Genomic DNA, 72089 nt, shown 5'->3' with positions numbered 1-72089 from the left:
ACCACTATTTTTGTGGGTAAAGGTGTTCCTCAGTCAGTGGGAATTCAGATCTACGATCTTCATACCTTCCTGGCTGTAAAGTTTCCTTTCTCCCATTCAATACATATTGGTTGTGTTGAGAGACTTAGGTGTGGGATAGAGTGTGATGGTTCCTCTGTGTGAGCAAACAGAAGGAGCAAGACTTCATTAAGTGCTGAATCTCTTAATGTGATCCATACAGTCTGGCTTCTGGGAGAAAAGGAGTAACATCAGAAATGGTGGAAACCTGTATTGTTAGCCCCTACATAAGGTTACATGAGGAATCCTGTCTTTCTTTATAGGTGGTCCTATCATGGGGAAAGGATAAACGAACAGCTTTGTACTGATGAATGGGTGAAAGCCTTTGCAACGTGAGAAGAGCAGTTTCGGGTTTCTCCCCACTGCTGGGACTCTGGAAGCAGGACTTAGAGGTTAGCCAGAGATCATCTTAGAGAGGGACTGTGTTAATAGTTCTCTCCACTTGGCCATACTGAGAAAGGGGATTAAAGAAGGCTGTAAGAAAAACCATCGAATAACATTTGGGAAGCCCTTCAGTGTGAGACAAGGAGCAGGAGTGGAACAGGATATATGAGTCCTTTTCTGGTATGGTGCTTGGAGGTTATTCTTGTTGCCCACTTCTCCGCTTGACATCTGCATTTCCTCAGTGGCTGCCATCATCAGTGCAATAACAGAGATTAAATAAGAACATCAGCAGGGGAGCCTTGTGTCCTCAGTCACTGTGACATCTTAAAATTAAGTAATGGCAAACCACAGAGACAATACAGATCCTGCACAGAGAGTTTAATTTTGGTCCTTTTAGTTCATTCTCTCAGGATCTCAAATTCTTGGGAAACTAGAGTGAGACTCATCTGGAGACCAAGATTACTTTGGATGTTTCAATTCATGTCATCCTAAATAAAATGTCTCAAATAAATCAGGTGCATTGCATTCTGAAGGTGCCGGTTTCATCCAACAACTGTATAAAGAGCACAGAGTAATCAGCTCAGATACAGCTTATTAATCTCCAGACATTTTAGATGGGTGAGATAAACACCATCCAAAGATCCTGGTTAGCTACAAGAAATGTTCTGTTGGTAGGAAAGTGATCTGCCTGCAATTAAAAAAGTAAATGTAGCACGTTACTTATGCACGAGAACAGTACTGAACACAGCTGCCATTTATCAGTACACCATGACTTAAGGCCACTAGGGAGAAGTGGAGGCTGTACTGATCACCAAGACCAGACCCTCTTTGAAGATGAGAACATCTGCTACAGCATGAAAAGGTGCTGTGTTTAGTGTGTCCTTTTCCCAGATGCACCATCACATCAGTTCATGTCACTTCAGAACTTGAATGAATTCTTCAGTGTAGTGACACTGGACATGGTCACTCCTGACAGTGTCCACTTGCCTGGAAATGATGAAACAGAGAAGACATTCAGGAATTTTCTGGTCATGAAAAAGCAGCTATGTCTCAGCAATTACCTGCAGCTGAATGTTTGGATCTCATTTTTTAGTTGGGAGTGGAGTAAAGGAAACTAGATCTTACATCATGCATCAACCACTGCCTCAGCATTTCAGAGTGGAGGCACATCCCTCCAGAAACCACCTGTTTTCCATTCATGCTAAATAAAGCTGTGTCCTTTTTGTTGTTCAGAATCCAGAAACCTCCAGCAGAGGTTTCTTCTGGTTTTAGATAGACTGGTAAGTCTGGATGGTCTTGATCTCACAGCAAAGCCAGGTGCCTATAATCAGAAAGGAATTGCTTTTTTGTGGATTGGACTGATCTTGTGGTGGAACAAACAAACTTACGCAGTCTGCATCTTCTCTTGTGGATTGTGGACTATCGGTACTCCTAAGATATTGCAGATGTTGGAAGAACAGAATTTATCTTGCATCTGTTATCTGTGGTGGATGAAAGCTGGTGCAGATCTAGCAGGTCCTTGAATTAGAGATGATCAGCACTGCTTTTGAAGGTGGCAGGCTGGTTTTTCTTTGAAGGAGTCAGTAAAGTGTTTTATGCTCAAGAAGTCATTGCTGAATATTGGTAATCCTGGTCACTCAGCTACAGCATTTTCTTTTGGAATCACATTATGGAGAGGCTCAGAGGAGCCAAGTGCTTTTGCTCTCCTTCACCTTCTTTAGTCACACTATAGTCCTGTGTGCAATGGACAGCTGGCTTGAACCTTTCTTTTGCAGACATGTAATTACCAGAGCGATACAGCCATCGGGCTGACTGCTGGTTGCAAACTTCCCAAATGAGCTTTTTTTCCCCTCCTCCCCCTTGCTGCAAATACTGATCTGACACAAAGAAAACACACTTTGGGAATGGGATGATTTTGACAATACTCTGACAGAATCCAGGCAAGTTTCCAGTGCAGCCCCACTTGTCAGGTGGATTTCCAAACTCTCCTTGTTTCTTGTCGGCTTGCAGCACCCATGGCAGACTGCCCTGCTGAATCCCAGACATGAGGCTTGTGGGTACAGCAAGTTCCCAGAGCTTCCCTCCACTGTGTGAAAAGAGCCCAGCGAAGGTGACCAATCTCAGGGCTGCAGTGTTCAGAAATCCATTCTCCCTAAGTCTTCTCTCCTTGGGACGCTTCTAAATGGTTGACACACAAAACACCAACTTAAACTTCTCTCAGATGACTTTTGGAACTTTGCCATTTCCAAGTTTTATTTGCTTTTGGAGTAAACTTTTTTTTTCCTTTTTTTCCCCGCCCTGGTCCCATCTGTGGAAGTGAGCATGAAATCGTATGCAAGATCCATCTGTTCAAACTACTGATTACTCTCACTCCATCAACAGGGAGGTGTTACTGAACTGCTTCTAGGAGTAGACATGACCTCTGCTCAGCAGCTTCATTCTTTCTCCCTGGGAGTTCTCCACAAACGGTCCCACTCCCCACACTTCTTCCCGAAGGGCTCTCGACTGTGGGGCACCACAAACTGTTAATCCTGTCAATTTCTCTTGTTCCTCGTGGCCATAAGGAAAGGCTACTCAGCAAGATGCAGCTCTCTTTTCTTTTTATCAGGTCTACAGTGGTCAAAGGCATGTCACTGTTTCCTCTGGCCTGGAGGACACAGGTCAGCTTCTACATAGGATTAGTGCACCACCAAGGACAACTCAAAGGGAACCACACATAGGTGAGATGAGGGTGATTTTGGCAGCCTGGAGACATGTTGAAAGCCACACCAGCTCTTTCGACTACAGGATTACAGATTCTTGTTATTCAAGGAAGATCTGCTCCAAAACTGATTTCTGACTCCCTGCTTGGTCCTTGGTGGTTTGATTACAGCAGTGACACACCCAGCTTGGCAGAGCCTGGCTCTACCCAGCAGGGTGCGAAATGGGGCAGCCCATCTTTTCCATCCTTTTCCCACCTGCCAATCAGATGACTGCAGAATGTTCAGTGTGTTCAGAGCCTGAGCCCAGCTCTGCTGCATACCAGCAACTCGTTAACCACATACATGAAACACATTAGTTCCAACGGGGAATTCCAGAAAATACAAATTTAAAAAATAATCATGAATTAACAAAATCTGGTGTTTTTTAATACAGTTTCTCGTGTTGTGTTGTTTTTTTTTTCTTTTCTTTCTGTGTTGAGGGAGGGGTGGATCTTGGGTATTTCATGCGCTGCAGTGCCAAGAACAGCCAGGGAGCAGCCATGAGCCCCCCACTGGTACCGGGCTGGGCTGGCAGCTGATCGAAAGCACTTGGTTCACTCTTTAAAGAAAGACTTGAAAGGCTCCACCATGGGGGAAGAAAAACACAAGAGCATGGTATGAGGAGCTGGCTGAAGGGACAGAGACAGGCTGCAAGCTGGGGTTTAGCAGCTGAAGTCCATTAAATGGACAGATCAATCAATAGCCTTTTTAATGGGAGGGAAAGATCAATCTTTTCTCTTTCCCTGTATGGTTTACAGCTACCCCTGCTCTCTTGTATTTACTTCTTGTAGCCAGACAAATTCAGAAGAGCTGGACTGTGGGAGGCTGGATTTGGCCCAGAATCTTGCCCTGGAGTGGGATCCTGCTGGGTGGTGCTGTCTGTGGCAGGGGACCTCACTCCATCCCAGTGGGGTCAGTTGGTACGTACTTGCCCCTGGCAATAGTCGCACTGGTACAGGCCCTATGAGGAGTGGCTGAGGGAGCTGGGGTTGTTTAGCCTGGAGAAGAGGAGGCTCAGGGGAGACCTTATTGCCATCTACAACTGTCTGAAGGGAGGCTGTATCCAGGTGGGGGTTGGTCTCTTCTCCCAGTGACTACACAGTCTCAAGCTGCACCAGGGGAGGTTTAGGCTGGATGTTAGGAAGAAATTCTTCACCGAAAGAGTGATTTGCTATGGCAGTGGGCTGCCCAGGGAGGTGGTGAAGTCACCATCCCTGGAAGTGTTTAAAATAAGACTGGATGAGGCACTTAGTGCCATGGTTTAGTTGATTAGATGGTGTTGGGTGATAGGTTGGACTTGATGATCTTGAAGGTCTTTTCCAACCTGGTTCATCCTGTGATTCTATGATTCTGTGTGATTCTGTATAACTTGTCAAAAATCATACTGTTAAACAACAGGATCAAGTGCAACACCTGGTTTGGATCAGAATCCAGTGAAAGAAAGACATCCTTATGATTTATACCCATGGCTGAGGAGGTCAATCTCTCGTTTCCCACAGTGATCAATGCTGGAAGCTTCACAAGATGAGTCCAGAATCTCTTCAGCAAACAGACATGGTCTTTCCTAATTCAAGACTAACTTCAACCCTGTCATGTTGATTCAGAAATGTTCTTGTCAGCATTTTGCAAAGACCTTCTTCATAGGCAAGCAGAAGGCCCATGAGTATCAAGAGACTGGCCTTCAGCAGTGGCCTATCCTCTGCCCACTCAATTTGGAAAGCTCCCAGGTATAGACCAGTGTGCCCGCCTGCTTGCAAAGCCTCCACAGAAACATGCAGTGCTCTAGACATGATTTTTGTTCAGAGTCATGAAAATAGTCCAGTCAGTCAGACAGGCACAGCTTTGTATTGTTAGAAGCTGGTTCCATTGGGGACTTTTTTAATTCAGATTGCCCAACTCTAGCTCGGCAGGGCTGGATGCCAAGGTATTTGGGCACAAAATGGTCAAGTGAGGTTTCATTCTTTTTTTGTAAGCAGACAATATTTTTATGCTCTGTCATGGCTGGGCAATCAAAACAGCAATTAGGTTGCATCAGCAAATGTTCTTGCTTTTAGTGACTGTCAGCCTCAACAGTGCACCAGCTATATTCTGTTTGGTACAAAGAACTTTTCATTTCCAAATAAAACTTGGACCTTTAAAGTGCTTCGTCAACCATCTGAAAAGCTTAGCAGGGGTGGCATTTGCTTTTAGCACTCTCAGGCCAGAACACTGCAGATGTTTATCTTTAGCACTCCCCTAAGGTGAGCAGAAAATGGAGACCTTGCATCTGCTCATCAAAGGCAGGCAGACCACAGCCTGTGCCATTGCTCAGAGCCCTGGATAGGAACAACAGAGCAGAATTTGTTTTCACATCAGCACAAAACCAGCCCAGCTTTCCAGGTCTGCAAGGCCACTGGGAGCCATGTCTGGCACAGGTCCACACCATTACTCTCTCCCCTGGTATGACTTGGCCTAGAGTTAAGCAGCTGTCCCAAGAGTCACATAATGTTGCTCTGTGACTGGGGACAGGGACAGTGCTCCAGGAGGAGCAATCTGCCATAAGCCTCCCAAGACAACAGAGAGAAACAATGACTCAAGTCTTTCTGAGCATCTTAAACAGAAGAGACAAAACATCTGCTGAGGGATCCTGCCTCTGCAGGTGACCAGAGAAGACGAGCCACAATGTGGCATTTCACTTTTAGTGGACCAAAGCTAGGTGTCATGAATCCTAGTCATGAATCCTATCTTGTACCTATATGAAGCATCTTATAATTTTCCAGATATCCTGCATTACCAAATCCACCAAACAGCGATGAAACTTGCTGATACCTGTCACTTTGGGAAGTCAAGTCTCAGCCATGCCTGAGACCTTGCAGGAATTTTTGCAGGTTGGAACAACGAAGGGATTAGGTACAATAATACACATGATTTTCACTCAAATTAGCTGAAAGGAAGCAAGTTAGAGATCTAGGAGAGAGATTTGTTTCCTGCTGATTCAGGAGGTCATCATGGGCAGAGCCATGTGTCCATAGTGGCACCAAGAGAGGGCAGGGACATCCACCTAGCAGCATTGGGCACTTTGGTTTACAGCACATCACTTTGGAAACATACTGCAAGGAGAGAATGCAGGGAACGCCCAGGGTTTGAAAAAGCACATCAAAAAAAATAAGGCTTCATTTTTATTTGAGCTTCTCTGATATTCACAGAATATGAAGACACTTTAACAGGCTATTACAGAAAATAGTTTCACTTCCCAATGTGTAATAAAAATGTATATTTTTATATATGTGATAATTAATATTTCCTGGTGGTGGTATCTTCAGACACCACCGTAACTTATTTACAAAAATATTTTCACAGGTTCAGTTATTTGGTTGTGGGTTTACACTGCACATATAAAGACAGTTAAATGATTTAAGCACAGACCTAACCTTTCTAATACAGCAATTCAAATTGGAAATACAGGTGCTGTGATCTGTGGTTTTCCCACAAATGGGATTCTGTGGCAGATTAGTCAGGGACTCACAACTTGCTCCTCTGTCTGGTATCTTCCCAGATGCTGTGTCTATAATTCCAGCAGTCCTTGGCTCGGAGAGGACTAGGGGGCCTCTCTCTTGTCATGCCCAGTCACTGGGCTGTAGCCTCTTCCGGGATTCAGTTCCCTTTGAGCTTTTCCCTTTTCTGCCTTGGTCCAGGTGCAAGGCCTGGGTGAAGCTGTTGGTCTGATAGAGCAAGTTCTTCAGCTGCTACTCCGGCAGCATTTAGCTTTTGCTGCTGTCTGGGTGTGAACAAGGCGAGTTGCCTGGCTTCTTGGCTGGTTTAAATACTGTCCCGAGACAATTAATGCCCTTTGGTAACACAGAACCCTGATAACTGGACCTCTAGGATGGGGCATATCCAAACATGGCCAGGGGCACACACAGTTCCCATCTGTGTTACGAAGTTAATTGCACGTGGTACACATTTATCTGGACCCCAGGAAGTGTCCAGGTTTGCACATTCACAGGTCCTTACAATGTTAATCACACCTGCCATACATTTGCCTTGGCCATCTGTACCCCAGGAACTGTCCAGGTTAGCACATTTGCAGGTGCTTAACACATTGTCTGGGCTAGGGCATGTTTGGGGGTTTGACCCTTCAGGACACAATGTTAGATCATTTCTAATAATGTTTGACATTAAGATAAATCTCTTACTTTTCCACTTTGGTTTTACTTCTGTTGTATTCATTTTGCTTTTTTTTTCCTCTCTCCCCTCAGGTCTGCACATGTGCATTGGTGCTGAGGATGGTCGGTTTATAAGAAGCACATGATTCACTGGACGCTGATGGAACTGGCTCATAAACTAATTCCATATCTAGCATCCGAACAAGTGAAGGTCACCTGAAAGTCTTTTTACTGACTTCAGAAAAACACTGGATAATTTGTGCATGTAAGAAAAAAATTAAAACAACAAAAGGAGGAGAAGCAAATTCTAAGCTTTCCAGCTTTGGCTCTGGCTCACGTGTTGCAGTGGTCAAAGCACCAGCTTCATGGCGAACATGAGATGAGCTGGAAAAAGGGTTTATGAGTGCTGAGAGGGCAGGAACTTTTCCACACAAAGTTGTGGGGGCCCTGAGCTAGGGCTGATGGAGTGGTTTTGGTGGATAAGCCTGACACTGAGAGCCAAAGAGCTCCCTAGGGCTTTCTTGCCAATGTGTTCCTTGCAGAGACGTTTCATCAGATGAAATTTTAAAGATATCAAGCCCTTTCTTAACTTCATTTGTCTGCGTAAATAACTACTGCAGTTGACAAAGGGCTCTTCCAGCATCACAAAAGTGATGGGTATTAGTATTCAGAGCTGGAAACAGAAGGAGAGACTTGAAACAGGGGTATTTTTTCCAGACAAGCTGTCTGGGGCATCATTTAGCCTCTGCAGCATTCCGAATCCTCAGCAGCTCCTGTAAGGCTGAGGCAGCCAGGCTGGGTGCAGAGGGTCAGCTGATGATCTTCTATTCACTACCTGGATGGAGGATTTCAGCTGTGCAGCCCCCTTTCACCAGACAGGGGCTTAGGACTCATTGCTATTATGTTACTGTGCTATTCACATCTATGAAAGCCTACAGCAATCAGCTTCACTTTACCAGCCTGTGTAGCCTCTTACTAAAGCAGGGTCACCAAAGCTCAGGGCAGTAAGCAGCTACTGAAACAATTTCCACTGCATTGCGCCTCCTGACTTCTCCTGCCTGTACCAAGAGAAGGCTTCCACCAACACAATGATTTGGGTTGGCTTCCTGCCCCAGACCCATGGCTGGATAGTGGCTAGCAATGGTGGCCTCAATATTTATTCAGGTAAAGCCTTAGGGTTTGATCTGCCCAGAGACTTGGGAAGACTTAACTACTTCTGTCATGATGCACAGAGCATCAGGAGATGGCCATGGAACAACTCGGGAACCATGGAGTGCCTGCAGATCATGCTGACTGCGGTTACAATGGAGGGCATGGCTACAAGCACAGGATGCATCTACAGTATTAGCAGGGATACTTCTGCCTAGGATAACAAGGGAACTCAAAGCTCAGGATCAGATACAAGTAAAACCTGAAATAATGACACACTGTAAGGCTTAGACCCATACTGGAGAACAAGTGTCATTAAGGAGTGGCTGAAGGAACTGGGATTATTTAGTCTGGAGAAGAGGAGGCTGAGGGGGAACCTCACTGATCCATAAACCTGAAAGGACATTGCACTGAGGTGGGTATTGGTCTCTTCTGCCTAGTACCTAGTGATAGAACGAGAGAAAATGGCCTCAAGTTGCACGAGGGAAAGTTTAGATTGGATATTAGGAAAATTTTCTTTACTGAAAAAATGGTCAGACATTGGAACAGGCTACTTAGGGAGATGGTGGAGTCGCCATCCCTGGAGGTGTTAAAAAATGTGTGAACACGGCACTTTGAGACATGTTTAATGTTCGTGGTGTTAGGTTGATGGCTGGGCTTGATTTTAGAGGTCTTTTCCAACTGAAACGATTCTGTGATTCTATGACCCTGTATTATGCACAATTATAGGAACATCCCATAATGCCTGAGATGTCAAATGAGCTGATTTACCCTTTGGAAAGGTCACAAAAAAAAGGAGTCCAGCATGTCTGTGGACCTAACTACTCTGCACATAACTCAGGTGACCTGAATAATGCCCAAGGGTTGTTCACAAAACTGCGCAAACACAAACTGAACTCCTGGGAGGAAAATGTTTGTTCATTCCTTGACCTCTTATCTGATGCACTGCAAATGCTATAACAGGTAAAGGAATTTGGCTGAAGAGTAGTGATGGGCTAGGAAAGGAGATTAGCTTTGTGTGCCAATCAGGGGCTCTTGATGCAGTAGCATTTTGAAACAGGTGGCAAACAGAGGATATGAACCACAAAGGAAGATGCAGTTTACTTTTGAAAGAAAGCCTGAGGTTTTTGTTTATTTATTTTTAAATATAAATTCAGTGTTAAGGTTGTTTAAGCAACTTTTCTTGGGTTTCTACCTCATTCTCATGAGATGGACAAATGTAGGGGATAAGCAGGGTAATTAAAGCACTCTAAAATACTTTGTGAGCCCATTTCTGTCCTTCCCTACTGTCTATACTTCAGCAACTACCACAGAACTGACCAGATGCCTATGAGCATGCCTGTTGCACATATTCAATAAAGCAGCCATTTAAACATCCTATTCCTTTGTGTATTTTTCAAATGATGTTTACATTCAAGGACCTGCTTTATTTGCAACTAGAAACATAAATAAGAAGGGCTTCTCATAACAGTGGTTGTTATGAAAGTATTATTAGTCTAACTCTCTATCTCACTTGCTGGGTGGATACTATGTCTTTAAATTTTTGTTTTGCAGTGTCACTGAGATGTCCTGTATAATGCCCTTAGCTAAAAAGCATCTTTGCTGGCAACTGAGTTTTCTGCTGGGGGGGAGAGCTCACAATACAACCTGAGTATGAGTACAGTCAGATCAAACGGTTTTCCACAGTGGCACCACTGCAGAAAGAGAGATTCAAAAGTTCATTTCTCAGCTGTGCCCACGACCTGTGTCGTGACCTGTGCCAAGTCACTTCATCTTCCTGCGTCTCTGTTTCCGCTCCAATCTTTTCACATTTATTTCCTACAACTTGTGAGTTGGGCAGATGAGTTTCATTGTGTTTGTACAATACATACTAAACCAGAGCTGTCAGCCTGATTTGTGCCTCTTGGCACTGCCCATGTTACCAGTTCTTTGGGATTTACTGCAAATCTGCATGTTTGGTGGGTCTCGTGAAGTCTCTTCTCCTGAGATGATGCATTGAATTAATTTTTCACTTGAAAGTACGTTTTTAGGCACACTTGAGAAGGCAAGCATTAGAAGTTCATACTTGAGAATGGAAATAACACAGAGGTGAAGCGGTGTTATTTCCAGTGTGCTAATCACTATTTTTAGCACTTGATGTTAAGCAGCGTGGCAGTAACATAGAAAGAGCACAAATGACAGGCCCACAACAGTAAAATTAGTAGAGAGTCAAAATGTTTCTATTGCAAAGGCACTAGACAAGCAAACATCTAATTATCATGTTTTAACAGTATGGAAACCAAATTCATTCACCAAGGGTTGCATAATGTGTCTGCATAATCTGTTTACAAAGGAAGATGCTGCCATTCAAAGGCGGTGGAGTTGTCAGTGGGGTTTTTTACCCTGTTTATCAGGCCAGCCCCATACCCATCTGCATTCTCCTGCACACAATGCTGGTGGCCCAGCGCAACTCCCTTCCTCCAAGCAGTGATGCTGAGCCAAAGTCTGCTGCTCCCTTTGTGCTGCGCAGGGTGGTCCCCCCAGGGAGTATGAAAAGGGGCTGGCAGGGAGGAAACCTGGACTTTCTGTTTTTGTTGTTGTTGTTGATTTAATGTCTGACTTGTTATGGCATGTGATGGCCTGCTAGCCTGCCTCTAAGATGGGGATAATGAGTCATTATCCTGCCGATAACAATGTGTATCTTTATTTTATTCTCCCTCTGGCGTGGCAGTTGCCAGCAGGTGATGCAGATGTCCCAGGTTGAGTGACAGCCCAGGCTGGAGCAACTGCCAAGCAGCAGAGCAGAGTGCTGAGTTCCCAGGGAGAGTGTATGCATGCAACCCCAGCTAGGTGACAGCACCCAAAAGTCTCCTCACCCATGAGCCTTCTGGAGAGGTGCTGGGGAGAGGATCATGACCCCAGGGAGCTGGGTACAATGGAAAGTGCAGGGGTAGAGGGCTCTGGCTGGCAGACAGATGCCTCCCATTGTATTCACTTGCATGAATAAAATACAAAAGCAAGTTTATTGCATCGCCCCTCTCAAGGTAGGAGGCAAACCAGCTTGTCCATAGATTACCACAGGAGCCTTCTGCAAAGTCCAGCCTGCAGTCAGATTTGTGAAGGGAGAGAGACTTCTCAGATTTCACCCATCTGCATAGGATGCCCTAAGACTGCAGGGGGGAAAGCTTGTTGCCACTTTACAAATAATTTTATAAATTCAATCTTGAGGTAAGCAAGTCAAATTGCTCACTTTGGTAGCTTTATGCTCAGATCCATCCTGCCTTGGTATTTTATGAGTTTCCCAGACTATCTGATGCTGGGGGGATGCACAATGCAGCCATGCCAGCCACTGCTGTGCTCCAGTGCTGTGCTCCACCAGAGGTACCTGTTTGGTCCCAGCACTGCCTGTATCTTGGCATCAGATCTTGCTGGGCTGGTGTGCTGCATGCAAACCATTACATGCAATAACAAGTAAAGCACTGCTTGAACTTTAACACAAAGAAGCAAAAACCCAAAACAATAAATGCATTTTCTACAAGGGCAGAGACAGCAGCCTTTGAATAGGAATTGCTGGATTGGCTTATGACTCAGCTGGCTGCTCTCAGAGCACTTCAGCACATACTCAGCTTGGGATGGCAACTGAGGGTCTGCTAGCTTTGTTAAACTCAAGGCAAAATGCACATGGAGATGCGTGGCAAAGGGTGTGAGATACAGTTGAGGGTTGTAGCACTGGTAAAGCAGGGCGCACCTGTTGCCCATGTATCCTCCCTCCAAGTGATGGGGTTGTCCTGTTGCAGGGAGCCCCTCAGGAGGACTCTGGGTGCAAAACGGTGGCTGAAGGGCAGTCCAGGCTGTGCACTGGGCTTGACATGGTGAGGGGTGCAATGTGCAGGGCTTGTGGGATGCGCATCACCACCCGGGTCAAGCCCTCCTGTTGGAGTGGGAGGAGGGAACAGCCCAGGCGCCAAAGTGTCTGTGACTCTGCTTAGATCACACTTAATGTTTTTCTGCATACGGATCTACGTCAATAGAAAGAAACCATTCATCTCAGCTGGGAGGACTGGCAGCCTTTGGAGTCACCCTGTCCGCTGAAATCCAGGCACCTTCTTTTTTGCCTATTCTTTGATTTCTGCCCTCTCCCCCCCACCAGTACAGTTCCCAGGACATCATCTTCATGAAACGGCCTTTTGTTCATAGGTGCCCGAAGCCAACGTGCCTCTTTGACTGGCTGCTTCGTCTCATGCAGACACCCTTAACTGCTGGTTTCATCTTCCTGGTAGTGATCGTCTCAGATGAAGTTTCGGTATCACTGTCTCATCTGTGGCTTGAGAGTTACATTTTTGCCAGCCAGGAGCCAAAACCCTTGCACTTGCCTGACCTCTTCAATTACCGGTGGGACTTTTGCTGTATGGCATTGCAGCCTCTGGCCGTGGAGAAACTTTGGAGCAGAGGCCATATGGATAAGCCCCAGGAGACCTAGATATGGTGCAGTTTGTTTAAAATGCCTATCTCTTCCTTCAGTTTCATTCTAACTCACTGCTGTGGCCTCACTTGCTGTGAAGTGCAGTTTTGACTGCAGTGTCATTTGACTACTGCCCGTGATGGCAGAGAGCCTGTCCTCTCCTCTGGAGGGTCTACTTGTTTTCTACTTTTTTGTTTCTTATTCTAAGCCATGCTAGACTGCAGGTCTCCTCGTGGATCTCCATGGGCAAGAGTCATAGCAAAGTACAAAAAAATCATTTAACACAATTCTTCAGAGGTTTCTCACCTCCAATGCAGATTTATGCAAGAGCTTATGCAATCAAGGATTCTGCCACTTTTGGGTTTTATTATACCATGAACATACATCTAACTTCAGCAAGCAGCTTTTAATAGCTCATCAGCAAACCCCACACATTTGCCATTGCCTTCAATGGTGTAAGGAGCCCACAGCCTACATTTCTACCATCCTCTTAAAAGATGAAGAACAAAGACTGTTAATGCTTCCTCAACAGATTGAGTGAAAAAGTGGCAAGCCCGCCACATGCCCATACTGCTGCTGCACCCAGTAGGTTCATTTTTTTATTTCAGCTATCATATTTCAGCTGCAGCACATGGGAGTCTGGGCTGGAAGCCCCCATCACATCATTGCCACACCATGGGTGTGTTCAGGTCCAAATGTGAAATCTGCCTACCAGTAAAGCAATCAAAACTCAGCGTCTAGATGCAGTGCTTATGGGAAGCCTGGCATCAGAACAGACTCATGGAAATTTTTCGGCATTAGGCATGGCATTAGCATTAGCCAACCCCTATCAGTCTCTGATTCTTTGACATTTAGGACAATTCAGAGGCCCAGGACATGCTTGCCTTCCTACAGGCTTTTTTGGGGCAGGTCTTTCTCCTCCCAGGAACAGTTACCTGATGGAACAGCTGGAGGCCCATGGTGCTACTCAACAGCTCTGCTCAGGGGCTGGAAGATGGATCATCAAGGGAACTAACTGGCTCTCTTCATGAACCAGCTTCAGCACATGGCTGTCCTGTGTCTCAGTACAAGCTCTAGGAAACACAAGCTTGGAGGTCTGGGCAGCACAGGCTATGGCCGTGCCTTGGCTTATCCAGGGCATGGCCTCTTTCAAAAGTAGCTTTCAGAGGTAGCTGCAACCAATGGTACTAAGGGGGACAGAAAATCTGCTCCTGTTTTCCCACTGCACTAACCAGTGGCAGCTAATTAAATGGCTAACATCCCACTAGGCCTTGTAGCTCTCCTAGGAAGCTGTGTCTTGGCTAATCACTTTCACATGAACTGCTGAAAAGTGTCAATAGCTGAAGAAAATGAGATCGTGCTAAAACTATCACGCTGCCTTTCTTGATCAGAAGAATAAATTTTATTTCCCGCTGTCAGTCAGATAACTTCAAATACAATGTGCATGGTCTGTTGAGTTCTTACCATAGATGACACTATCAAGAGCTCAGCAGCCACATCAGCATCATCTTCAGTTTGAGTATTTTCCTGGTTTACTTTCTCCACGGCTTATCAAGTGTAGACACTGTTCTTTGGTAACTCCACAGATAACTGCTCTTTCTGGGCTTTTTATTCTCACCATTCAGAATCTTGCATGACTAGATCTCCATGTACTTCAGGAAACCCTGAAAGGGAATATCATGAGGCAGATGAGGTCTGATTCTCCAGAGCCTCTTGCTGCCCTTTGTCATAGAATCATAAAATGAGTTGGGTTGGAAGTGAGCTTAAAGATCACCTAGTTCCAGCCCCTTGCCATGGGCAGGGAGACCTCCTACTAGACCCATCCAGCCTAGATCTGGACAACTCCAGAGTTGGAGCCTCCATAACCTCTCTGGGCAACCTGTTCCAGTGCCTTACCACCCTTATGATGAAGAATTTCTTCACAATGTCGAACCTAAATTTAGATTATTTGAGTTTGAAGCCATTGCCCCTCATCCCCTGTCACTACATGCCTTTGTAAAAATCCCTTCAGCTATCCACTAGGCCCCCTTCAAATTCTTCAAGGCTGCTCTAAAGTCTCCCTGAAGCTTTCTCTTCTTCAGGCTGAACAACCCCAACTCTCAGCGTGCCTTCATAGGAGAGGCTGATCATCTTCATGGCCCTCTTCTGAATCCACTCTAACAGTTCCATGCCCCTCTTGTGCTGGGGGCTCCAAAACTGGACACAGTACTCTCACAAGAGTGAAGCAGAGGAAGACAGTCACCTCCCTTGACCTGCTGGACATGCTTCTTTTGATGTAGTCCCAGATATGGTTGGCTTCTGGGCTACAAGCACACATTGCTGGCTCATGTTGAGCTTTTCATCAACCAGTACTTCCAAGTCCTTCTCCTCAGAACTGCTGTCTATCCATTCTCCGCCCAGTCTGTAAAGGACATTGCACTTGGCTTGCACCTGGGTCAGGTCAATATTGCCCCAACCTAGTAGGGGCAATAACTATATAAAGCTTAAAGTCCTCCAACACCCTCCCAGGTGTGGGAAAGGACAATCCAATTTCATAGAATTGCAAATCCTGACTGCTTTTCATGATGAAGCTGGGTGCCCATGAGTATTGTATCTCTAGAGAAAAACTCTCACACAAAAGAAGCACAAGGAGACTGTTGTAGCTGCAGAAGACAGCAGTCAGCTGTCCCAGCCCCCAGTGCCTTGTTTTAAGAGTGAACCTCAGCATGCAGAGGCAATGAAGGAGACTAAGGCTTGAGTACCAGGAGGCTTAGGAAGACAAGAGTATTTTTAGCACTGAGGAGTTGCATGCTGCCACAATGCCCACCCAGGCCAGGTGCTTCCACAGCAGCCGACCAGCACCCCTTCTTGCTTCTGAATAACCTCTCGTGTCCATCATCCCAGTGGGCAAAAGGAAAATATGCTGCAGAAAGGACATTCTTTGTTGTTTGGGTTTTGTTGTTTGGTTTTGTTTTTTTTTTTTAACCAGATGCCAAATACTTTTTCCAGCATTTTTCAGATCAAATCTCAACTTCCTTGCTTTGGGGCAGATAGCTACAGGTCTGCAAATCTGAAGGCATGATTTTTTCATTTGTGTCCCTTTTTAGCACCCATAGTCAAACAAATTGGTGATGCTTTAACATCAGCTGCACACGGTGGCTCAGAACACAACCGACAAAATTACCTGGCACAGTCTCAAGCTGTTCACCACACTGGCAAACAGTTACCAGTCACTTTCTTCTGCCTTCACTAGCTTAGTCACATTACAGACACCGCTCAGAAACCACATCCTTCTGTTGCAGTATGACTTGTCTCCACCGCTTATGACACATTTTCTGATTAAATGCATGCATGCCATGTTTTATCATGGGGAGAAGTCATTGCTGAGGTTCAGAGCATCCTCCATCTGCATGGAGGAGGCTTTGCTCACCTGCTGCAGGAGTTTGCTCAGGGCACCAGGGACTCCTTTGCCTTTAACCAAGTGTTACCCTCTGTGGAGGGTCCAGATGAGAGCAGTGCAAGTGGTGTCCCTTAGGGGTCCATACTGGGACCTGTGTTGTTTAATATTTTTATCAATGATACAGACAGTGAGATCGAGTGCACCATCAGCAGGTTTGCAGATGACACCAAGCTGAGTGGTGCTGTTGATACACCAGAGGGATGGGATGGCATCCAGATGGACCTGGACACACTGGAGAGGTGGGCCCAGGTGAACCTCATGAGGTTCAACAAGAGCAAGTGCAGGGGTCTGCACCTGGGCCGGAACAATCCTCACTATCAATACAGACTGAGGGATGAGCTGATAGAAAGCAGCCCTTTGGAAAAGGACTTAGGGATGCTGATGGACGAGGATCTGGACATGAACAGGCAGTGTGTGCTTGCAGCCCGGAAGGCCAATCACATCCTGCACTGCATCAAAATATGCATTGCCAGCAGATCCAGAGAGCTGATTCTGATTTGGTAAGACCTCACCTGGAGTATTGCATCCAGGTCTGGAGCCCTCAATATAGGAAGGACATGGACCTGATAGAGAGGGTCCAGAGGAGGGCCACAAAAATGATCAGGGGGTTGAAGCACCTCTGTTATGAGAACAGGCTGAGGGAGATGGGGTTGTTCAGCCTGGAGAGGACTAGATTCTGGAGAGATCTAATAGCAACTTTCCAGTACCTGAAGGGGGCCTACAAGAAAGAGGGAGAAAGACTGTTAACAAAAGCCTGTAGTGATAGGACAAGGAGCAATGGCTTCAAATTAGAGAAGAGCAGCTTTAGATTGGATATTTACCATGAGGGTGGTGGAACACTGGAACACGTTGTCCAGGTAGGTGGTTTGGGCCCCATCTCTGGAGATACTCAAAGTGAGGCTCAACAGGACTCTGGGCAACCTGATCTGGTTGAGGATGCCCCTGCTTACTGCAAAGGGGGTTGGTCTAGATGACCTTCGGAGGTCCCTTCCAAGCTCTTGCCACTTTTTCTCCAGCTCACATTAATTGCATGGTAGCATACCACTACTATTTTACTCAAACCACCCTGTAAGGGAAGTAAGGGGAGAAATTATCTTCTCATAAGCCACCTAGAAGAGACAAATTCTCTGCCTACCAACAGGAATGTGCCTATGAATAGCCCCTGTGTAAACATGGATTACATATTGCAGAATGACATCGAGCATGATTACTACTAGCTATCTCTTACTGAAATTCAATAGACATTGATATTTATATCCAGTCTTTGAGGTTTAGCATGCTTCAGCACAAATATATATTTATTAATACCACAAGACGTTCAGTCTTAGTGACTCTTATTGAGTCTCATTTCACTCACAGATATACTTTTTTTCCTGGACTGTCATGCTTGAACTAAGTTAAGCCAAGAGTGAATGATCTTTCAATAGAGTAAGTAATATGCTTAAGGCCACATTCAGTATTATTTTCCTCAGTTCCCTTGACCAAAGTGATATTTATAGAGAGGGCTACATTCTATTCAGCAGTACATTAGTGTTAATGATATGTGACTCCAGTGATTACAGCAGAGTTGCTCTGAACATATATCAACAAAACAGAGAACAGGAATTTGGCCCAGGATTCTCAGAACAGGAGTATTAGGACTGGAGTTACACCAGGGAAGAATTTGGCCCATACTGTTTCTGAAATGAAAGAGCCAAATCATCAAAAAAAGTAAGTTGATTTGTAGTCTTAGTAAGAAAATCCATGATTTCTAGTGATTTATGTAGCCCAGCTAGAGGAAGGTTAAGCTTTGAGAGCAATACAACATCACTAAAAGAAGTTATTTCTCCCTGTAAAAGAACATTTTAATAGAAATGAGGACAAATAAAATTCTTAGGATATGACATTGCTTTGGAAATAAAATCCTTTTATGTTTTCCATCTCATATCATGCTCCTGTGCTCTACAAAGGCTCTGCCTATAAAACAGTCATTTCTCTGCTTCTGCTGTCCAGCATTCTCCTCAATCTTTATCATAGAATCACCTGGTTGGAAAAGACCTTAAGATCATTAAATACAACCATAACCTAACATTGCCCTGTACACAACTGTTAGACCATTTCCCTAAGCTCCTCATCCAAACAACTTTTAAACACCTCTAGGGATGGTGACTCCACCACTTCCCTGGGCAGCCTGCTCCAGTACCTCTCAGTGAATAAATTTTTCCTAATACCCAATCTAAACCTCTCCTAGCACAATATATAAATATAACAATAAATACATCCATATCAATCTGAATGCTTCACTGGTGATAGTAACTAGTCAGGTCTGTGTGCCTGAGGAACAGTTATACTACATGGATCTGGCAGTTAGCAGAGCAAGATGATACGACCTACATTTTAAAATTTATTTGCCCCAAAAGAAGTCAGGTTCTGCCATTGCCAGCGTGGGGGGGTGGGCAGCACTGAAGCTGGGCTTCACCAGCAGAGCAAGGTGCACTGCTTAGAGGCTTTTTTTCCAGATTGACCCTCCCTTTCCTCTCTCCCAACATTATAAATAGAGCTCATGCCTGCTGCAAAGCTGGGATGAAATAGGTCAGAGAGTCTTCAAAGGCAAATCTACATGCAGGAGTCATGCATTTCCATCCAGTGTCAGACAAACAGGAGGCTGGAGGAGACAGGAGCAGAAAGGAGTTGGCTGATGTTGGTCCAGGGAAGCTGCTGCTCCTTTTTTCTTGCTTTGCAGTGCCAGATGGCTGGGCCCATCCCACTGCCTGTATTTTGGTGTGCCACAGCGGGCACTGGCTGGCCACGCAGGAGGGAGCGAGGCAGAAGTGCCAAAGTCAGTGGGTTGTGTGGCTCTGCACAGGCACGCTGTGCTGCTAATTCAGTCAGCCAGCTCCCCTGCAGGGGTCTTTCTTTAGCACTGAATCTCGAAATTTGGGATGTCTCCTGTCCAAGGATGTCTGTGGCCTCTGGAAGGTGATTGATGAAAGATGTAACATGCCATGCAAGCAAGTCTTCAGGGCTTAGCTGATTTTGCTGGGGAAGATCTCGTGTCCTAACTGTCTTCACTCACATGCCTAATTGTTCCTAAGCCTGGTACCTTCTGAGAAAATCCCACCTCCACTGACACTGTTTTCTAAGGGTGTAACCTTCAGAAAATTAATGAAACACAGTAAAATCATTTTTAAATCAAAATAAGACAAGTCCGTAACAGATGCAAATCTTTCAGCACTTCAGCTCTACTTTGTCTAGAAACAAAGAATAAAACTCTGCCTTAATTCAGCCTGATCTTCCAGCACGTTCCTATCTTGAGGCCTTCAGTGGGAAATGGACCTAAATTACGTGCCATGTATCAGAAAGCTGACAAGCTTTGTATTTGTATTTTGTAATTGAAAATAGTAACAGTCCTAACATTGCCAATGAATACAGGAAGCTAATTTCACTGATCACTTCCATCCTTAATGTGGCATCATGCCGTACCATGTGTTTCATTTGCAAATTAGGAATAGACAAGTTCTACTGCTTGACAAATTTTAGGCTTTTCCAGCCAGCCAAAGACATTTGTGTGCTTGACACCAGCCAGACATAGAACTAAGCCAAAGCAGTGGAAGGAAACGGGCAGCAAAACCTCCGTTTCCAGTTCACCTTCCCAAGCAGCAGGTTATCTGAGCCAGCTGTGCTTCTTGTTTGCCTTCTTTTGGCTGTTTGGCTTTTGAACTCTTGGCCTTAAGGTATCCTGGGGGGGGGGGGGGGGGGGGGGGGAAAAAGGCTCAAGGTGGTTCAAGGTGGTTTAACCCAGCCTGACCTAGTCTCGTGATTAGGTGATACTCCCCAGTGACATGCAATATAGCTGGGAGCTGAGGCAGGAGCTCCCACTTTCCAGCCAAAGGCCAGCAGCATTTCTTTGTCTTCTCAAGGAAATCTTGCCATCTGGACCCAGATCAATGGTACTGGGGGTCACCTGCACCTCACAGAGATATCATAATTAAAGCTTTGATACAGGCATCTATGTTTAGAGAGAGGTGAACCTTCAGACACTCCTCCCCAGTGCTGTGGCTGGTGCCTTATGTCATAGATGCGCAGCTGGTGCTGAGACCCAGAATTTTCCATGATATGGATGTACAAACCCAGGCATCAGTGCCTGCCCCAAGAACTTCATCTCCAGTTCTGGGGAGGAGAGGTCTTTCTACCACCAAAGGTGGTCCTGCTGCTGTTGTTAAATCTACTCAGTAGGACTATATACAATATTAATATGACTAAGTTGCAAGGGATTACTTACAGTTCTCCTTTTGCAGGGAGTAAGGCTGGTCTACCTTTGTCCTGCCTTTCAGATTTTTTTTTTATGTTAATGAATTTTCCTGTTGTATCACTCCCAAAAATGGTACAGGCCAAAATTCTTCTAAAGTTAACTTGAAGCATAACCTTTTTTTTTCCCAGATGATCCCTACTTACAGGCTTGCATCATTGGCCAGTGTGGTCTCAGAAGGCTGAACTGAAGTAAACAACATGTTGAAATATATTTAGTGAATTATCATGCAAACCACAGAAGAATATAAAGAGAGAGATGAGACAAAGTTTCTTGGTTGGGTAGTGATTTAATGCTTTTTATAATTATTTAACTGTCAAAGAAATTAGATATTAAAAAGGCCTATTAGGTCAGCAACCTCAGCTCTCCTGGGCCAGGCTGTAATTGTTTTTTACAATAATTTTGAGTGCTTTAGGCAGTCAGGGTTTAAATGTCACAAATGAATGTACCCCCACTCTCAAGGAAGAATTCCACAAACTATCACATCTCCCTGGCTTACACAATTAGCTGAACACTCATTTTGCAAATTAGATGTGTAATGGTAAGGATGGGAAGCCATTTCATAGTGTCAAAGTGTGCATAGCATCACTCAGGGCACAAACTTTATCTACTGCCCTTTCTTTCCCTAACAACATCATGTAAATCCTGTGCAAATAATATTTAAATAGTGCCACTAAAATTATGATAATGAAGGCAGGACTATCATTGATTTAACATAATGGCAATGGGATGGATTTTTAGCCTGAAGAAATCACATCTGTTTTCCTATGTATCCATATTTGTTACGGCTTTACTGAATGATTCATGCACTCCTGAAATGTAAAGTTTGTGACATGTGTCAATCACCTTGTCTGACCATGTGCAAAGCACTTCATTGTGGTAGAGAGACAGGGAGACTGGGTAGTGCTCCATAGCTGGCTGCTCCAGCAAGCTCTCTTTTCCTGCTCTTGGGCAAAACTTGAGGATCTTATAATTTCATGTGGGATTTCTAGTCTTGCAGCAATCCAGTCAGATCCATTGCGTGGCAGCTTTCCCCTCCCTTCCTCTCTCTCCAAGCTGCTGGAGGTCTATGAATCACAAACATATTCACTGCATAACGAGTTCAATTTTACAGCATTTGATCTTGTCAATCCAGGCTTCTCAGGAAGCATCTACTGCATCAATGTCTGAACAAATGCACTGCATGCTTGTGCAGTAGGTGCATGTCTTGGGGAAGCATGTGGACTTGCTGAGCACTCCCACAGCACCTGCACACAACACTGCACCTAGGCTTACTTTTCTGCAACACAGAGCATGGTCAGTACTACAGAGCATCTTCTAATTGCTCTGTGCTCTCTCACAGATTGGTTGGATGGTTGCTGTCTGCAACGCTTTCTGGAAGGCAGTGGAGATGCACTGTGTCCAGCTCTCAACCTTGTCTTCAGGAAATTCCAGGCATAAATGTTGCAGGCCTAGCAGGAGCTCAAAGCTAGCATCATGCTGTTAAAGTGCAATTTAAGTGCTCATTCTGGAGCATGAAAGTAGCTTGATGTTTGGATGAGCTAGGTGTCTTAGCCAATCCATCTGAACCATCTTGAAAGCTGCATATGGCATTAGGAGAACTTCGACCTAGCAAAGGTCGTCACATCTCAAGCACTCCTACAAGGACAGCAGTCCACACCTAGCTTCCCTTAGAAATTTGCTCCTGCCTTGCTGTTTCATCACAATGTTTGTTTTTTAAACTTTGCGAAAGTTACAATCACTGGTGATAAAAATCTATTTAAAGCAGTAACCACTTGTGCAACTCTACCTCAGCAGGTCAGTAATCTCTCTGAAAGGATGTGATGGTCTGAAGCCATCTGTATCATCAAGAAAAAAAACCATATTCTCTACCTTTTCCATACAGGTTAGTAACTTGCAGGCTCTCTAGGTGACCTCAGCAGAGAGGACTGGTTGGGTTTATAGAACTGATGACCTTCTTAAAATTTCCAGGCAGGTCAAGATGCCAGGCTGCTTGTAACTCCATTACCTCTTAATTTCAGGACTCTGCTTTCCTTTGCAATTCAGTAATCAGGCAAAACCTGAAGGAAATCCGTATCAATGGATGGCAAGGGAGGTACGGTTGGATCACAAAAACTGTCAGCCAATCTGAAGGCAGAAATGAGCATTTTTTGCAATAGTTCTTTTGAGAAATAAGTTTACAAGAACTTTCAAGAACGTGGATATGTCCACCAAGAAGGCAGCCTGTACAAAGAGAGGCTTTCACTCTGTAGAGCATATGCGTGTTTAACTCAAAATTGAACAAGCTTAAAATCAGCAGGACTCTGTGGATGCTGTAAGCATATGGCATTTTACAGGATCAGTGCCATAAGGATCCCAACAGTTCATTTCCAAAACCTGCATCTAGACAGAGTTCAGGTGTTTTAAAAAACCTGATACTATCTTTAGTCTATACAATAATTATCTAATATTGAGCCTGGATAAGCTCTGCATCTGGCCTTGTCAGGTAGGCTTCTGATCTCTATCAGGCATTAAAACTCTTTAGAAAAATGAAAATTCAGAGGACAAAAATGAACTTCAGAAAAGCTATCCAAGATAATTTTTGTTGTGCGTAGGAAAGGACTTCAGGCAACTTCCATCTGCTGTATTGTTTCCAAGAACAATGAAACACTTTCAAAGTTTATGCTTCTCTTGACATGTCTCAGATACTAAAGTACTGAAAGGCAAGACTGGGAGCCACAAAGGTACTTAAGTGCCTACGGTTTAAGTGAGGGTTAGTCAACCAAATACTTAAAGTACACATGGTCCCGCCCTGTTTCACCATAAGTTTGTGAGAGAACAGAGACTAGGTATCAAATTTCTCAAATTTTAAACTGCTTTACAAGTCAGCCTAACTTTCACACTTGGCTAATGGAAAATTTTCCTGGCTTCAAAGGGCTTTGCTAAAGGTCTGAAGTTGTCATCCAAGGTGGAATTTCAGTGCAGAGGAATGGGGACCCGACCACATTTCTGAGGATGTCCACTCCTGTCACTGTGAAAATAAATTAATGGATTCTATTAATGAAATCAGAGTATTTGCCAATGTTTCAACATTAAATATTAACTCATTCAAAATTACGCTCTTACCTATGCTTCAAACTTGCTACCATCCTTGCCAATGGCTTTGAGTTTTGAACCAGATGCTTTGACTGCAAATGACTCAAAGTGGTCTTCAACTTGAGTCAGCTCTCCATTGCTAGTGGCTGTAACAACTGATTCTCTTCTACTTTCAAAACTTCTCATTTCAAATAATATTATTGCATAGTTCAGCAAGAAATAAAAATCTATTTACATAATTTATGTTGTTTACTTACATTTTAGTATTACATTCAGATTAGATGATGGAAACCAACCTGTTTGTCTCCCTTTCATCACTTGTTTTAATAGCACCATGCTGCTGTATGTGGGATTCAGACACAGTGCAGTAAGTACCTGCACCAAAAAACTGTTTTCTCATGTTGGGATGTCATTTCTACTACACTGCTTGGAAAAAACTCTCTTTCATTTATTCCTTTCCAAGCATTTTGTATGGCTGCCTGCGACTTCAACATTTGGATGCATTCCACTGACTGGCAATAGCATAGTCCACAGAGCACTCAGCTGCTGATGGCAGTGCTCCCTGAGGAAAAGATCCCTTTAGAAATGGATGGAAGAAGGATAGAGGAGGGTGTTGCTGTAGATGGGGATTTACTTACAGTGGCAAAGTCTGATCTGAGAAACTTTTCTGTACTTCCTAAAGACAGATCTAGGTTCAATTAGTTTCCTTTAAGAGATGTAAATTATGAATTGCACTGTGCCCTTTATAGTCAACCACTTGACTAAATTACATAATGCTTCGTTTTGCAAAAATAGAAAGTATTCCCAGGCAAAGCAGATCACAGTTCTCAGGGACCTGATTTACAACTGCTTTGCCAGGAGAAACTTTGAAAACAATGTAACACCCCAATCTTCTTAGAAATTTCTCAGCATTGTAGCATTCTGTATCCATAATGAAACCAAATCTTTCTACACCACCATCTTTCAAGACAAGAATTCTATGCTTGACATTTAATGAACAAACTTCTATTGATGTCAGTGGGACTACTCATAAACCTCATATGTGAGTATTTAAAAGCTAAAGAGCACACAAACAAGGCAAACTGCAGTGATACTATGATGTAAAAAAAAAAAAAAAAGTTTATATCCCAGCTATACAAGGCTGCAGATTATAGATTTGTCTTTGTCCTAATTATACACTCCATCTCTGTGCATTAGCATGGAGCCTAGAAAACCTGACTCATCATTTCTAACAATCCCGACGACCTGAGGCAAGCACACAGAGGCCCGCATGCGCGATCCAAACGTTCCCAACTTCCCCTAAAGCAAATACCTAATCCTGTTCTGCCTGGCAGCAGGGCAGCTTTGCCCCTACATGTGCCAGCTGCCGCCTCAGAGCGGGTACTTGGCAGAAAGCAGTTCATCCTCCATACAGGCAGCCCCGGACACCTTCAGCCAGCCGGCACCACCGACCACCCTCACCAAGATTAACAGACCGTGCCTTTGCGGAGGGGGAACTCCGGGAGGACGGGCAGGGCCAGGACCGGGGCCTGGCCCCAGTCAGGGCGGCAGGCTGAGGCTCGCACCTCATCACACCGGTGACCCGTCACTCTGCTATACTCTGCTCTCCTCCACGCCCCCAAACCTCGGCCCCGAGCAGGCCCAAGGGACTGGCCATGGCGGGCGGGAGCAGCCGAGGCCCCACAACCCAACCGACCCCCAACCCCGCCCGCAGCTCCCCCACAGCTCAGCCGGGGGAGAGGAGGAGCCTTTGGCGCCTCTTTTGCATAGCGCCCGCTGGCGCATCCTATTGGCCGGGAGAAGGCACGCGCCGGAGCACTAACCCCACCTCTCTCCCCAACGCTGCCCAGAGACGCGCTTGGCCCTGTACCTCGCAGCGGGGACCACGCCCCTTTCTCCACCCCCTCTGAGAGGCTGCCTGGAGATGGGAGTCTCAGCAAGCTCTGTCCATTGGTCAGTGGCAGGCGGCCTTCCTGATTGGCCAGGCGCAAAGGTGGGGGGCGGGGCGGCCCGCGCGGATTGGCGGAGCGCACAGGGGTGTGCGCGGGGGGCAGCGGCCCGGAGCGGGGTGCTGGGGCCGCGGCTAGAGGATGGGGGCGGCCGGCGGCGCGGGCTGCTGAGCGGCGCGGAGGTAGCCTGCCGCCTCCCCGTTCTACACCCGGCCAGCGTCGCACTCCCCGCCAGCATGAACCGGCTCGGCTCTGGCCCCATGGGCAGCGCCACCGCCGCCTCTGCCGGTGGCCAGTACCGTGTGTGCGGCAATTGCCGGAAGGTTCCGAGACAGGTACTGGGATGGGGGGCTCCGCTGTGAGGCGGGGGGAGCTGAGGGCCCTGCGGGAGCCAGCGACGTAGAGACCTCTAGGAGGGATTAGAAGAGCGGGGCGGTGGGGCAGACACCTGGGGAGTGGGGGACAGTGACGTGAGGAGGTACGGGCCGTAGGGAGCTGTGGGGCGGGGGGATGCAGAGGGGCGCAGTGGGGAGCTCTGAGCTAGTGGGGCCGGGGCTGTGGGGCACCTAGGACGGTGTGGGGGAGTGTGTGGAGCCTGCCAGGCGGTGAGTGCCTAAGGGATGTGGAGTGGGGGGCAGAAGAGGGGTACGGGGCGCGGGGGACACGGCCGCAGGTGTGCTGGGGGTTGCGGAGGACTGCCAGCTCCTGCATCCCCGTCCCTTCCCTCCCCCTGGCACGGTTGTCCCTTGCCCCTGCACTAGGCTGCCCCTTCCAGTGTTTGGGGGTCACCTGGCCTCCCCGATGCTATGGCGGGGAGGAGGGGATTTGACTTGGGGCCCAGCCATGCTTGGAAAGTTTATCCACGTATTTCACCAGCAAAATTCAACACCACGATCTCCGTCAAGTCTTTGTGCGGTGGCATTCAAAATAAGAGCTTCAAAAACATAAAATCAAAAACAAACAAATAAACCCCCCAAACCAAAAATCTCAAACCCCAGAAAAAAAAAAAAACACCAAAAAACCAAACAAAACCCACAAGAAACCGCCCCCCCCCCCTTCCCCCCCCCCCCCAATCCGGTGAACCCCATCCCTACAGTTCTCAGGCGCTTCCTTGCGCGGATCCTCTGTACCTCGGGAGGAGGGCACTCGCCTCACCACCTCCTCTCCACATCTGCATAACGGGAGCATTTAGTTGAGGTGCTTTTTTGTTTGTCCAGTGCAAATGAATTAAAATTGCTGAGCTGTGCAAATGTGCCGAGTCCGAGCGCCCAAGACGAGCGCGGTGCCGGTTTTGGTTTGATTTTAATTCAGTCTCTCCCGATGTATTTTGCACCAGGTTGATTCTTGCAGTGCTAAGAAAGCCTGTAAGTCAATGAGCTCAAATATTTGCGCTCCTTGTCCAAAAACTGTTTTTCTTCCTCTGTGGGTCAGGCCAAGTGCCAATCAAAGTTGTTTTTCAAGCCTTCAAGCCTCTCTTCCCTGCAGTAGGACTGCTTTTTTCTTTCTTCTCCGCCCCCCCCCCCCCTTTTTTTTTTTTCAAGGGTTTGGTTTTTGTAAAGGAGGTGTGTTTTTAGGGGATGGGGGAGGAGAAATGTTAAAAATCGGTCAGAGAGAGAAGCAGATCTTAAAAATCATGTTTCTTGAATATTTTAATGGAAACAAAATCTTAATAAATCTGCATGCTTGGTATGTGCAGTTATTTTTTCCATAAACTCTTGGATCATATTACAGTTGATACTTGGTGCTCAGCTCTTAGTTCAGCTTGCGAGAAATGTAATGGATCAGAGAAGCACACATCAGCAGAGTCTGATTTTTAACCATTTCATTGCAGGATCAAATCCCTTCTCAGCCTTGCTTGCTGCTGTTAACTGCTTTAACAAAAACAAGTACTTGAAAGAGAAGTTCTGCAGGCTTAAAGCCTGAAACAGCTTCAGACTTGACATATGTCTAAAGACATACAAATAAACCAGTGCCAAATATGTCTGTGGAGAAAGCAGGGAGGGAGCTTGCATTGTTCTGCCAAATAATAAAAATGTTGTGTTGACAAATAAAGTGGCGCTTGGCAGCACTTGTAGATCTAAAATTAAATTTAAATTACTGAATTTTTTGAAGCCATAGTCTTATCCTGCTTGGTAGGTCTTGGGTTTTGTATACCTATTTAATATTAGGGGTGGGAGGATGAACAGGGCTGGATACTACTTCCCTGGTAACAGGAAAATTGCAGAATTAGATTTCTTTTTTACCTTTTTTTTTTTTTAAGTAAGTTAGGGAGGAGGATGGTAAAAGTTACCTATTTGGGTCTGCTGGGGAAGGCACCTCACTGCTATCTTGCTTTGTCTGTGGTCATTTCAACTGTTTGCTTTGCAAAACTGGAGAAAGAGTGACAGCCCATGAAGACCCTTCTAGAAATACAGGGGTATTGTGCTTGCCGTGGTTGTACTAGGACATCTTTGCATCTGTGTTTTAGGCTGCATAATAAAAATAGAAGTACAAAGCTTTTGGCTGCACCTGTGATTACTTAAAAGTTGGTATAATAAAAATCACTGTAAATTTTAACCTCTCGCACTGCATTGGCAAGCATGCAAGTAGAAAACAAGACCAAAAAAAAAGGCTTGGTGGAAGCGAGATGCAAATTTGACCTGAGTTTCAGAGTAATAATCTTCAGATAAGGGCTGCCTCATCTGTTCTTTTGATGGTGTTGGGATTTTTTGAATTCTCATGTGACAATATGTGGAAAAATGATTGGGCTTAAAACATGTTGAATCTCTTCTGCCCTCCTCAGTCTTAAGTGTTTATTTGAAGCCACTTGAACATTTGTGGTTTAGGTAGTGCCGTTGTGAGAACTCTTAAGGGGCAAAGCAAGCTTTCTATTCAGTGGTGTATTGTGAAATCTGAAATAGTCCAGCAGGTTTTTGGATTCTCATGGGTGAAGGTAAGTTTCTCTTTCAGCCGGGAAACAGGAAAAGCTAGATGCAGTGCTTGAGATTTCAGCTAATTTCAAATGAATCCCAAGTTATGTTTTATTATGTATAGTTCTATTAGGATAGCACTAGAAACTCAATGAGGATCCATATGTTAAATTTGCCTATGAAGAAGGCTTCTTGTATTAAAAAGATACAATTTCAGATTTGGTTTACTATCACAGGGCATTTTAAATAGCCAGATCTACTGGCAGAACAATTGCTGCTAATTGGAAGGGCTTAAACAGTCATGGATGTGAAAGCTACATCATTATCATAAGTGACAGTCAGTGATAGGTGATTCTGTTTTGGATTTGGCAAGTGAGCTTGTTGAACAGCCAGCCAAGGCTTATGCTTTGACTCAGCTTAAAATGAATGGAAGAATGAGCAAAATGAGATGATTAGCTTCGGTTTGTGGGATTGATGGGCAGGCTTTGTAACAAAACTGTGACATAGCAGTAGGGAAGAGTGCTTAAAATGGCATAGGGGTACTGAGGCAAGTCCTTCCTAAAAGTGTTCGAGCGTTGCTGCCATTGCAGTAACCAGGATAGCCTCCAGCTCTCATGCTTAAAAGTCCCACATGTAGGGGAGTCCCTGGGCAGGGCTAGCTCTGGGGTGTAAAACTGGAGGGGGTGTGGAACCTGATGGAAACTCAGGGTTCTCCTGACAAAACAAAATCAATAGCCCAAGCAAACCAGAAGAGAATATATAGGAAGGGCTCAGTAGTTCTTTGGACAAGTAACTGCTTCAGGAAAGCTCTTGAATAAGCAAAAAGTCTTCAGGGGATGGAAAAATCCTGATATGTAGGAACAGGGAGAGTCTGCCAGATGTTGAAGCTTAGTTGCAAATTGCAAAGCATATTAAGGAAAAGTTGCCTTTACATGTACATACAAGTCAGTAGGATAAAAAGGAAGATGGGTGTAAGCATTGTTCCAGGATTAAATCTTTGGTTTGTGCTGGATTTCAGTGAGGGAGACACAGGGGGATTGTGGTTTCTAAGCATCCATCGCTGTTGGCAAAGTGGAAGTGAACCCAGTTTAGCCAACACTCCTGGCTTGAGCCAGTCTCTGTGCTGGAAGCCCAGATAAAAGTATATGAAATTCTGAATCTGGTCATGTTTTGCACAGACCTACCCAATCAAGGTCATCCTGTGAGGGGGAAATAGCCATCAATATGATGGACATGATTTTCAGTACTCCTCGTTTCCCCGTGCCAATCTCCTTCTTTAAGCATGAGCCTCAGTACTATGCAAGTTGCTAAAGCAGATTCTGACAAAAATGTATACAGATACATGAAAAAAATGACATGGTACCACCAAAAGCAGGTCATGCGAGACTAATGTAGTACCCTTGTGTTCATAAGACATCTCCTGGAGTGTCATCTTCCAAAAGCTTTGGATGGACTAAAACTAGACTTAATTCATTAAACATCTGAAGTAACTTGAAAGGTTGAACTCCTTGCTGTGGTAGCAAGTTGGCTTGTACTAAGCTTTGGGATTTCCTAACACAAAATAATCTAACAATCAAAAACTGTAAGGGAGTTTGAAAGTTATTTGGGCAAATTCATAACAGAAAAATTAAATGGGACCTGTAAGCAGGAAATAGCAATGCTTTCTGGTGCAGTTTTTGTATGCTTTCCTGGATGTTGCATGTCTGCTATTGCCCCCTGGCAGTGGTGGGTTACTGGGCACTAGGGACTTCTGATCTGACACATTTTGTCAATTTTTCTGTTCCTGTTAATTATGGAGGAGTGATTGGTAACTGATGGGAGTGGGGATGGTGGTGGGCCATGCTGAAAGGAGAAATCATTGTACTGAGAGTGGGTTTTCAAAGGATCACTTTGAAACAAATCTGGTTTAACACTGTCCCTTATGGCAATGATAGCGTGACTGTTTCTGAAATAAATACACACGGTGGAAGTGGGGAATGTAGTTGGTCCAGGGAAAGAGCAGAACATTTCATAGAAAGTTTGGGAGACCTTGAGCATTGGCATAGTTAGAAGTGAGCTGAAATCCAGTGATATGAAATGTAAGAGTTATAGGCTTGACTATTTGTTGCTCACAATTTGCAGTAACAGCTGCTCTTTGGAAGAAGCAGGGAGAAGGCTGTTGGTGTGCAGAGGACCAGCAGAGAGCCATCACCCTGCAGGGTAGCATTGTTGGAAGGATGGACCCCAATTAAACAGGTGCAGAGGTTTGCTGGCTGGGTGCTGGGAGAAACAGAGTACTGATTTTGCAGGAGACTAAAAGTGTTTGCTTTTTTTAATCCAGCAGAAACAAAGCCTGAGAGAGGACATGCTCTATGTCTATAAATACATCTGGTGGTAAGAGCTGGTGAAGAGAAACTAGCTTAAGAGTAGATGAATGTAAAGTGGTAGTAAACACATTTAGGCTAGAAGACTGAAATGTCCAGAGATGTGAGGCTCTGGAAGAGTTTGTTCTAGGTCTGGTGTTGCCAAAAAAAACACCAGCTTTTAAGACAGAAAAATGTGTGAATGTCCTTAATGATGTGGTACTTACAATAGCACTAGCCTAGGCTCAGGGAGTTGAGGTCATACCCAAAAAAAACTCCAAAGCCCAAGAAAAGACAAACTTTCATTCACTTTATTGTTCTGTGTGGGTGAATAAGAAAGTAGCCCAAAAGTGAACCAAAAATAGTTTTATGTCAGGTCTCATAAGCACATGTAAGCTAAAATATGTCACCATGAGTCATGAAGGTGCATGGAGATGCTGTTACCTGTTCTGTAGAAATTAAGAGGCCTTTCAAGGACACCTCCACTATTTTGAGGAAAGTCAAAATTCTGGTTCAATCTATTCTGAACACAGGAAAGTGAAAATTGCTGTGCCTTTGTTTGGAAAACACCTTGGGTTTCCCACAATGCAGCAACTGGGTAGTTTTTGTTGATTGCACTGTGTAGTTTGCTCTTACTTTGTAAAATCAAATTATGTTTTCTATAGTTTGACCACTTAATAATCTCCTTATGCTGTAGTTGTCTTAATGTATGGTTGCTCACATGGCTTTATATCTCCAATAAGCCTCTTCCTAAAGGAGTTCTCGAAGTGGTTTGCAAAGTCTGACCCTGTTTAAACAGTTTGTTCTAATTCTAGCAGCTTTCTGTTGTGTAAAACATGGTATCTGCTTTCAATGTTCCTTCACTGTTTGCACCTTCCAGTCACTAGTTTCACCATGGTGAAAACAGCTTGGGTCACTCCTCCACTAACCAATCCTATGTGAACAGCTAGAGGGAGAATGGTCTTTGAGGGTCCAAAATGTGAAACTATAAACCAAGAACATTAATCTAATCTTTCAGGGCACTTAAGATTATCAGCAACAGTCCCATCAACTTCTTTACTTGTTCTTTGTTTTTCTGGAAAGATTTGGTTAAAAAAAAAACTAAGCTAACAACTTAAAGAACAGGATGCTTCCCTGTGAAATACATGCAGTGAAAATCCAGATTACTGTGGTTTCTTTCCTTACTCATCCTCAAGAGCTTTGCAGTATTTTATACCTTTTCAGAGTCTGACCCTTTTAAATAATTGTTCTCCCACCCCTTTGAGTAATTACTGGCTTCATTGCCTGGAATCAGAGAGTGCTGTTGCTCTTTGCATGTGTATGCTGGTCCTGAGGGTTCCTGGGTTCTTCCATTTTTGCCTTAAAAGCTAGTGTAAAAAAATTTCCTTGTATCTTTCTTGTCTTATGTGCTGAAAATGAACTTTGAAGTTTTCATTAGACTTGAAATGAGAGTGGCATGAATGAAGTGAACCCTTGGTGAAGGATGCTCTTCTGCAACGAAAAACTGTAAGAGGTGGCCGTGTAGGACCTACACTCATTGGAATAGTCACTTTTATTTGGAAACAAACAAAAGCAACACATGCATCTCTGAATTGCAGGGAGGGGGTGGATTCAAGAAGGGAAAGAAAGTGAAGAGGGGGATATTCTTCAAAGAAACTTTGAGGTTTCGTGTTGGGGATGGGTTAGCCAAATGTGGAAGTTATCCTCTGTTGAGACTCACTGCTGCTGGTGTGTGTTGTATTAGCCAAATCGCAGGCTGAGGTTTGGAGATGTGGGCTCTAAGCATTTGCTTTAAATTTATACATGTTATTTAATTAGTGCTTCAAATTTGACACCTCTTTAAATGGTGATGTTTTGAAATCTGAAAAAAAAAAAAAAAATAAAAAAGTGTATGGTTCGTTAAGCATCCTGGGGAACAGGATGAAACCCCTTTCTTCCACATTAGAGAGGGAGCTGTTAATACTTGTTTGGTTCTTTATTGGAACCTTTTTTCCTGGCTACAGAGATTTGAGTAAAAGAAAATAGTGGTAGAATTCTCCCCTGACTTTGCGTAGCAAGCGACGTTAGTCTGGAGATTTTATTATCCATTTCCATTTCTAGGGCTGGAGAATAAGTAGGGATTGCATGCATAGTTTACTTGACCAAGCTGAATATTAGTTTTGTTCTTAAGTGGGTCAGTATAGACTGAGGGGAGAAGGGGCATTTTCAGTAGAAAAGAAATTCAAATTTTCAGGAGGGAGGCCTCAGTTAATGAGAAGTTGCACATCATCAACTTTGGGAAAAACCTGTATGGGAATAATTTATGCTGTTTAATTTTTCTGTTCTTTGCAGGTGTTCCTGTTTGTATGCAGAGGTCCTTCCCATTGTTGTCTCTGCAACACAGCCTGGTAGTCTGTGCACTTTAAGTACAAGCTCTGTAGGGAGCATAATGCAGATGACTCAAATATCATGAGAAATTCCATTACAGGGACGTGGGGATGTTCTCCACAAACAGTGTTTATCCTGACTGTTTATCTGTCAGTCAGTCGATTGACTGTGTTAGGGATAGCTGAAGATGTTTGTATGGGGTTCTCAGTATGCCACTCTTGGCCAACTGCTGATGACAGAGGAGGGGAAAATTAATTTTAAATGTCTCTCTTAACTGCTAGTTTCAAATTTCTATTACATGACACTTCTTGCATATCAGGTCTTGGATAACTATCAGTTAGGACAAAATACCAGTGTGTTTGGTAGTTAATATTGGATGCATAGGTCATTAAGAATCTATTTTGTGCTTGATACAGACCGTATCAACCATTGATTTATTCAGGTATCTTCATTCTCACATCTTACTTAAATAGAGAGTAAGATGTTTTCAAGCGTGGGCTTTTTTTTCTTCTAGGGCATAGGACATAAATTAAGGAGGGGCTGAACAGGGTGTTCAGGGCAGGAGACAGAAATTGGTGCTCTTAGTCTAGGCAAACATCTTCAGCCTTTCCTGAAATCCCTGGTTACCTGAAATAGAGTAAGATAAATAAACGAATACAACCTCCTGATTAAACACCTATTTTTCTTCTTGTTAATGACTCTCTTGTATTTCTGTCAGGGTAAACACTGAGCTCAGCACCCAACTCGGTTACAGAGTGAGGCTACCTGCAGTCCCCTTTGTCAGGGGATCAGGTGGGAAAAAAATAATAATCGAGAGGAATATGAAATATTCCTGACTTTGTATGTTGTGAGTAGGCTGGAATTGAAGTGATAAGCCTGTATCACACAAGAAGTAAGTCTCATGGACAGGACTTTCTCCATATTGTGTGGTTTGTGTGTGTGGACCATCCTTTGAGTTGTGGTTTAAGTCTTCCAACACACAGAAATGTTAGATTAACGTGTCTGAACGCCAGGAGAAATCACATTCTTGAGAATTATGTGGAACCATAGGATGTCTCTTGCCTTTTAAAGTGCAGAACACATTTGGAAGAAAAATAAAAGGTGACTTTAAAATCATGTTTCCAGCTATTCAGAATGAGCAAAAAACTTGGAAATACAATCAGTTGTATTTACACACTTCAGGTTCACAGAGTTACTTGGGAATTAAGAATTCTTGCTTCTGAGCAGTTCCACATGACGTAAGTAAAAGACAGTTATGGAAGTACTGGCTGTCTTTCTGTTAGCTATTCTTAGAGCAGTACAGAGATGCTTACTCAAAACCATCTTTTATCTGTCTCTGGGCTGTTTGTTACTGCATTGGATTTGCTCTGGCTGATGCCAACAAAACAATTGAAAGCCAGTATATGTTCTCTTTTCTGTATGAACCGTGCAGTTAAAAAGTATTTAATAAGCCAGTATCTTAACAGCATTGAACCTAATTTAATAGTATGTGCTTGTAAATATGTTTAATATCTTCTGCTTTAGCATGTGGTGACGGGAATATAGTTATATTATTGGCTAAATGTATCTGGAGCGGGTTTGGCCGTATGGTTCTAAATCTGTTTTTAATGTAATTATCCCTATTAACTAAAAAAATTAAAAATACACCATCCAAGGTGATTGACATTCTTCTTAGTAAAGCACCCTTGTTGCTGATTAGAGGTGTGGAAATAGTAATTTGTTCTAGCATTTAGAAATTTGATTAGACCTCTAATGAAATGGAGCGCCTACACGCTGTCTAAATACTCTACCTGACACTAGCTGGAGCTCATCCAGCATGGAAGAACACTTGAAATGTTGCTTTACTACAGTATGTTTTGTGTCTTGAAATATGCTCTGCTGCCTGCATGCAAATACCCACTGGCTGTTCAGTGTGCAGAGTGAACCTTGACCCTCCATGGAAATCAGAATCAGGATTTGATTATTCCTCTGAGCATTCATTGCCTTACTGCAATAACTAGCTTAGAGTTAGAAAATCAAGGCAGCTGTTTATGTGGAAGCATCTATACTGCTAACTGGACTTCACAGTGGCTGCACACATACCTTATAAATAGCACAAAGTGTATATGAGGTAGAAGCATGCTGTTAAAGTTGACAAATTGTCAGTGTTCTTGTATAGTAATAAGTTGATAATGAAGATTGCAAGTTAAAGCACCGCTTCTTTCTCCCTCTTATGAGCTGTCTTGTTCTGTTCCACCAAAAGTTGACTGAAACACCCGCTGAGTGCTATGGCAGCTGTTCTAGCACCCACGTTTTAAGTCCTCTTTAAATCAGTTTCAACAGTTTTGTTCGAGCACTACTCCTAGAAAACTGAATTAGGACTGTTCATTAGCATCCTGCCATGGAAATACAGTGCAGTGGAAACATCCAGTCCCTAGTGGTAGGAAACACATTAAAATAACGCTTGGGACATATGATGTTTGTTAGTCAATAATTCATTGTGACTGGTTAGCTGCTCCCTCTGAAATACAGAAAATAAGCTCTAATGCATCTGAACTAGAATCAAATACAGCCCTTTTGTCTTTCTCCTTACAGATTTTTTAAAATTCGGTTTCTTCACCATATTTAATATTTGTACATTTTCCAGTCTCCACATTTAAACTAATAGAGTGAAAGCGTTGGGAGGTGAAGTAGATGATCTCTTAAAGTCCCTCCCAACTGAAGCCATTCTGTGATTTCTATGACCTCCAATTAGTTTATGCTGTATTAATGCTTTGGGAGACTCTAGATTTTTTTTTTCATCTTCTGTTCCTCCCATAGAACCCAAACAAACTGTGCAATTATATATTAGTTTAAGTTTTGTGTTACTGGGGAAAGATTGGATGAGGCACTAATGTCAGGGATCATGCAGGTAGAACCTGCTTTGAGATAAGTTACTTATTCCAGCAATTTAAAACCTGTTGTCTCGCTTCAACGCTGCTGCTTTGCAGGTAGTTAGAAGAAAAGGTGTGTTGGTTGAAAAGGTCAACTGTAACATAATTAAATGCTGAAGGAGCCTGCAGCTGGCACTACAGTTCTTGAGGGAAGATGGAGCTTGGTGCTTGTTCCACCTGAGCAGAGGACGAGTAGAAAGAGTAGTCTGCACCAAGGTGTGCTGGAGCTGTCTCTACACATGGCTTAGAAAAGCAAAATGGAAGTGGAGATGAAAGGAAGGTCTTCCTCCCTGCTCCTGCTATTTAGGTCACTTATGTGAAAAGTGTTAGATAAAGCTGTAGTTACTTGACCTATTTATCCAACAGAAACTTGCAGCACAAGCAAAAGCAGTTTGACTATCCAGAGCTGTTGCTGTTTTGTATGGGACACTCCTTTGGGTTAAGCTGTGCCTCATGAATACTTAGAAGCAGCATCCAGCTATCCAGCATGAGTAATCTGTCTTGTTTGAGAACCTTAAGTCTATGGCTTTGGTGCTTGTTTCCCATAAAAGTTGGAATACCTATTGCAAGATCTAACTTCTGCCTGTACGGCGTTAAGATGGCTGCAAATAAAGGCTGTGAATGTGTATCTTAGGAGCTGGGCTTACTCTGGTGGCAAAGGTCTGTTTGAGTTTGATGACTTCATTCAGAAAAAGGGCAAGTAGATGGGAATGCAGTCCTTAGACAATGCATGTTACCACCTTTTCACAGCTGTAGAAGTCTCTATTCAGGCAGGGTATAAAATAAGTGAGTTTATTATTTCTGTAGTACTTGTTGGTGTTTTTTTTTGGTAGAGTCACTAAGTCACTAAAATGTAGCCAAAAGTCCCTTTAGTAGAAGTGTAGGCAGCAACCTGAGGAGACAGTAGTGCCTGTCAGCTCTGAGGTTGGAGGTAAATCTGAAGTTCTGCCGGTCTGCTGGCCTGGATGGCTGAAGAGAGCAGGAATAGCTAATCTGTCTCTGGACACATCTCTATTTACATGCAATAAATCTTCTGTAACAGTTATGAGTCTTTGTTTTCGAAAATCAGCATCTCTTTTAAGGTTTGTCAGGAAAACACGTTTGTACTTTAGGTCTTTGCTACCACCGTCTCAACCATCTTAAGCCAGTGTGTTTTGGAGAGTGTATCTTGGTAATGACTCACTTTGGTAAGATGCAATTTTTTTAAAAAAAGAAGAAGAAGAAGAAGAAAGAGGAAGAAACAGGAAGAAACTGCCTGACTGCAAGTATTATTATGGTCATTCCAGCAAGTCAGTGGCTTTCGAATGTGCTGCTGAGATGAAGCCTTTCGTCTGTTGGTCTCTTGCCTAAACCTCTCCCAGACTAATCAAAGGTCAAGCGTGTTGTCAGCTGCTTGCTCATGGTAAAACAGTCTACAGCCCTTGCAAATGAGACTCCTTGGAGAAATCATTTTCTCTAACTGGTGGCTATTTCAGGATTTCCTATTAGGTGAAAAATCAGAAGAACCTTGTTTGTGGTTTTCCATCTGTGGACCTAGCACCTATAAGGATATCTGTGGATTTGTTTCGAGGAAACTATGTAAGAAAACTCATTTCAGTAAATTCAGAAGCACAGTCCTTCTGAAAAATGCTTCCAAGTCAAGTAATCAAAAAAGGCTTAAACTCCTGGCTTACACAGCAAGGTGCTTGCTCTTGGAAATTGTACCTTTAGGCTAGAGGTAAAGCACGTTAGTCAGGGACATTTTGCTTTTCGTCTGTCCCGTTCTTTCTGAGTCATCAACAAAAGATAGTGAAATTGCTTCTGTTCAAGCAGGAGGACATTGCTCCTTTTGGACATCCAGAAGGGCTATCCCTTTCCAGGCAGAGCTGTGAGAATAGCATTAAAATTCCTTACATTATTTGATCTGTAACAAAGATGCTCAGTGGTTATCAGTTGTATGGGAGTGTTTGTCTGAGAAACTTGTGCCAAGGGGGCTTCTTATTTTTTTTTTCAAAAGCTTTTCAATGGATTCACTTTTACAATAATTCTCATTGGAAAAGACATCTTAATATCACAGAGTCAACTGCTGACCTAACACTACCATGGCTATTAAACCGTGTCCCGAAGTGCTGTGTCTACATCTTTTCTTAATATCTCCAGGAACAATGATGCTACCATTTCCTTGGACAGCCTGTTCCAATGCCTGACCACTCTTTCAGTAAAGAATTTTTTCCTAATATCCAATCTAACTCTTCACTGTTGAAATTTGAGGCTATTTCCTCTCATTCTATCAATTGATACTAGGAGAAGAGACCAACACCCACCTCACTGAAACCTCCTGCAGACTAAACAATTCCAGTTCCCTCAGACACTGCTCATAAGACTTGTTCTCCAGACCCCTCTCTCTTGCCCTTCTCTGGACATGCTACAGCACCTCAATGTCCTTCTGGTATTGAGTGACCCAAAACTGAATACACTACTTGAGGTGCAGCTTCGCCAGTGCTGATGCATGGCGTCACTTGGGGCATGTCCCATGAGGCATGATCACTTCCCTATTCCTGCTGCCCACAGTATTCCTGATACAGGCCAGGATAATGTTGGCCTTCTTGGCCACCTCAGCACACTGTTGATCATGTTCAGCTGGCTGTCAACCAGCAGCCCTCGATCTTTTTCTGCTGAGCAGCTTTCCAGTGACTCCCCCAAGCCTGTAGTGTTGCATGGGGTTGTTGGGACCCAAGTGCAGGACCAAGCACTTGCCCTTGTTAAACCTCATGCAAATGTTTCCTTGTTTGGGTCGTGCCAATCCCTGTGTCTATTAGGAAATAGGATTATTTGTTTTAATAGTGTTTGTAGAATAAGTAGTAATATTCTTGAACCAATCTGCTGCCTTAGAGCAGGTATAGTGGATCAGATTGAAACTCAGTGTTCTGTCTCTGGCAGTGGCCAGGGATCTAAGGAAGAGGACACAAAATGGAGCACGTTCATCATGACATTCCTTCAGCACTGTCTTACAGTCTCCAGATATTTGCAGCTTGAAAACTCCCTGAGCTGTAGGTGGTTTCTCCATAGTTAACAACCGCTCTCCCATTTCTCTTTGATGAGCTCTAACTATTTACTGTTAAACACACACCAACTTCAGATGCCCACAGCTTAGTTGTACATTGTGGAAAAGCTCTGCTTGAGCTTGTCACCTGCTGGTTGCTTTCTAATCCTTTTACAGAAGATTGTAAAAGCACACTATGCCTGGACTGTGACAGCCAGGAGGCAATCAATTAAAGTATCTTGACATGCTTGTGACAGCAAACTCAGCACTTCAGATTTGCTTTCCAAGACTCAAACTACTGTTTCACAATCCTATATGAAAAAGATGGCAGAAAGCTAGTTGGGAGAGGGCTTCAGTACTGATCTGAGCACATTGCCCTCTTTCATCTGTGTGAGAGGATTTGTTCTGAATTTTGGCAAGTTACTTCCATGATTCTTAAGATAGTTCTTGCATGCAGATTTAAAATAACTGCTATGATCATTTTGTACCTAAAATGTGTAGGAAAAGCAATTTGAAAACCCATGCTTCTGCCATCTGCTTGACTTCCCTATGTCTCAAAATAGAATTTTCTTTTACATAGTACCTGGTAAATGAAGGGTGCCCAGGAGCATGTTTCTAGCAGCCTATTCTGAGACACATTTGTTTTCTGAGTAGTATTTTTATTGAGATAGACTTATCAAAAGAGACTGTTGGCAGGGATGTGTGGTGAGTTTATTTGTGGACTATGTGACTTCTGTACTTTTGCCTTTTCTTCCTTTGCAGCAAAGGAGAACCTGTGATATGGTCCAGGTAACAAAATGCCTCTGTGCAGCATATGTTCTGATCTTATGCTAAAATTCACTTTCCACTTAAACATCCTGGTTTAGTGGTTTTCACCAGTTGGCTGATGAGGGGAGGAGGTGAAGTGTGTCACCTCCAGCGTTTTAAGAGAAGAGCTACAAGCAGTGAGAGCTACATGGTGAAATATTTGGTGAAATATAGTGGAAGTGCCTGGGAAGCAGGATACAAGAGGAATATGGGCATGCTGGAACATGTCCAGAGAAGGGCCACGAGGATGATCAGAGGGCTGGAGCACCCCTTCTGTGGAGACAGATTAAGAGAGTTGGGGCTGTTCAGTCTGGAGAAGAGAAGGCTCCTAGATGACCTTATTGTGGCCTTCCAGTATCTGAAGGGAGCCTACAAGAAAGCTGGGGAGGGACTTTTTAGGCTATCAGGTAGTGATAGGACTAGGGGGAATGAAACAAAGCTGGAAGTGAGGAGGAAGTTCTTCCCCATGAGAGTGGTGAGAGCCTGGAATGGGTTGTCCAGGGAGGTGGTTGAGGCCCCATCCCTGGAGGTGTTTAAGGCCAGGCTGGATGAGGCTCTGGCCAGCCTGATGTAGTGTGAGGTGTCCCTGCCCATGGCAGGGGGGTTGGAACTAGATGATCCTTGTGGTCCCTTCCAACCCTGACTGATTCTATGATTCTGGGATCTGAGATCCAATGGCTACAGGTTAAAGAGCTCCTCACATTAGGAAGACTCTCAGTCTCTGCCTTCTTGAGTTAAAATCTCTGGTGGATTTCCACACTTTGCACACTTTTTTCAGTGTTTGGTAGTTAATATACAGGTAGTGTTTGGCAACAGTCACAAACATTACTTGACTAAGACATCAGCCAGCAAAATACTTGTGTGACAAGGACACTGGTGCAGTCTTGCTGCTTCTGATAGCCCATCATGCAAGTAGTTGAAGCTGGGAAGGAAACAATTTCAGCAAGCTGGTGCAGAGGTCAGAGCTCAGTTTCCTTCCCTGCAGGTGCAGGGGGATTGAGATGCTAATCAGACCAGGATATTGTTATTATTTTTTCCATTAAAGTGCAAAAGTAGAACTCCATACTTGCTGTGAACAGATCTCTTTATGATACTATTGAGCCTAAACTTTCTAGCTTCAGCATTTCAAGTAAAAACTCAGCAGTGGTTCAATTAACATTTGTCTGGTGACTCAAGCAGGTTGTGCAGCTCAGTTCCGTGCACCCACTTGACTCAGGGACTTACCCAAAGACTTACTTAAAACTATTGTTACCCAAGGACTTATTATAACTACTGTTACCCAAGGACTTATTTAAATCTAGGTTTACATTTTCCTAGAAGAGCAGCAGTTGTGCTGGTGACTGTGGTGCAGACCTAACCATAAGAGTAAAAATTCAAATCTTCATATTTTAAGGCATGTTTGTTGTAATGAAAGCCATGACAGTGCTGCAGAGGAGAGGTGAGAGAATGCAGCCTCAATGGCAGTCCCTGGTTAAACAATTCTCCTAGTCACTTCTCTATAGTAACCTACAGCAAAATGCATCTCCTTTCCCATAAACCCTTGGTAATGATGGTTTCTGATGGAATACTGTAGCACTTGAGGACATTCCAACATGAAATGCAGTGGAATCTGTTAAAGATTTTCTTTAAAATATATTGTTGGAGTGTCTTCCTGTGTACAGCTCTTTCATTAATCTAGTATTTTCAACATTTAACATCTTTAAAATACTTAAAAAAACCACCCAAAACAGCTAAACCACTTTCTTCACAGTAGAATGCTACTGTTATGCATTTACATTACGGATGAATGCCATTCAATTTTGCTTGCTTACAAGGCATGTATTTTCAGACAATACTCCTATTAAAAATTCGGTAGAGCATTCCTGGGAGGCAGTTCTGCCACAGATACATGACGGATTTACATAACCCTAGGGGTCTTTCTCTCTCTCTCCCTTTTTTTTTTTTTTAATATCCAGCAGTTATGCTTCTCGGATTGGCAGTATGCCCAATGAATCAATTGTGTGTGTGTGTTTTTGAATGGAAGTCTTTAACCATTCAATTACTGTATTGTAAAGGGGCTGTGCTATCAGTAGTTAATTTCAGTATTAATTCAGGCCTGTCAAAGCAGCTGCTGTTTTATCTGTACTTTCTATCAAATGTTAGTTCTACCTGTTGGCAGTGGTTTGCTGCATGGATCGAATGGGGAAGTCGATAACTGTCTCTGCGTAGGAGGATGGAGACCACATGTGTGACCACAGTTGCTGCCCATACCCATGCTGAGCATGCAGCCTCCCAGACACATGGTACCCTGCTGGCAGAGCGAAACCAGGCTTGGTTAGATGGGCTGTGCTCAGGCAGGACGGGGCAGCCCTCTGTCTGGAAGGCAGCGGATTAAAGGATGTACTGTGCTGCTTCAGAGACTCTTCCGTTAGCAGGCACCATTACTGTCTTGGCTGATATGAGGCAGATTAACTCAATGTAGTTTTGCCAATTTAGTGGCTAAAGGCTATGTTCCCCAAACTAGGTAATATTGGTCTTGGTACGTCAAACTTGGGCTAAAGCAGAATGTGGAAGTAGGCCAAGGTACAGATAAAACAAGTCCCAGCTTAAACCACTGAAGTTTTCCACTGACTTTTGCTCTCAATATCTGATGCTGTTGAAACATAGAAAGTGCTCTTCTGCTGTGCTTGTAGGAATTTGAGCCATCTTGACAATCACAAGATCTTGTGTCCTGAGGATATTTCTTGGGAAGCACACAAACTCCATTGGGTATATAGGGAGGAAAGGAGATGAGGTTCTCCATGGACCAGTGAGGGAAGCTTTGTTTCTCTTTTTCTTTCCTACCTTTTTTTTTTTTTTTTTTTTTTGGTTGGTTTTCTTGGGGTTTTTTTGTATATTTGAAGGCTGAAGTAGACCGGAAGACCGTTTATTGTCTTCTCATGGGATGTGTCTTGCCTAGCTTCAGCTGTAGTGGTTTGACCTGGTTGGCCATGGATTCCTGTTACTCTGTGGAGGAAAACAAGGCCCTTCGATAGCTCAACTGATCTCATCCTGAGTTAGACATCACCTTTCTTTTTCAGTTGCCACCAGGATCTGGCTGGCTAACTCTGATTTGGGTGTCTCTTTGGTCAATTGTCTTTCACCCAATATCTGATAAGGATTGGGCCATGGGTATGAACTCAGAGGCCTGGCTTAACTTAGCTTAATTTAGCTGGAAGTAATTCTTAATCAACAAGGAAGTAAAAGTAGCTGTTTGTGTCCCATCCTTTTCATTTGTTTTAATAATCAATACTTAGGTTTGACTTCACACCTTTAGTTGAACAAATCTTCTCATGAAAATCTTTCCATTTTTCTGGTCAGGAGCATCAACCTCATTTTCTCAATTAAATGTACTCTGGTTACACCAAGGTTATTTTACACATGTGTATTTTACTTGATACATTCAGGTCTATTCTGGCAAAAATGCAAATTACAGGTCAGAAATGGCTAGCAGCATACCCATTACTGCAGTGTTTGACTTTCAGTCCTTGCCTGTCTGCTCACAGTTGGTTTTGGTTAACAGAAATCATCTCCAAAACGGGGAGAGTGATATGACAGAAATAGGACTAAAAAAGATGTAGATGTAGGATTTCTTTATTAAAAAGGAGATAGGCTTTTCTGCCAGTGACTATGTGTTCACTTCTGAGATTTTCTCCTGTAGGTTGAGTGTGCCAGATACCTCTCAGAGGTTGATGAACCTCTGTTGGACTTCTGCTGCCTAGCCATCCATTTTAGGTTGGATACAAACTGCTGCCCTTTGGTTTCTAATTAGTGTGGATTGTGTTCTTAATAGCTGGTGGAGGGATGGGAACTTGGGATAGGCTTCCTTTTATTGTGTGAAATCCAAAAGGGTTGTAATCTGCTACCAAAGGAAAAGCTCCCCATCAATTGTACAGCACTGGCTCTCTTCCCGGCTTTTTACACCACTTCATCAGCTGATAGGGACAAAGATGCCAGATTCTTAATGTTAAAAGTGAATGGTTCCATAAAAAAAAGATATCCCTACTGTTTGACTTCCTCTGCTAATTTTCAATTTTATCTCTTAGATTGCATTTTTGGAGTTGTACAGTGTGCTAGGAGGAAGAAAACATGGCAAAATCACTTGAAATACCATTAGCAAATAACTGTAGGTTAGAACTTTTACTTTGTAAACTCTTAGCATTTTGACATTGTTTGTTTTGAACATCTTTTTTTTGTTGCTTCTGAAGATAGAGAATCATAGAATTGTTTCAGTTGGAAAAGACTTCTAAGATCAAGTCCAACTGTTGACCTAAGACCACCATGGCCATTACACCACTTCCTGAAGTACCATGTCTACACTGAACTTATTTTGAGTTAGTTCTGAAACTATAAAGCTCCTGATTTTACTGCATTAGATGCCATAAGCAGATTTTTCTTCTTTAAAAAAAGCGATGAATCAATAAATGTTTGTCAGTAGAGTTCAAAATTTTAACATCTCTGATGAATGTATTTTTCTTTTTGTTCTTGTCAGTCAGAACTTCCTAGGAATAGTGACATGTGAAGGCAAGTAACCTGTGTCTATTTGGTTTTCCTGTTAGTCAGCAAGACTATATGTAGCTTTAAATATGATATTAATCCTATATAAATTTATAAACAGTATAAAAATTTCCACTGAAAATGAATTGGATGCATCCCGAACTTGTGCCACATTTCTAAACTGCTCTTCCCCTGACAAAGTTAGGTGGATAAACTAAAATGCAATTTGACATACAAATGGAATCCCACCTGTGTCTTAAGGAAGTGTTTGGCTAATAGTAGATGCTAGGACACAATTTGTGTTCAGATAACTTTTGTTTATTTGGTTTTTTAATACTGTTTTCTGCCTTCAGCAAGGATAGAATGAGCAGTCAGTCCACTGTGACTGTAAAATTGTGTAAAGTATCACTGAAACCCAGAGAATTTGACTGTGATCAGAGAAAGTGGAGATAGACTGCTGCAGGATCCAAGAACCCAAAGTGGAAATGTGTTCAGTGAGTGACAGCAGGGTAGGAGAAAGCAGGTTTTAGGTAGGGTTTTAACCAGCAGCAACAAATAATACAGCTTGTGCCACCTGAATTGGCATTTGTGTCTGTTAGACTGGAAACCAAAAGTGGGCTCTGCAGCATCCAGCCTGTGAGATTGAAATGGTGTATTTTGATCTTGAAGAACCCTAAGATAAATCTGAGACTGGGACAAAATTGAGCCCGGGGGGAGATTCAACCCCAGACAGGGAGTCCTAAACCCCATTCTTGACTCCCACCCAAGTGTTTTAGTGATGGACTCAGCTCAAATCACTGCTGTAGGTGATAATGTGTGTTAGAAAGAGATAGACCATTGGATTTAAATAACAAAGATCCTTAGAAATCCTAGATTATATAAAAATTGCTTGTACAGGTTTAATAAATAAAAAAATAGATACTTGTCACCTTCTCCCCCTCTGAAAAATCCTGTTTGTATAGAACAAAGAGTTCACTCTGCAGGAGAAGATAATTTTGAGGTGTGTTTAGGATTTATACTTGAGGTAATGCTGTTTATTACCCTGATGTCTTTATAGTGGTGTCCATTTTTCTTGGAGTGAAAGCTCTGAGCCCCTTCATGATTGTTTCCTGGCTGTTTTCACTGCTGTGGGCATTTACGGTGACACAAGTTGCAGTGTTACCATGGCTTGCAAAATTCCCTCTTGAGGTGCAGTGAGTTTTTGATGTTTTCCCCCAGTTGCAGCATGACCATCTTGATGATAAGTTCAGGATGAGTTAGCTTTTATGTGCTATGTATGTGAGAAACCCCTGTAGACCCACATTGGTGCAACCACTTAAATGCTTGCCTGTGCTTTCTGCATTTATTGGTATTCAAAAGCACTTCCTAACCCAACTGTTCTATCAGTGCTGCCAGCTAGCACCTCCATTCTCAGACAAAACAGCCTTCTTTTACAGCTTGCTACAACCAGCCTTTTATCTAAAGCCTGAGGATGCAGTGACTTGTGATAGTGAAGATGAAGAAGGGTTATTTCTTTTGCCTTAGGCTTGGGGAGGGAAGCTACTGTGCTGTCTCAGTGCCGGCCAGGCTCCTGTTTGGGCTTCTTGGCCACGTTGCCAGATGAGTAGCTCTGGCATCCCTCTCTTTGCCATGGCAGCTTGGCAGCTACTTGAGGTGCAGATGCCATGTCCCAGTGCCCGTGGCCTCTTAGCTCAGGAGGGAAGGTGTGTGGTCACTGCCACAACTAAAAATAAACCCATGTGATGGCAAGTCACAGCGTTTGGCTCTGGAGGGTTTGGGCAGAGCTCTCTCGAGGATGAAGGCGTTTCTTGCAAATTCTAGATATGCAACTGGGAAATGGTTCCACTTTGTTAAAATTCCTGATACTTAGCTCTCAACACCATTGCAAGTGCAGCCTCAACACCGTTGCAAGTAAGGACGGAAAGCAAGCCACAGATAAAGCTTGCTCAGACCTGATTTTTCATTAATTCCTGCAGCAGCAGTCCTGTAGTCTGCAGAGGTCTTGTTCTGTTGTCTGATGCTGCAGCATGCTACTGCAAATCTTGTTTCTAGACTTGGCCTTCCAGTGATCCCTCTCCCAGTAACCTGCCCAGGCTCAGTTTTCCCTGCTTTTCTTTGAAGCACTTTCATCATTTTATTCCTTCCAAAGAAGCACTCCTCAGAAGGGCACTAATCTTAATATAAATGGAGTTGGTTGCAAACCTTTTAAGATAACTTACTCTTACTCCAGCAATGGTATAAGTGCATACAGCATTTTAGTTGCTGAGCAACCTCTTTCTTGATTCAGTCACTTAGCATGAGAATTTCAAACAAGAATATTTGGGACCCTCGCTGACTTAGTGATAGCTAGTGTATCCTGCAAAGAATAGTTGGATAGGAAAATGAGTCTGCTTTCTTGGGTAACAAAAAGCTCTGCAAAAACTTGAACCATAAAGGACCATATATCTGCAGTGTTACTTTCTAATTCCCATACATGGTTTTTCATATTCTGGTTCTTGGGCAGACCTTAAATCACTACTCTAGATAAAGCATGCCCAGAAGCAGTGGTTGTTATCTACAGCTCCACAAAGCCAACATTATCTTAATGCTTGTAGACTTCCCATGTTTTTATTAATAGCATCCTGAGAACTTGGGCAACCAGATGATGTTTGCTCCTTTTCTTCTGGCAAGCTTTTTTTAACCAGTTTTAATAAAATAAAAATTTTGGAGTGAAGGCAAAATAATCTTTCATGTTGATGGAAGGGAAGAGTATATGCTTCCAATACAGGAAAATATCAACTCTATGGAAGTGTGCTGTGATTAGATTCATCAACTTCAATAATCATCTTTGGGGTTTGGTTTTTTTGTTGTTGTTTTGGTTGTTTGTCTCTGTTTTCCAGGCTTGTGCTTTTTCAAACTGCCACCACCCGAAAGGAGCTGGATTTTGTAAAAGTCTCTTTAACACAACTCATTTTTCATGCCCGACTGTCTTCTTGGCTTTCTGTCATCGTTCACAGGAATTGATTGGAGACAGTTGCCTACGTTCATCCACCCAAGTGCCATTTCCTCCTTTCATTCTCAGCAGTAGCTTATCTGCAGGGTCAAAGGAGTAATAGCGGTCATGTTGAATGGGGAAACAGGGGGACAGAGCCCAGAGCCTAGAAGCTTTTTTTTTTTTTTTTCCTTCCCTGGTCTGGCCTTGAGAATCAGTTTTGCAGTGCCTGAAGAAGCAGGGTATAGGTCAGAGAGCATGATGGAGAAGGCAGTGGTTCAGATCTTGTTTAGACTTGTACTCCAGCGAGAGCTGACAGTTAGCAGCTGTCCAAGTTGTCTTGCTCACCCAAGCTGCTTCCTCCAGGTTATTCAGTATGAAATGAAGGTTTTAAACTCTAATATTCAGATAACCTTTGTAAAATAAGTAAAATACAACCCTAATAGTAATCATGGAAAGCAATTCTTTTTTTCAATGTTGGCAGAAATGACTGACTGCTTTGTGTATTTAAAGCCTGATGTCTTCCTGTGCCTTGTGTAGCTGTGTGAGAAAAAGGATTGCATGTGCTGATAACCCATCTGTCTACATGCTTCCTTCTTACTTTAAACTGAGTGAATTTGATTCATAAGAAGTATTTTGTAGGATTTTTGGGGCTGTGACAGCGGGAAGCACTTGTAGTAAGTTGTCTCCTGGCTGCTGGGCTTCACACAGTAGATCCAGTTTATTTCTGCATCTTTTAGCAGATAATTATTCTAAAGTCACAGATTTAATTGCCATGCAAGAGTTTGCTTTGGGACATCTTTCCTGAATAATCACTGCTGATTTTTGCATGTTTTTTTATAATCTAATTTAGAAAGGACAGGATGTTTTTAAGGAGCAGGACAATAGTTACACAGCTCCAGTGGCTTCATTTTCCTGTGTGGAAATTGGTGGCATGCTCCTTCTGGGACCAATGCTGCTGTTCATGCACATGGCAGTTAAACTTAAGCCCCCAGCAGAAGTATTTAAGGGTCATTTGTTATGGAAAACCTTGGACTTTTATGTTAGGAACACAAAATACTTTGTATGTAAATCAAATACTGCTGTTGATGGATGACTTATTAAGATTCACCGGTGCTGCAGTGCAATTAGGGACCTGAGAAAGTGTGCAGCCATAGTTTCCAGATAGGTGGAGTGTAACCATAAAGAGGAAAAGAAGAAAAGACAAGGAGCAGCTGCTTTAAATTACTGCAAGGGAAATTCATGTTAGACATTAGAAAAACTTTCCAAACATCCAAGGATTTAATCACTGAAATAAATAACCGAGGGAGGCAGAGGAACATCCAGGAAGGTTTGTAAGAGGAAGTTCAACCAACATTAGTCAGACATGACAAGGACAGTGCTGGTCCTGTCCCTGGTGAACCAGAGGAGCAGGCAGCCTCCCCAGGTCGCCTTCACCCCCCTGGCTATCAGTGGCCATGGTGTGAATGCCTCCAAGGTTTATCTTAGTTTAATTTCTTATCTCAAATAAACCAAAAAATATCCTTTGGCTCTTGTTCCACTACCAGCCTGTTCTGTACTAAATATATTGTTCTCAAAGGACATTTCATGCCTTCTGACCATGCTTTGCACACCAAGGCTTGTACTGCATATGGTGTTTTCCTCCAGGCTCAGTAGCTGAGCAAGGCAGCCATTCCACCAGGTTTGTCAAACAAGTATTTATTTGGGTCTTGCTTGGTTCCTTAGACTGTACTTTTCAAGCTAATACTTGGCACACACTTGGCACACAAAGTGCTTACACACTTCTCAGCACTCAAGATCTCATTAGATGCTGGTGTTGAAGAAAACAGCATCTTGCTTATAATTTCCTTAGTGTGGCTTCGTTTCCCTTCTGCTTTCCAAACTTCCATTCAGTCCAGTAAGTGTCTAATTTTAGCATCATGCCAGATGTTTTATTGCTTTTGTCTATGTATCTTCAGGACGGTCTAAAAACCAAACAGGACTAGATTTGTGGGTTTTTTCCATCTTATCCCTTGCAAAAACTGCTGTTTGTTCATGCAAAGGACAGGGAATGCAAAAATGCTTTAGCCAACATGGTGTGATGACTTCAGCTCCTCAGTGGGCTGTGAAAACACCCAGGTGACCCTGGGAAAAAAACCTAATTCAGGCCTTGAAGATCTTGTCTTGCAAGATAAATCAGGTTAAGATGACATTCCTGACACTGACCGAATTCTGTGACTGTTTTGCAGGAAAAACGAGTACAAGTCTCCCCGCCACTGACAAGAGGACCAAGTGCCTTTATACCAGAGAACGAAGTAAGTTTGTGGTTAGCTGTGCCAGGCAGGTAGTACCTTTTACAAGGGAAATACTGAAGAAGAGTTTTACCATCCTGCTTGTTCCATGTTATACAGAGGAGCTACTTTGTGAGCAAAGTGATTGTTTCTCTGGAGCAGTCTCCAGTGCGTAAGAACCACCAAGTCCTTTCACACATGTGGTGCTGCTGAACATTTTTTCAGTCACCAGCACTTCTGGAGACAGCTGTGATTGCCAGCTCTGCTCTTCTTGTGGGGGATGATCACTTGCTACTCCTAATGCCAGGCCTAAGAGGAGGCCTATCCAGTATTGCAGCAATATAATTATATAGCTTTCAGAGCAATGACTGACCTTCAGTTTGAGAGGACCTGAAAATATGACTCCTTAGACCATAACTTTGGTTCTTGAGAGAATTTATGGTTGAAATGTACAGTTTGACTTCAAACACAAGATTTCTGCCTATGATTTAATGTCCAACTTAATCCTGCCTCTATGGCTTCTGCAGTAGGTAGAAACTTCTCTGTGGTGGTTTTCTCTTGTGATCTCAGTCTTCTTACAGTATTATTTATTGATTAATTAATTATTTGGGATGGCTGACTATAAAACCAGGACCTTTGTTTTCTTTTAAGTAGTTGCTAACAGCAGATAATTCACATGCTAGAAGGGCCAAAAAGACATTTTGAAAGACAAAATAGTTGCTGTTATGGCAGTCTGCATTTATACACTGTCAAAGTTTGAATTTAGAAGCAAATATAATGAAGCAGAAAGGAAGAGAGGTCAAAATAGTCTTTTAAACTTGGGAAGAGGGGAGCAGAATGAGATGCAGCCATCCAAACTTGTGAAGAGGACTTCCCTTTCATATGGAATATGAGATGAAATTGAGATACCAAACTCATACCAACTTTGTTTTTCTCATAAAGTCAATAATTGCAAAAGAGTAGGGCAAAATATAGTTTAAATTACAACATATTTTGATATAATTGTTAGTGAATTTACTTCACAGCTGGTACATTTGGTAAAGGCAACAGTGCAGGCAGAATCGCTGAGTAGCTCTCAGAAGGGAGTAACCCCAGCAGTTACCAAGTACAAGCAGGGAACTTCCACCTGTGTGGATAAAACAGCTGTTTTAATATGACAAACAAAGGGTAAATATTGTTTGTTAAGCCAACAACTACTTTTTTCCCCTGTTCTTTGGCATGAAATAATACGGTGGATAGGAGAGATGTAGTTAGCGATTAGTAACACACTGAATGCCTCACAAATCTTGATAATAGCACTGCTCATGTCAAAGCCTGCTTTACTGTTCCATTACTGTTGTAATGGAAGGAATATGGACAGAGCAATAACAACTTAGTTGAAAAGGTTCCTGTTAAAGTGCCTTACAAGCAGAGTAAGAAAATGTTTGTGGATCCGTGGGTGGTAGTAAATCAGGAGGAAGTACATATAAAGTATAGTAATAGTAATAGAGGTGGGGATAAATCTCAGAAGCATTAATGCAGCATATTGCTATGCCTAACCTAGCAACAGTGCAGCCCTACAGGACTATATTTCAATCTTATCAGCAGTGTTTCTTCCCCATAACTTGTACTGTTACAAGGAAAAATCCTGACAAGAAGAAGATTAGAAACCTTACCAGAGACAGAAGAAGTAGCATTTCCCCCAGCAACTACTACATGAGACAAAGATCTCTTAAATACATGGGAGATACACTTCCTTATTCCTGTAAGATAAAATTATCTTTAATGTGTAATAAACTTCTGGTAGTAAAACATTTTTAAGAAAAACTGAAGAGGCATTTTGGGTACAAAACGCAGAAGAGCTGCCACAGTAAAGAGCTAGTCCTGTAAAAACAATGGAGCTGCCTAACTGCATCTCCCGTTTGTTTCTGAGCCCACAAATTAAAACAGGGAAGTACAGTGGTGAGAAGGGAAAATGTAGTATGCTGTTTGTATTTCTTTGTAGGTAACACCTTCCTTAGGTTTGATGGAAAAAATATTGGAGACATGGTCCCTTCATCAGCCCATCAAAATGTTTGCCTTCTTTATAAATAGAATATTTCATCAGTAGCATTGAGTCTTCTTGGCTTTAGACACTTTCTATCTTGATGTTAAAATGATTCCTCATTTCATAGTGTTTGCAATAGTAAGCTGGCTGGTTTAATCCTGTGCAGTTTCCGAATAAGCACTGGGTATTCTAGTCTTGTGCCTGTAACTTCAGTGGAGAACATGTTGAGAATGGCTGCTGGTGGTGATAAACACTGAGTAACAGCACTAATACTGTGTCAGGGCTTGCAGTGCAAGAGGTACTTACTCTTCTGTTCCATTTCATCTTGTGCCCAAGGTTTGGATTGGTTGGAATAATTAAAGAACAGCTTTTGTTTAAAGAAAGCAATAAGTTCCTATCCTAAATAATACTTGAATGTTATGGACAAATTAGCATTTGATCTCCTCTTCAATTACACAAGCACAGAAGGGGTATATTGCCAGGCTCTTTCTATAATTTGGTTACATAACCCAGTTCCTCTCCATTAATTTTGAAATTGGTTTTAGGGCTGGATGCTTGAGTGTTGTGTGTCTGTACAGGCTGACTTCCACAAAGACTTTACTTCCCAGCTCTTGCTTACTTCCAGCTCCCTGTATAGGTTTCACTTTAAGCATGTGCAAGTTTAGCCTTTTGGGAAAGATCTATAGAAAAATGTTTTTTGTTTTTCTACAAATGTATTAAAAGAACAGAGGTACAGTGTAAGGCACTCTTCAGTTCTCAGTGTACAAGCAGCATCTCTGTGTATTTGCACCATGCAAGCAGGTGTATTTACAAATATAAATCTGGATCTCCAGTTATTGCCTCTTAAGTTTGTACACAAGCAAACCTTTCAGACTGCAATATATTTCTCTTCAGGGCTAAAGGTAGAGAAAATAGCTTTCTCTCTTAAGTTTGCCCATCTTATTTTTAAGGTTATGCAAGCAAATGGTTTGGATGAACGTACTAATCTTCTTGTGGAAGAATACTCTACTTCTGGTCGCCTGGACAACATCACACAGGTCATGAGTATCCATACTCAGTACCTGGAGTCTTTCCTCCGCAGCCAGTTCTATATGCTGCGCATGGATGGGCCCCTTCCTTTGCCCTATAGACACTACATTGCTATCATGGTAGGTATCAGCCTGTGACCTTGACTTGTGTATGTAAAAAAAAAAAGGGAAGACTTTAGAAGGAAGAGTCTGAAGTATTCTTTGAGAGGGTGTGAATTTTTTCTAGTTGATTGTCATAAGAATAAAGCATGGCTAGCCAGAAGGCTTTCAGTGAGAAGGGAGAATTGACAATATACACATATCTGTTGCCCATAGATATGCTTTCTCACATGCCTGTGATAAAGAGGTTTTACAGAGAACAGTTAAAACTATGTAACCTTATTTCTGGATATTTAACCCTCAGTGCCTAGCTCTAAGATGAGATGCAGTGCACTCAAGTCACAACAGATTCTAGGTGGACACTAGGAAAACAATTTTTACAAAATTTGAGACATTGCAAAAGAAGCCAAGAGAGGTTGTGTAATCTGCAAGGATGGAGATCATGTCTAGACAAGGCTCCTAGCAACATGATCCAAGGCAGTCCTACTGTGAGCAGGGCCTTGGACCAGTTCTCCAGAGATCTCTTCCAACCAAAATTAGATTCAGAGTAAATTAATGAAACTTATTTTATTGGAGCATTCTCCATCCTGCATAGAAATGCATTGCAATATAAAATATGTCCCTTTGGAATGAAATTGTATTTTTGTTTTGTGTAGTAACCTCTCTTTCACTTGCAGCAAAATCAGATTATATGCTAATGTGCTGCGCTTTTCCCTCTGTGTTTAATTATTCCAGGCTGCTGCCAGACATCAGTGTTCCTACCTAATAAACATGCACGTTGATGAGTTTTTGAAGACTGGTGGGATTGCAGAGTGGTTGAACGGTTTAGAATACATTCCCCAAAGACTGAAAAACCTGAACGAAATAAACAAACTCCTTGCACACCGGCCCTGGCTAATCACAAAAGAGCACATTCAGGTACCTGTTAAGTTGAGCCCTGTCATAGCAGTAGATCTCAGGTGATAAGAACTTCTAAATTCCAGTGTCTGTTTAGTCTTTGTTCCCTTGAATTGCAAAACAATCAGACAAGTACTAGAGTGTTAAATAAGCCAATAAATTCTTCTGTGTGGCAAAGCCAACAAGGTGTACACTTTAGAGATAACATTGACTGAAATAACCCCAAAACTTAGGTCTCTTTTTTTTTTTTTTTTATCTAGTGGGAATTGGTGTGCAAGAGGAATGTGTTATTATTGGAAGAAAGGACTTGATCCCTTTTTTAAAAATATATAGTGTTTTATAGAAAAGGGGCAGGAGGAGAAGAAATTTTATATTTACACTTTTTTGTTCTCATTTCAGAAACTTGTCAAGACTGGGGAAAATAACTGGTCTCTTCCTGAACTGGTGCATGCTGTTGTCCTGTTGGCACATTATCATGCCTTGGCAAGTTTTGTATTTGGTAGTGGCATTAATCCAGAGAGAGACCCGGATACATCTAACGGAGTCAGACTTATAGCAGTCAACAACTTCTGTGTCTGTGATCTTGCCAACGACAACAACATAGAAAATGCATCCCTCACAAGTAGCAACTTTGGGGTTAGTGTTGCAACAAGATTCTTCTGCTTGCTTCTGTTTTGCATTAGAAAACTTCCCTGTTTTCAGAGTAGTTTTTGTCTGCTTTACTAGAATGCTTGAGTCTGGTAACTCTTCTGTTCACTCCAGCAGTTTTCAGTGTCAGCTGCTGCAAACCACGTTGTAATGGTGTATGGTAGTCAGAGCACTGTGATTTTGATAGTTAATCTCACAACTAGTTGGGAAAGAAGACTAAAACTTTGCTTTCAACTGAAACCTTAACAGTCCCAGTTTCTTCAGATAGTGTGTTGCTGAGTGGGGCTTTGTGTTATACATACGTGTTCCTAATATGTGGAATAAAATAGGAATGGGAAAAAGTTTAGAAGTCATAATAATAATAATAATAGTTATGACTTCAAGGTTTACAGTCATAAAATTGGTCAATTCTAAAATACTTCCATGTAGGTAGGAGGAAATGTCTGGAAAAAAAATTACTTAATTCTTCATGCTGGGGTTCCAGTCTTGAATCAATCAGCAGAGAACTTTGATTACTAGTTAATTAACTTAAATGTGGAAAATATTTCCTGGAAGTGGCTCTATAATGATTTGAAGACATGTCCTTGAATTAATGCTGATTGATTAATTAGGCTTACTGCCTTTGATGGAAGTTTATGATTATGAGCAGAGTCACTAAATAGATTTGTAAAAAATTAAGAGTACGTTGTGAACATGTGATTAGTCAGTTCAGTTGCTGTATCTTAAATTTCTGGGCTCTAAGACATGTTACCCCATATCACTGGAGCGTCTCATTCCCTGTTTGCAGTAGGCAAAGGGCTGCTACTGACTCTTTTCTGCTTGTTAAGCATTGAAAAGCATGCTAGAAAACTATCTATAGGCAGAGAGAGAGAGAGAATCAAAAGGAAAAGATGGAAAAGAAAAACCAAACTATTTATCTACTGAAAAGTCTGAATGATAAGTATAGATCACAGAACGCCAAGCTTTGATGTATTTCTAGTAAAGAGGCTTGTTTTCCTCACAGAAGCCAGGAAAAAGGTGAACATAATGATTATTTTGATCATGTGTAATGAAAAGAAGAAGAAAGCACTGATTTGCTGTCTCAGATTGTCTTCCTGCATTGCAGTGGTACACTGTATCTCTTCAGAAATACATTTTGCATTACTAACAGATTGAAAGAAGTTACCTTAATATTAAAAGTTGTTTTCCGATACACATTGGGCACACAGATGGCTTTTCCTGACCCATCTACATGGTGGGGTATGTATTAAAAGCAACTATGGTTTCCACACTCAAACACCACCTCTTCCACAGTTAATGCCACTGCAGTAGATTACTGTGACAGGTTAGAGTAACACTTCCCAGCTCCCTTCTTCTGGCTGTCTGAAAGCTGTTTGTCTGTGCTGTGTGTGACAAAATGCATGCTGGCTTGAGTTTTTGTGCTTGCTGCTGCTATCTGTTTTGAGAACGTTGGTTGTCAAGCGTGAAATCTGAAGATGACACACGTTGTCTATCTTCTAATTTTGCAGAATGTCATGGTGTTTTTGCAGATTGCAGATTCTTTAAGTGAGCTGGAGGCCCTAATGGAACGGATGAAGAGGCTTCAAGAAGATAAAGAGGACGAAGAAGCTTCTCAGGAAGAAATGGCAACTCGCTTTGAAAAGGAGAAGAAGGAGAGTCTGCTAGTAATTAGTGGAGGTATTTGTGCTTTTCCAGTTCCCTTTTTTTGTGCTTTGTGAGAACTAAACACTTCAGGCCAGTTCAGTGACTGCAACTTTTTCTGTTCGTGTCTTTATTCTGGCTCTGAGTCTAGTAGGAGTATGGTAAGGCTGGTCCTGTCACTTGCTTCATCTGCTTAATCTTTCTTGGTTGGCCAATAGCACCATCTTTTTTTGCAACTTGGACTTTAGCTTTTTCATATTTAAAAAAAATAAATAGCTGGAGGCTTCTTTAAAGAGTTGGGTATAAGATTCTCTTTTTTTATATGCTCTTTATCTTCTAATTATTTAATTTATGCACATATTTCACAGGTTTATGTTTCACAGTACTTAGAACTTTAGTGACACTCATAAGTAGCCTTCAGATGTGACATTTATTTCAGGAAGTGGATTGAGATGAGACTCAACTTCATTACCACTTGCTGCCCACCTGGAAAGGACATTTCTGACTCGCTGTTCTAAGTGATCATACTGCTGTTCTGTCCACTGCTTGTGTTGTGATAGAGATTCTTAGCATGTTTTTTTAATTGTTAAATAATGTTCAAAATTCTGAGCTGAAAACTTCTTTTCCAGTATTCTTCATGTGTTCTGGAGGCATTCATCTTTAATAAGCTGCATAATGAAATCCGTTGCCTAAAGACAGGAATTTTTTTCCCAAGAAGTGAATGTTTGAAGAGAGCGAGCTATTAAGACATCAGAATCTCCAATGATTTTCTCATAGTAGGAGCTACTTGAAGATGATAGCTTGTGTGTTTTTAAGAAGTGATCCATTAAAATGCTTCACATTTTACTGAAGCTGTTCTTGCTGAATTTAGATCTCAGTTGTTTCAGACCAAACATGTTTGAAGGTATCTTAAGTTTCTGTGCAGTGAGCCTAAAAGGGAGGAAGAATGTATTGTGGATCAGCAATGACTTTGTTTTCTGGCTCCCTAGGAACATGCAGAATCTCTGAAAGAAGATACACCCAGCAATGTCCTGGCTGGATTTTAAAAAAAGGACATTTTCCATTCTTGTTCTGTTTTCCTTTGCTGAGACAGTATCAACAATGCAGATAAACTGACACTCATTGTAGTTTCATTATCAAGCCAGAATTCCCATGAGTCTCTGCAACTTCAGGCGTACAGGGAAGGGCTGTTGTTTGGGACAGAAGTGGATTTTTTGGTGGGGTTGCTGATAGTTTCCTCCTTCTTTGCTTTTTGCTCCTTTGAGTTGAGAAATCTATATGTTGGGACTTCACCCTTTCATGAAGTTCAGAGGATTTGCTGTAGCAGATGCTGTGCAAGCTTCTTCCTACTCAGTTATGTTTTGATTGTTTAATGAGGCAAAGAGGAGATAAAGCACTTCTGCAATTCTTAGATTAACTGACTTTTCAAGGTGCTAACAGTGGACATATGGCAACTGTTCTGTCAATGCACGTGGAAGCAAGCCAGGATTTTAACATCGGGGTCAAATGCAGTCAGCTATGCAGTAGTCAACTTCTGCAGAGGTAGTTACACAATCGAGCCACCTGTTTATTCAGGAGGGAAAGACTGATTCCTGATAGAGAACCTGTGCTTGCTTAGTGACACATTTTGGAGCTCTTTGAAGATGCCTAGTTACTAGAGCTTCTGGCAGAATTTCAGCCTGATGGACTGTAGAGCTCTTTGCTTCCATACAGTTGTCAACTGATATTTACAAGTGGGATGTTACATTGCTTTCTGGTTGCTTACACCCTGGGCTGTAGAGCAGAGGCGGTGTAATTCCTGACACCATATCTGCTCAGCGTAGCAATCCTGTTGTCAAGAGTACATTTTCTGTTTCTTACCCTAGCACAGTGACTTTACTGACAGGGTTTATCTTCCTGATTTAAGATACCTAGCCTTCATCAGAAGTCAACAGAGTCCATCTCTTCCCATTCTGTGGAAGTACATTAGATGTCTGGTGTAGGCTGGCATTTAGTTGGCTCAGTGGAAGGGATGGATCCTGTAAAAGCAGATTGGGATTGAAATGTTTCTTTCCTTTGTACTGCTCGTTTTCTTTGCACACCTTCTAAAACTGTTACCTAGTCTTGTAGTAGAGTCATAGCTGGAAGTCTGTGGTACCTCATGTGCTTGCCTAAAGCAAAGCATCTTGCTGATTTATTTACAGCATTTGATGACGAAATAGTTTCTACAGATGTGTCTCGCTATATTGAAGATCCTGGATTTGGGTACAAAGACTTTGCAAGGCGAGGAGAAGACCATCTGCCAACATTCAGAGCTCAGGTACCATCTCTTTAAAAGTACATTCACTCAAAGAATGCTTGTAATCTCATTGCAGGGCAAATAGTGTAAAGCACTTGTAATGGGGTATCTTTGTTGCATGCTCCTTTTCTTGTCAATCAAATAACTCACAAGCTTCCATAAATCTACCTGAGATAAATCTTCTACTATTTGTAAATCTCAGGCAAGGGAATACTTAGCTTTCAGTGTTATTCCAGTTACTGCCAGAATTAATGTTTGAAAACTGTAAAGCATCTAGAATAAAAGTGAAAAGTACAAAAAGAATTTATTTTCTGCCCTCCAGTAAAAATCTACAGGAAGAACTCTTTATTTGTGTCATTTTATTAATTATTTTCTGTCAAGTCTTAGCAATACTTAGATACATATAAAATCATAGAATCATTTTGGTTGGAAAAGGCCTTTAAAATCATCACATCCAATATATGTCTGTGAGAATGATTTGGTGAGTATCATTCCCACATTCCCACCAAATCACTGGGCTTTGAATATCAGAAAAGCAAAGACGTTTTTAAATATGATCACTGACAATTTTTGGCTATATTTGAGTAATCTTTTTTTTTCAGTGCTCTTAAAAGAACAGCATGTAAATTTTACCTCTATGTTATCTTACCTATTGTCATCTCATTTGTGACCAGACTTATGAACTTCTTCCTTATATATGCAACAAGAAAGACATTGTAGGTGGTTCTGTTCCAGTTTATAGAGTAGATTAATGTGCAACCTTGTAATAAACTGTAAGCATTACAAGGAACCTCAAAACCAAGTCGGAGAAGTTCAACTGAAAAAAAGGCCAGTGGGTGGAGGAAAACTTCATGGTCAGAATATGTATATCTAAGACTGTAAAATAAAGAATCCATGATTACTCTCAGGAAATGTGTTTAGCTGTATAGCAGTCTCTGCTGATCTGGATAATTTACTCTGTGGTCTTTATATGAGCCTGAAGTAGGTAGATATTGCCAAAAAGACTAAGGCAGAGTCAGTGCCTATAAATCAAACATTCTGCTTAACTACTTTAGGAGCAGCAGGCTCCCATGGAAAAAAGCTCTACAGAAGTTGAAATTGGAACTGAAACATCTCTGCTATTAAATAAACAGGGCAGCTTCTGGCCTACATTCAAAGAAATGGCCTTGATAATTTAACTTTATTACTATATCCTACTCCTAAGCAGTTAGATGTATACACCCACAGCCTCCCAAATGCTCTGCTATTAATTCTATTTAAATTCCAGTAACATCCCAAAACCCCAAAATAAATCCAGTTTTTATTCTGTTAAAACAAGACAGCATTTATCTCTCTGGATTTTAATTTGTAATTGAAAAAGATACTCCATACACAGTAGAATGTCTTTAAATAATTTCACAGAATTGTCAGGGTTGGAAGGGACCCCAATGATCATCTAATTCTACCCCCTCTGCCATGGGTGGGGACACCCTCTGCTAGATCAGGTTTTCCCCTTTTTCATTGTTATTTTTGCTTACCTGCTCTTGGTACACAGTGCTTTCCCCCTCCTGATGCTTCTGCTTTTTAGAACCCTTTGTGATGCCTTTAAGTGTTCCAGATGCCTTTACAGGTCTGGTAGGTGTAGCATATTTCTCACAAGCCTTATATTCTTCTGAACTGGCAGCTAGAGGCCAAATGTGATACTGTGGTGCACCTCAGATGTCAGCACATGCCTCTGTTAGGCAGCTGAATGCTGTTCTACATAGCCTTCCCCACTACCCTAATCAGAAGATAGTCCAGTAGATTTACTGTAAAGTGCTCAGGCAAAGTCTTTTGCCCAGCAGTAACATTTGAAAACAGCCAAGCCCAGGGAGAACATAGAGATGATGCCCTCAGTTGTAAAGTTGGCATCAGTGACAACAATTGAATACTTGCCAAGAATGTGGGCAAACTAACATGCTGTATGTAAGTGCAGCATGGAGAGTGGTTGTACAGTGCTCTGAAGCAGGGTCATTCTCCACTGTCAATGCCATGCCACACTCTGCAAAGGTTTTCCATTCCTGATAAGACCGGGCAAGTGTTTATCCTTGCAATCCAGGTGCAGACCAAAGCAGCCTGGATTTTATTAGCCTGCTCAAGGACGGTCCAGCACTTCATCCAGTGATTGTAACATCCTGGCTGGAAGTAAATAGTCCATCTTTGCCCAGAGCTAAGCATCAAAGCCTCCAAGAGGAACAAGATTTTAAACTTACAGGCCCATCCGACATAGAATGACACTATTCAGTGTGGCACAGCAGGCAGTGAGAAATTGCCTCAGCACTTCAGGAGAAACTTGGGTTTTTTCTCCTGTAGGCTAATGATATCCAGCTGGAGGTGAGGTGCTGTGGTGCGATATTCATTGCAAGAAAGCCTGGGGAAATGGAATGGGTGATAGGGATGAAGGATTCAAAGTGCAGAGTTTCTGAAGCGAATAAAGTCATAACTAGCAGAAAACAAAAACTGTTGAACTGTGGAGAGGATCAGATAGGAACTTCACTTCATTTGTACATTTATATATTTCCTTCTCTTCCTGCAGGACTATACTTGGGAAAATCATGGCTTTTCCCTTGTAAACAGGCTTTATTCTGATATTGGGCATCTCCTTGATGAGAAGTTTCGGATGGTATATAACCTCACCTATAACACTATGGCAACACACGAAGACGTTGATACAACTACGCTAAGAAGAGCTTTATTTAACTATGTCCACTGTATGTATGGAATCAGGTATGAATGAAAATCCCCTGGCTTAGGAGTGCAATTTAAACTGTGTAAACAGAATGAAAAATGAACCGTGTGAAAAGTATTATCTTAAGCTCTGGGTGTTAAGGTGGAGATGGTAGCTGAGTCTGGAAGTTAAAATGGTTTTGCTGGCGTATCAGGATAACTTTTGATTCCAGTGGAGAAAATGATGATGAATAAGGATGGAAATTATTACAGAGATGTCTTCTCTGAAGCCAGCCTTTATCCTTTGTTCACAAAGGAGGGCAGCCTTGTACTAAGCCTTTCAGATCCTTTGTCAGCAGGTGGGTTTCTAGTGTGTATAGTAATTGCTCCAATCCCCAAACTAAAGAACATAATGCTGGAAAAGGTCGTTCTTTTAAAAACTTAATCCAACAGAATGATTGCCTGTGTTACTTAGGTATGATGACTATGATTATGGAGAAGTTAATCAGTTACTTGAACGCAGCCTGAAGGTTTACATAAAGACAGTGACCTGCTACCCAGAGAGAACTACCAAGCGCATGTACGATAGTTACTGGCGTCAGTTCAAGCACTCGGAGAAGGTACGTATTCCAAAGCCAAGCAGGCTTCACAGAGACCCCCATGCTGTCTAAGAATCAAAATATGGCCAACACCTAAAAATTGCAGTATCTGGCAAACAATTGTTAACCAGAGAAAAACAAACAAGATCAATTCATTCAGTGTTACATGCCAATTTTACAAAAGTACTTCTTATTGTACTGGAAATACTCATCCTTTCTTATTATTATTTAAATGACTTCTCCTTAAAGTTGAACTGACAACTGCAGTAGGAAAGTGGATAAACTTGGGAATGCAGAAGTGGTCAAGTGTGCCAATGTCACAGAATCACAGAATCACAAAATCACAGAATGTTAGGGACTGGAAGCGATCTTTAAAGATCATCAAGTCCAACCCCCCTGCCAGAGCAGGATCACCTATAATGGATCAGACAAGAACATATCCAGGCAGGTTTTGAATATCTCTAGAGAGGGAGACTCCACAACCCACTTGGGCAGCCTGTTCCAGTGTTCCATCACCCTCACAGTGAAAATATTTTGCCTCATGTTTATGTGGAACTTTCTATGCCTCAACTTCCACCCAGTACGTGGGGTTTGGGCATCAAAAAAGACTTTAACTCATGTATGTTATGTATGTATCACAGTATCACAGTGTATCAGAGGCTAGAAGGGACCTCAAGAGATCATCAGGTCCAACCCCCCTGCCAGAGCACGATCACTTAGGGTAAGCCACCCAGGAATGCATCCCAGGTGGGTTTTGAAAGTCTCCAGAGAAAGAGGGTCCACAACCCCCCTAGGCAGCCTGTTCCAGTGCTCTGTCACCCTCAGTGTTGAGCTCATGTTGAGCTGAAATTTTCCATGTTCAAGTTTGAACCCATTGTTCTTTGTCTTATCACTGTGAACCACCGAAAAGAGCCTGGCCCCATTCACTTGTCACCCACCACTCAGATATTTATGCACATTGATGAGATCCCATCTCAGTCTTCTTTTCTCAAGACTAAACAGCCCCAGGGATCTCAGTCTCTCTTCATATGTGTGTGTGTGTATATATATCCATATACTGAAGCACACACACATATATTCGTAAATATGTATATTAATATGTATAATATATATAATTGATAATGTAATATTTTTAATATGTATAATAGATAATGTATTTATCTATTATCTATAATGTAATTATCTATTATACATATTAAAAATATATATATTCTTCGTTCTGTTTTTCATCAATAAAAAAGTCAATGTGTCTTCAGATAACCAACTTAAATGCTTCCTGATAAGGGTTCAGTGCTTGTGTGCCTGCTAGCCTAGCTGGCACATAAACGATGCCTTACTCTTTGGTCCTACACAACAGTGACAGGGGATAGTGAAGAAAATAAAATATAATTTATAAAGAACTAATGCCATTATGATACAAAAATGGTCTTATTTGTACTTCTCAGGTGGAATATTGCTTAAAGCAGCAGTTGAGGCTAGTTCCTTGCTGTCCTAGAATGGTGTCTAGTATTGGCATACTGTGCAGGTCTCTCTCTCAAGTAACTGGAGCCCTGCAGCAGGGTGCAGGGAGAAAGATCATCATAGAATTATAGAATCATAGAATCAAGAAGGCTGGAAGAGACCTCAAAGATCATCATTTCTTGCAGCAATGCTTTGCTAAAGCTTAGAAATTTTAGCCTAAATGAATCCAGGATGTTGCATTCAGAGGTGATCTAAATGGCTGCTTTAATTTTTAACAGGTTCACGTCAATCTGCTTCTAATGGAAGCTCGTATGCAGGCCGAACTTCTGTATGCCCTTCGTGCCATAACTCGTCACTTAACCTGAAGCATTCACTGGGCAGGAGTAAAGGAGAGTTTACTGAGTATGTAAAGACCTTTCAAAATAGATACACACCAGAGGCTGTTTGTGATGTAGCATCAGGTTATTCGATTCTATAGTGTCAAAGTTTAGCCGTGCTTCTCCACGGCTGTAATGTGCAATGACGTGTTTTATTTTCTTGATGCTTAACATTACTAATGATAACAAAAGTAACACTGAGGAGCACTACTCTGCATTGTTTCCGACTGGATTTCTGCGCAGTGGTCAGGATCCTGAAACTGGTTTTATTATAGCCAATCCTAGCGCTTTGTTCTTTAAGCACCTGAGTGAAGTGCTTAGAGGCTTCTTTTTTCCAAGCAATCATTTTTCAGATTAGTGGAGTCCAGCAGAAGATCAGTTCTGCCTGTCCTGAGAACATACCACCACGTCGTGACTTGTGACAGAGACGCGTGGGCTGCATCGTTGCATTGAATTGCCCACTGGATTCTTCTGTGTCTCCTGCAGACTGCTCACCAGTCACTGTCTTACTACAGCAATTGAAGGTGATGTGAGATGTGGATGCAAACCTTGAGCACACTTTAATGTGAAATTAATCATGATAAATCCTACAGCATGCTACTGAAGTGTGAAATTCATCTGCTTTGTCATGCCCCTTCCCCAGAGAAGAGGCTTCATGATTTGCCATTTCAGCCTCACTTACTGTGTTTCAGTCATGCATAATCTTGTTTTACTGACAGTCACCCTCAGCTGTCCTTACAGTATCCATGCTCATCACATGTTGCAATCTGTTTAGTTGGCACCTATAAAGTTAAGACACAGGCTGACCAAAAATAGGGTTGTGGGTTTTTTTGCACTCTCTTCTTTCTCAATGTTTTAACTAAGGAAAGTAAAGGAAGGCTAGCATATCTGTTCTTTCATATTGGATGTATAGAAATTTATTTCCCATGCCTTTTTCATAGCGTGAAATTTTAATATTCAAAGTTTAAAAAGTCTCTATGCATTAGTGTGAGTGAACAAAAGAAAAGTGCAATATTTAAAAAGAAAGCAAGCTTTTTTTCCCTATCATGCCACTGCTAAAGTGTCCTTCTTACATAGCCATAAAGAAATTTTAAAACCAAATTTCTTTATTGTCTAAGGCCTAGCAGTTTTGTTTTAGCTTTTACGGCTTAAGACAACCTGATAACTGAGATGCCAAAGCATCCCCAAAACAAAGCATTCTCGGACAACCGGTAATATTGGGGAAGGGAAGAAATAAGCTGCCAAAAATGTCACATTTTTGTGCTGTTTTCTGTTGCTTCTGACTAATTTTGAAGAGCACAAAATGTTGATATTTAATAGCTTTATTTTGTATTGCATTTAATGAACCAGTGAAGTGCCTAAAGAGATGCTTAAACTTACCCAGTAGGATGCAAGTTGTCACTGCTTCAAATTCTGTCTGTTGGTTTGGGCTTTTCATATTTCTTGAGGAGGGTGACCTTTACTTCTGTTCCATACATTCAAAACTAACTGGATCGTTTTTGTTGTAATGTTCCATTGGATTGTAGAAGTTAATACAGGATTTTTTCGTTAGTGATTGCAGAACAGTTTTAAAAAATGATATCACTTGTATTTTGATACTTTTCATTGCTAAAACCATGGACCAGTACGCTACTGAAGGTAGTTTTCTCTTTTTTTTCCCCCTTTTTTCTGATACCTTGCTGTGGCGTCGCATGTTGGGTTTTTCGCTTTATCTCTCTGTTCCTGATTGGAAAGCTAAATGAATGTACACTTTTCTGCACTTTCAGACTGCAGACTCTGCATGTGAAAACCTGTTGAGGAAGAAATCAGTAATTATAATACTATTTTTTTTAATAAAATATTGGCTATTTAGTAAACTACCCAATAGACAGCATCAGACTCTCCCCTAGAGAGAGCATTGGGTAAAACGTCAGATTTATTTATCTCATATAGATAACTGCAGAGTCTTCTCCAAAGTATTGAGATGCTCATTTGTATGAACTTAAATTAGATTTCTAAATTGTTACAATCCTTTTTCCTCCCTCTCATGACTGTAGTGGCCATACCTAATGGCTTTTGTGCATAAAACAGTTCTGCTGAGAGAAATTTCCACGCAGTACTTGGGCTTTTTTCAAGTGATGGGAACTGTACAGTACTACTTTAAATTCCTTTGCTTTGAAAAGTCATTTAGTTCTCAAGAAGCACAGCTGAGTTCTCATTGGGTAACGAATGTGATGGCTTAGTCTCCCTTCAGAAATGCAAAGGCTCTTAAGAGAAAGTTGAGTTTTACGTTTGGAAACACGAGTGCCTTTATTGCTTTCCTTTTGAAATACTCTTGCCAGCTCAAATGCCTTCTGAGCAAAGTGCATGAGCAGATTTGAAATATAGAAGCCATTAATGGATGGCTTCAAAAAATTTGTGGTAAACCAGTGATTTCTTCTTTTCTTTTTTTTTTTATAAGGTGCCATATCAAGTCAGATATGGCCTGCAAGACATTCCACGGTAGGAAATGTCATTATACAACTAGTTTGCTCTTTCTCTTATTTTTTAAATATTAAATACAAACTTGAAACTTCTGGAAATGTTTTCCATGTGGCTGTTTGGTTTGGTTTTTTCCCCTCCCAAAGTATTGCATTGCCATTGTGACAATTTGTAGCTAGTTTTTATACTCGAAGTTATGACTTTCAATATGTATTTGTTCAGAATAGGTGTTTAAAGTCAGACAACTCTACCATACACCTTATGCACGCTTTAGGCTCACACTGTGCCAAATTTTAATGTGCAAGTGTTCTTGGATTTTTTTGCCTTTTGGAAGTGTTCATAAATGTGAATCTTCACACTTTGTTCCTTAATATTATTCTTAAGAGTACCATAATTGTTGGAAGTGTAGGTACTCTCTCTCACCCTCTCTGTTCCTTTACTGGAATTGGTAATTACCAGCATTAATGTTAGTCCACAAAATCCCAACCATGACCAACATAAAAACAAGTGTACAGTCTCCTGTCTACTGAAGAGAATTTTTGGTAGGTGCAAATTAACCAGCCAGCACAGGGAATGCTGTTAAGTAGTGGACAGATCTTTTGAGCATGGACAGCTTCTTACCCATGGCAGAATCACTTCAAAATGTATCTTGTGATAGAGGACATTCTTGCTGAAATTGATCCTTTTTGGTTTTTCGGTAATGAAGAGAAGTGAAGAGGATGCTGTTTGGGGCCATCATGCAAGAACAGGAACCATTTTAAATGAGGGTACAGTTTGTGCAGATAGCTACTAAAGAAGCTAGTGTTGTGGTACTGTACAAGAATTTTGGTGTGCTCTAGATGGATTTCTTTCCATCAAGAGTGAACCAAAACATATTTATTTGGCCTAAAGCTTTCATTAAAATGAAAAGTGAGTACTTTCAGCTTCAAGAGTTACAGGATTGCCACAATCAGCTCCTCCTCTTCATTAAAAAAAACTCTTAAGGACTGGAAAACTAGTGACTGTAAACAATTACACAAATGTAGGTTTCCGTAAATTTAGAACAGGTCAGAACAGATCAAAAAGGAAAACATTTCACTTCTCTGTTATTTGAGTGCAGAAGGTCAAAGCACCAGATTCTTCAAAAGGTTGGTTGTTTTTTTTTTATTTGTAGTGATGCTGATAGATGTTTTCATGGGAATTGGAAAAATGAAGCTAGTTGCCTAAATTTCAATGGGATTTTAAGCATCTAGGCACTTAGCAAAATCCTGCAAGGTGCCCACTTGTGTTTTTGAGTCAGATCTTTAAAGATACTTAGTCACCTAAATTCAACAGAATAAAATCAGTTTCCATAGAGATGAAAGGAATAATGTGTAGCAGAACCATATGATTTGCAGCGATTGGTACTGAAATGGGTTGTTTTGAGGACTTAATATAGGCTTAGAGAAATCTTTCCCAAAGCAGTTAAACTGTAAGCTGCCACTCTTGCAGAACAGGTTCTTGATGTTTCTCATGCATGTGTGTTTTCCATGAACATAGGCATGCATTTCAAGCTCATGTTCCAGAGTTTGGACTCCCCTTTAAGAAGAGCTGGATTATTTGACCTCTGCTTTCAGAAAAGATTTATTGACAGTAACAAGTGGCTTGTGCCCGGACTAAAAAGTTTTGTCCAGAAAGAAATACTCCAAATCTGCTTGATTCCTAGTGATGTTCTTTCAGTTACTTTCCTTAGAGGTTTGGATCCTTCTCCCATAAATAGGGGGTGATGTTGCACAAAATGGAGAGTGGAGTGGATTAATTGTAAATGAGCTTTCCCAGAACTAATCTGAATAGAAAGTTGTAAGAGTTTGTTTGCCTTTAGCGATCATTCCAAGAGCTGGATATCAATGTAGGTTTTTACTTCCTGAACTTCAGATTTATTGTCTCTAATGTCCCCCAGCACAGTGCTTGTCTGAAGAGATGCATCCCCCAGCTTTTCCATATTTGGGAATTGTAAAGGAAAATTTTTATCTCCAAATGAAAATGAATTTACTGTTTGATACCTTCTGCATAGATCACAGGCATGGGAGATGGAAAGAGCGCAGGAGTATAAGGAAACTTGGAGAGCATCATCTTGATCTGTGTTAATTTATCCCTCAGGGCACATTTCCTGGTATGAGGTCACACAAATATTTCTTGCAGAAATTTAGTCATTCTGCTGTTCACTAGGGACAAAAAAGTGTAATTTCCCAACCTGCCACCACCACCATTCTGCATCAGGTGCTCTGTATCTTCCCAGCTCACAACCTCAGCAGTCAGGCAAGGACAAGACAACATCCTAGCCTTAACCTCGTAAAACAATAGTAGATTCCTATATCACTGCTATTCAGTTCAGAGGGTCTTTCTCATGTTCAGAAACACTTAATTGCTGTACTAGTTTCTTTCTGGACAGGAAAATTTTAAATCTAGTTCAAAAGGATGACCCTCAGTACTTGCTTACAAGCAACATGTAGGTAGCATTTGCCAGTAGCATGTGAGAGCCTATCTCTGGAGTTGCAGTAATAATCCAGTGGGTCCCCTAAGGAAATGCTTTCTCTGACAGGAGTCCCCATGTTTGAGCTGTTCAGCTGGGCAGGTTTCTTTGAGGGACATCTAATGGGAGATTTGAGGTCGTCATGTGCCAAGCAGTTTTGGCACAGATCTTAGGCCAGCAGCTTCTTGGATGCCTTGCAGGCGGACAGACTGTAGGCAGACTCTGGAACAAGTGGATTTGGGTTTTTCGCTGACCTAGGGATACATCCAAATGGATGCCTTGAGGCAGCTGCTTGGAGACATAGGCAGGGCTGGGTGTTCCTACAGGTACTGAGTATCATCAAGGCTCATAGTAAATAGAAATCTGAATTAAGCTCATGCTCTTGACAATACTGAAAATGCCAGTTAATTGTGGGGAACGATCCATGCTGTCAGCATCAGAAGGTACAGACCACAGACACTCTTGAGAAGACACAACCAGCACAGGAGGAGCTGACACGTTGGTCAGTTGAAGAAACGTTACTAATGTGTCTGAGAGGTTGTCTTGCATGTCTGTGCATGCAAGGGGAGGTGATGGGAGATAGCTCCTTCAGAGGTGTCCAGAGGGCTTCTGGAGGGTAGGGCCTAGGACCCTTTCTTTCCTCCACAAATGGAGCAGCAGGAGAGAACTGTTTGGTTATGCTTGAGTAAAATGTGCCCCCATTAGCCTTTTGACCCCTCAGCTTTCAGACAAAATGGGTGAATCACCAAGCATTGTATCTTCAGCTGAGGAATCTGGGGACAGTGACAGCCACAGGTCCAAACACGCATGGTCCAAAACTGTTTCTCATTCCCCACTACACGCTCATGTCATGCCACCAGACCCAAGCCTCTTCCCTACAGCCCAACTGCCACATGCCCAGGTGGCTGCAGGAGCAGCCCACTCAGGGTGATGGGAGATGCAGCCACTTTTAGGGGAAAAATATACTAATTAGGCTGCAACCCTCTTGAACTCTCTGAGGCAACATCAGAAACCTTTTCACGACTGTGACCAGAACTGGATGTAAACTGTAGCTTTAAAAAAGTAGGAATTTTGTAAACTTGAAATCTCTTGGTTTTACTCTGTTCTCCTTTTGCTGGAAAGCCACAAGATGAATGTAAATGCTATGTCTTTCTATCCAACACAACTGAAAATCAGACTGCCAACTCCTTGTTTTGTATTAGCTTTTTTTTTTTTTTTTTTTTTTTGGTTGCCTTTTTTTTTTCTTAAAAGTTTGTGAGCAATATATGTAGCATGCTGTGAACATCTGTTTTGATCTTTGTAGTTACTCTTTAATCCATCAGTATTAACGCCAGTTCTTTTTTTTTTTCTTTTTTCTTTTTTTTTCTTCTCTTGTGTTCCCCTTGGTACTTTGTATGCAGTGTAAGCAGAAGCTGTGATCGGCTTTGCAGTCCTGTGCCGTGTTACTGTAACTCCTCGATTTTTTTTTTGTAGGAAGCACCTGACTGTGGGCCACCCTGGGGCAGGCAGCGTGCCCGTGCACGACTGCCACGTTTCGGTCTCTTGTACTATGTATAGTTTTAAGTAGAATAAGCTTTTTAACAGAATATTGATGCGGTTTATGAGTCACGCAGGCTGCAAGTGTCTGGTATGTGAGAGTCTTTGTATTTATAGTTGTTGGGGTATGCTTTTTTTGTTTTTGTTGTTGTGGGGTTTGTTGGTTTGTTGTTTTTTTTTAATTCATAAAGTAGCAAACTTGATAAACATAGCCACTTTAAACTGCTCTTGCTAAACAGACCCTGCTGTAGATAAAATACCACTGTAGATACAGGCAGTTGTGCTGGCAGACCTCTCTCGGCCATGGGTGAGCTGAGCCCCTCTCTGCTAGAAGCAGGGGCTGAGCTGCATGACTGTTCTGTGTTTGCCCACATTTGGACCCAGGCACCAGGAAGGCTGGGGTCTGGTGGGTGTTTCAGCCCCCTGTACCCATAAGCCTGCTGCTGGATATGCTTACCAGTGCACGGAGGGAAACGTGAGCCTTGCCAGCGTGGGAGGGATGGATGGGCCATCTGCTGGACTGCAGACACAAGCACAGTGTTTCTGCAGCTGAAAAGCTTCCAAGCATCTCTCGAGCGCAAAACTTAGCCCTTGATTTGTTGTCTGCACAGCTCGGCATGTTGGGGCTGAGAAGCAGCATTGGCAGCTGTGGAGCAGCATTGGCAGCTGTGGGTCTGAGCCCTCTTGCCCATGAGCAGGGCAGGGCAGTGTTGTGCCCAGGAGGTGGCATTCCCCACCTCTCACCCACTTGACGGGGGAATTTGTACCCAGCCCCAGTCCAGCAGCTGTCAGCTACTTGCCTCCTCCTGCTGCAGCAGTGCAGGTGTCTTGGGATGGAGGACTAAGGACAAAGCTCTGATCCTGCTGCTCCCTTCCACCTCCACAAAGTGGGGAAGCATGGTAGCTCTGTGAGTCCCACGGTCCCTACAGCATCCTGCGGGCAGGTGGCACATCACCTGTCCTGCCTCCTGGGCCACCACCTGCCCTAAGCTCTGGAGGTAAGCCACAGGCTCCATACTTTCACAGGAGGTTTGCCTGCAAGGTGAGGCAGCTGCAGGGAGCTCACTGTGGGTTCCCACAGCAGCTTTTATCGTTTTTTTTTCTGTTGTTGCTGGTTGGGGCTTTTTTTGTTGGATTTTTTTTTCTTGCAGAGGACAGAATGACTTAGTGGGATGGATTTTATTTGTGTGTGACTTTTGTTAGTTTTTAAGTTACCCGACTTGAATTTACCTGAACAGACGCAGAAGGAACTTTTTTGTTTTGTTTTGTTCTGGTTTTTTTTTTTTTTTTTGTGAGTTAAGAGACAAAAATGCATTTTTAAACAAAGGAATCATGTATTAACATTTTAACAGCAATTCATAAATCTGCACTTTTTATGAGGTTTTGAAAAATCTATTTATAGGTACGGAACAATGGGGTTTGTTTAAAACTGTATCGCATTTATACTTGCCGAAATTACTTTCATTGTTATCAGTAGGAATTTTATTGGTTAAATAAAATGGATAAAATCTGTCTCCTGTTTGAACCATCATTTGCCATGTACTGGGTGTCTTCATTTAAAGAGCAGACAGAAATAATTTTACTCCTCCATAAGAGTTAAATAAAAGGCTCATCTTGAATTGGAGAGAAATACAGAACTGTATTCAAAAATACACAGAAAAATACAGAATACATGAATCCTTAACACCTAATACATATGCAGAATACATGAAAAAAAAAAAAAAAAAAAAACAAAAACTTTCCCTCAACCAGGCTCCAGTGCTCTTTTTCTACCCCACACCCATTATTTCCCTTCCATTAGGCCTAAACAGGCTGAAATTGGGCAGGAAAAATTATTCAGGCCCCTGAAGGCCACAAACAGGCCTGAGATACTGCCCCATGCTACCAGATAAGGACTCCCTCCAGAGAGCTGAAAGGAGGGAGAAAAGAGACCAAGTTGGCCTTGCTGCCAGCTTATAAAGAGACAGCATAATTATGGGATTTAATAACAAAATTACAATTTCCTGGGTCTACCTCCTGGACTGTCTAGCCCCTAGAGGACTTATGGCTAAGACTTCCAGTGCTTAACCCCACAACACTG

At 42.4% G+C, this 72089-nt stretch overlaps 1 protein-coding gene across 2 annotated transcripts; it reads left to right on the top strand.

The window, feature by feature from the left end:
• Positions 1-25904: 25904 nt before the first annotated feature.
• SESN3 (sestrin 3) lies at positions 25905-63510 on the top strand. 2 transcript variants are annotated; one of them, XM_054382110.1, is made up of 10 exons: positions 25905-26003; positions 49742-49807; positions 52760-52957; positions 53672-53854; positions 54233-54469; positions 56011-56158; positions 58306-58421; positions 60955-61145; positions 61561-61705; positions 63424-63510. In XM_054382110.1, exons 1-10 carry the CDS (start codon positions 25905-25907, stop codon positions 63508-63510), a joined length of 1470 nt encoding a protein of 489 aa, XP_054238085.1. The 2 variants fall into 2 exon arrangements, with proteins under 2 accessions (XP_054238085.1, XP_054238094.1); XM_054382119.1 differs by lacking the exons at positions 25905-26003; positions 49742-49807 and having other exon boundaries at positions 52766-52957; positions 54233-54475; positions 56011-56152.
• The last annotated feature ends 8579 nt before the right edge of the window (positions 63511-72089 follow it).

Source organism: Indicator indicator, chromosome 1, assembly GCF_027791375.1.
Source record: "Indicator indicator isolate 239-I01 chromosome 1, UM_Iind_1.1, whole genome shotgun sequence".
In the NCBI taxonomy this organism is placed as follows: Eukaryota; Metazoa; Chordata; class Aves; order Piciformes; family Indicatoridae; genus Indicator; species Indicator indicator.
The sequence above is the reverse complement of the archived record's forward strand: the minus strand, read 5'-3'. Positions and strand labels throughout refer to the sequence as shown.

Coding starts and splice junctions, on each gene's coding strand:
- SESN3 (XM_054382110.1), top strand. CDS start 25,905: ATGAACCGGCTCGGCTCTGGCCCCATGGGCAGCGCCACCGCCGCCTCT. Junction 53,855..54,232: donor TCACAAAAGAGCACATTCAG/GTACCTGTTAAG, acceptor TTCTCATTTCAG/AAACTTGTCAAGACTGGGGA. Junction 54,470..56,010: donor TCACAAGTAGCAACTTTGGG/GTTAGTGTTGCA, acceptor GTGTTTTTGCAG/ATTGCAGATTCTTTAAGTGA.